This window comes from Xenopus laevis, chromosome 8S (assembly GCF_017654675.1).
Source record: "Xenopus laevis strain J_2021 chromosome 8S, Xenopus_laevis_v10.1, whole genome shotgun sequence".
Taxonomy (NCBI): Eukaryota; Metazoa; Chordata; class Amphibia; order Anura; family Pipidae; genus Xenopus; species Xenopus laevis.
This window is the reverse complement of record NC_054386.1, coordinates 52,146,874-52,218,962: the sequence shown is the minus strand read 5'-3', so window position 1 is coordinate 52,218,962 and position 72,089 is coordinate 52,146,874. Positions and strand designations below refer to the sequence as shown.

Sequence of the window (72,089 nt, the reverse complement as noted above, 5' to 3'; positions counted from 1 at the left end):
TGCCTGAAAATGAACTCAATCTAGTAAAAAGTATCCGTGCGAGAAGCTTCCTATCAGTGTTGAGAAGGGCAATTGGCCTCCAATTCTCAACATGCTTTGGATCCTTACCTTTTGACAGCAGGATCAAGGAAGATTCTCTCATAGAGGGGGGTAAGATACCCCCTTCCAGGCAGTCTCTAAAAACCTCTACGAGAACCGGAGCCAGCTGATCTTTAAACTTCTTATAAAATTCGGCTGTAAGGCCGTCTGGTCCTGGAGCCTTCTTTTTGGCGAGGCAATCGATGGCAGCTTTGACTTCATCCTCCGTGATCTCAGCTGTCAAAGGCTCAAAGTCCAAATTAGTTACATCAGGCCCTGGGGTTGCCTCCAGGAAGGATGAAGTCCTCCCCTTATCCAAAGCCTTAGCCCGGAACAGAGAACCGTAGAAGTCTTTCACTATCCCAAGGATGCCCTCCCTTGATGTTTGTAACTCACCCTTGGGATTGATCAGACTGGTGACAAGTTTTCGCCCAACATTCTCTTTGCAGTTTAAAAAGGGGTCCGGTGAGTGAAAACTCCCATAATCCCTTTCCTGCACAAGAGATTTGTACCGGCTGTACTGACATTCTCTGATCTGGGCCTTCAGCTGGGCAATTTTTGACCCCTCCACCCCATCCGAAATAGAGGACTCCAACTTCTTTAAAAGAGTCAGGTACTTCTTATACCTATTTCCCTCCCTACGTACAGATAGCTTACGGAAGAAGGTCCGGAATGAGAATTTGGCATCCTCCCACCATGATGACACAGAGTTGTAAAAATCGACTCTATCGAGCTGGTGGCAAAGAAGAGCCTCAAAAGACTGTTGAACTGACTCACCCTCCAGGGAATCCACACTCAGCCGCCACAGACCCTTACCCTTCACTGGAATAGATGAGGATCCCACTGTGAAAGAGAGTGTCAAGTGATCAGAGTACTCGACCCCAACTTCCTTCACATTAGTGAACTCCTCACCAGCCCTGACAAAAGCCATATCTAGACGGCTGCTTCTTTCTGCACATCTATAGGTATGTGACGCCTTCCGGCCACCCCAGGTTGCAACATCAACCAGACCAGCCTGCTGAATAAGCATGTTTAAATAATAACTTTCTGATTTTCTCATTTTACCAGAACGATCTCCTGGTCCAAGGACCTGGTTGAAATCACCAGCCAGGATGACTGGAAGGGAAGTGTGCAGAAAAGGTCTCACTTCAACTAGCAGGGCCCTCCTGGCTGCCATAGACTGCGGCCCATAGATGTTTATAAGACGGAAACGACTTCCACTTATCGTGACATCCAGTAGCAAACAACGGCCCACCTGGATCTCAAGCAAACGGTGTACTGTAATATTGAGGCCACCCCGAAACAGTATTGCTACTCCCCCACATGGTTCCTCTGCTATAGACCAGAAGGAAGGCCCATGTCGCCAATCAGCTTTTGCCTTTCTAAGATCTGCCTGGGTAGTGAGTCGGGTTTCCTGAAGGAAAAAAACCTCAGCATCTGAGTTTGCTAAACTTTCGAATGCCATGAATCTTGTACGAGGCAATCTCACACTGCAAACATTAGAGGTCAAGAATCTTATTGTAGGCTGCCCCATCATGAATGCTTGTGAGGATGTTTTTTCTTACCCAAACCTACAGCCTCCTCCCCATATCGCTTGACTTGAGGACCACAGCGAGATCTCATTCCATCCTCAAGACAAACACTCTCTCCGTCCTGATCACTGGAATGTTTTGCACCTACACCTTTCTTCCTGACAGTCTGGTCACTCCCTTCCCTTCCTCTTTTTTTTAAAGGGAGTTGGATTTCCATTTCTTCTGTATTTTCCTGTTCTAGTTCGCTCTCTTCTTCTCTCTCTATTTTCTCTAGTTCCTCCTGCTCCTCTCTTTCAGTTCTGTCTCCCCAGGTCTCAGACTCCTTCTCCAAAACCACAAATTTGTTTTTGGTGGTAATTAAGAATGATGTAGCAGAACCTTCCCCTGGGTCTAACAAGTCAGCCTGCATTTTGGTTTTATTTTTTGTGTTGACTGTCTGCCAGCCATTCTCATCCTTTTTACCTTCCTTGTTGGTATTGCTCCTCACTGCTTTCTCCCTTATCTCTCTGACTGGTTTTGGGTTCTCCTTTCTGTCTGGTTTTGGGTTCTCCTTTCTGTTTGTTCTCACTGTTTTCTCCACAGGTTTCTTTGGAACAGTACTACTCTGTGAGTCCCTCACTTCTGTTTCACTTTCCTCACTGGTCTCTCTTTCTGATGTTACAAAATCCTTCCTCATCTCCTTGTCAATCTCTGGGAAAAGGGTGACTATATTATGGTAGGCCTCAGGGCAACTCCTATGCACGTGTCCCATTCGATTACAGAGATTGCACCTGACATTTACACATGCATCTGCAACATGACCAATTGCATTACAGAGGGACTGCACATGACCTGGCCAAATGGTTACTTGCTCCACATTTATAGCACCTACGGGGCTGCCCAGCATAAAAACAGGTACGTCGTTCTTTCCCAATGAAAAAGGAATTGGGCAGGTGCTGTGGAACGTTACCTGAGATGTTCAACTTAACCTGGGTTTTCCAGACTCCTGCCCAAACCCCATCCTCATCAAAAACCTTAACTAGAGGTGTAAGGACTGTGCATTGCCTGCGCAACCATTTGAGAATGTCTTCCTGAGGAATGGCGTCATTCTTTGTTACAATTGTGATGTTTTTTGTCTCAGGCTTTGTCATAGGGATTACCACAAATTGTTCCCAATTTTGGTTACCTGCCCTTTTTTGCATATTATAGATTCGCCAAAAATTTTCAAGTGCTTCCTGAAGCTTAAAAGTGACATCAAAATCGGTTTCAGTTTGTGCTATAACAGCTGATAAATCCCCAGGCCTGAAACCCATACTATCCAGTATGACTGTTCTTACAAGAAACCTTCTAGATGGAACTTGTTCTTTCTCTCCATCCCATTTAATTTTTACCCAATGTTTCCTCTTAAAGGGTTGGTTATCATGGGACACGTCTGGGGTTGCAAAGAGCCTTCGCTTTCCCCAAAAACTGTTTGCAGTTTCATCCACCCCTCCTACCTGAATAGATTCTACCTCCACTCTCTGCTGTACCTGATCTGACTGACTCTCTATATGTCCAACTTGCTCCACCTCTACCCCTGCCTCCTGAGTCACAGACTCTTCCGCTGCATTCTCTTGTTCAGGCTGCACAACCGCACTCTCTCTCACTTCTGTTTGCTCAGCCGCACTCTCTCTCACTTCTGCCTCTTCAGCTTGACTCTCTCTCACTTCCATCTGCTCACACTCATTCCCATCTGTGACAGGTGCCACACTCTCAGCCACACTCTCAGCCACACTCTCAGCCACTTCATTCTGAACACACAAAAGAGATTCTTGAGCCGCCACTTCCATTTTGTCTTCAGATTCTGGGCCACTCTCAGCTGCTTTATGGGAGACCTTCTTGCCCTCTGTTTGGTTCCGGCGCCGGACACTTGGATCTTCTGATGGTCTCACTGCTGCTTTAGGCAACTCTGGAAAGTCCTGATCAGATGAGATTTCATAGGCGGCTTGAGACGAATCCTCATACTGTAGCTTAGGTCTTGTGCTGGTTTGTGGCAGATTCACCTTGAAGCTTTTCTGTTCTTTTTTCTTCTTTTCTTGCTCCTGAATCTCCTTCTCATCAAAAGTCATGTTCTGCCAATTGACTCTGTCACCTCGTCGTTGCTGCTGCCGCCGGGGAGGCAATGGTTTTGCAAACTCTGGTTCACTTTCAGAAGTGGCCGGACTGTTGGAGGTACTGGATCGGGTCTGGCGCCGCCCAGTAGCAGGATGTGGATACGCTGCTTTATAACCAGAACGCATTGACTCAAACCTTTGCTTGTTCTGATAGATTTCTTTCCACGGCCCGACTTTCCCATACAGTTGGTTTATTCTCTGGTCAATGCTGCTCATTTCATCAAACAAACTGTCTTTCTTTCTCCTGTGAAGCTCAGTTTCCTTCCCATCAGAAAAGGATACGAGGTTATTCAGACACTTTATGGATATCTGCAGTTTTTTCTTTTCATTTTGTAATGTTTGCAGCTCCTTTAAGGCTTCTGCAACCTCCTCTGCAGTGATTGGCTCGTCTTTGCCTTTAATCTTGCCTTTGCATGGAATGGCTCCTTTGCTTGGCTTTGCCACTGTTGCTTTAAATGTTGGCTCCTCCCCCTTCTTCCTCACAAGCTGTTCCTCCTGCACATTCTCTCCCCCTGGTGATTGAGCTGTAACATTGGCTGGACCTGCACAGGTGAGAGGCTCAGTTTGACTGACAGGAGCCTTTGTGATGTCATTGCCGACGCCCCCAACTCCTTGTGCAGTGTTTGCCGGCGCCATCTTGGATTCCCCATGCTGAGACTGCAGGTCTGCTGCAACTGTCAGTTCACTTGGCTTCCCAGACTCTCCCAGCTCCACAACACAGACACCTCCCTCCCCAGGGGCCACAGACTCCAACTCCATGTGCATCACAGGGTCTGACAGGGGGGGATCACTGTGTGTTTGGGGTGCAATAAACTTGTGCATTTTATCAGCAGGTTTGTCAGATGTTTCTTTCTTTTGCAGGGTTTTACTTTCAGTGTCAGTGCATTTACTTAACTCACTCACTGCTGTAACCTGCAGCTGCTGCTGTTTATTCTCTGCACACACAGGGTCACATTCAGGCTTTTGCTCTTTCTTCTTACCTTGTTTCCCTGGGGGTAATGCAGGATTCAGCTTGGATTCTTCCTGGGGGGGTTTCTCAGTGGGAGCCCCACGCCGGCTTCCAACTTCCTGGGCCCGAGCCACTTGTACATTCCTTTGTTTTTGTTTTCTGATCTCAGCCAGACTTTTCTCCATCTCCTCATCACTTTCACTGCTGTTTCTCCTCCTTGATCTCGGGGTTCCCAAAGAAGAGGAGCGTAGCTTTGGCCTTGTATGTTCAGCCGGAAGGCTAGGCCCCAAAGCCTGGGCCTTGCTTTGTCTGGTAGCCCGACCAGCCCTAGCAGGGCCTGGGCTTGTTCCGGACATTGCAGAGCTCTCTGACACACGACTGCTTGCAATGTGGATCAGATAGGATCTGTGCAGCCACTGGGACAGAATGCTCTGTTATACAGATAGCTAGAATCTCAGCTGCCATAAAGCAGTACATGACTGCTGCTTACAATGGGGATCAGATAGGATCTGTGCAGCCACTGGGACAGAATGCTCTGTTATACAGATAGCTAGAATCTCAGCTGCCATAAAGCAGGACAGGACTGCTGCTTACAGTTGGGATCAGATAGGATCTGTGCAGCCACTGGGACAGAATGTTCTGTTATACAGATAGCTAGAATCTCAGCTGCCATAAAGCAGGGCAGGACTGCTGCTTACAATGGGGATCAGATAGGAATTTTTTTATTTACATAGATTATAAAAACCCTTTTACAAAATAATGCACACCTTCAAATTACAAGCATGAGGCAAACACTAATTAATGAGAGTCCATTTGTGGCAGTTCGTGTAGTATGTGACACCAAACCACCCAATCCACCCTCCAGAGGATAGTCAGATTCCATTGTCCAAACTCTGTCCATACTGACATCCTCCCCTCCCTATAATAAAGGACATTCATATTCAAGTCCAGAGTCTGCTTGAAATGTCCTCATAACACACTCCCTCCACCCTAACCCCATCCCCCACCCAAAACAAAGGACCCCCAAGGACAAAACAAAGCAGGCAGTAATTTTCCTCCAAGGTGTACATAGTAAAATAATAAACATTGAACAAAACATCTGGCTCAAACTAAACATTAGAATATGAAATCCCTCCATGAAGAAATATTGGATGAGGATTTTGATCTTTCCATCTGTCTTATAAAACATAACTCTCTGAGTATAAAGGACACTATCCTCTCTGCACTCATATCCATACCAAAAGTGTATTTGCAACGACTCTGCCAAAGGTGATATTTGTAGGCAGTAATAATGAGGTACACTGTCTCCCTTTGATATGAAAGGTCTCTTGCCAAAACACCATATGCAAGTTCAGCATAGTTCAGGGAACTTAAAGATGGGGCAGATATGGCCTGGGAAACTTGATGAAGGACATTGCTTGCCATGGGACACTGCAAAAGAAAATGCTCCTGGGTCTCCTCCACACCACACCCCCAGGGACAATTTTTATCTACTGCAGACAGGTATTTCACATTCCCCCTAACAAAGAGCCTTCCCTGAAGAGAGAGCCATGCCAGATCAAAAAACTTTGGGGGTAATCTCTTACTGTTTAGGTAACGCAGGCTCTCCACAAGAGTTCCCCCTACACAGTCCTTCAAGGCCATTGGAACAGCAAAATAGACACTCAACACCCTCTTATAAAGATCACGTCTGGAGGCTGTGCCAAGTTCGCCTATCCTAATGTCCCAAACTCTTAAAAGCTTCAGTGCGGCAACAAAGTGCAGTGGGAGTTGACCATGTCGCACCCGCACCAACTTCACCCTATCGCCTTGTAACCATTGCCCTATAAAAGGGGATGCCCAGGCCCTGACACTGTTTTCCCACGGAACATCAGTTCTTTGGCTCAGATTCCCAAAATTAAATTTCAAGAAAATTGTGCCAAAGAAGGCCACAGGACATAACATGCCCAGCCCACCCTCTTTAGTCCACAGGTAAGTGATCCCTCTTTTGACATGATTCAGCTTGTTCCCCCAAAGGAGCTGAAAGAACAAGCTGTGGATCCTTACATAGAAAGCTTTTGGCAATGTCAGGGAGCCGGGAGCTCCCTCCAGGGAGGTTGTCTGGATCAAGGAGGAAGCCCTCTTGAGGGAACAAGGTCGCGGTATCCAAAAGGGTTAAACGGAGAATAGTCAGGATCAGGCAAGAGTTCACAGGCAGGCAGAATACAAACAAAGTCCAAAGTCCAGGCAAAGGGTCAGGATACAAGGCAGGAACAAGATTAGGCAATAAGGCACACAGGAAACCCAGGATATGCTTCAGGAAAGTAATCCTATTCTTGGGCGCCATTCTGGCGTCTAGTTGGCGTTTTTATTTTCAAATTTGGCGCCATTCTGACGTCATTGACGCTCTTGCGCCGACGTCGGCGCACTGACGTCATCGCCCGGCGCCGCTACCCACGTGGCGGCCATGGGCGCCGCCATTTTGGGAGCGACGCCGGCGAAGATGGACGCGCCGCCCGGAGCTCCTGGGCCTGCTCCGGGCGGCGATCGTTACAGGCAAGGGGCAAACATAAGACACAAACAGGAGGATAGGAACCAGGTAAGCTTTGATGAGCTTCACTCTTTCTCTATAGGACAGCTTCCAGTTTTTCCATCGCTGTATCCTTAAGTTGACAGCATCCAGTTTTGACTCCCAATTTAACCTGGCATTATCACCCCTCCCGAATTTGACCCCTAGAATCTTTATTTCACCGGAGGCATGCTGGAAATCAGGGAGCGGAAAATCCGGCTCACCATCCAAGGTCCAGAAAGCTTCCGACTTATCAGCATTGACCAGAGAGCCTGAGGCCTCTGAGTAACTTTCGATAACCCCGGCCAACATCCCAACTTCTTCAGGACGGGAGATGACAACCGAAACATCGTCCGCGTAGGCTACTGACTTCAGGGGCAGGTAACAGGGGACCTGGAAGCCCTCCAAATCCAAAGCCTGAACTCCACGAAGAAATGGGTCAATCGCAAAGACATATAGCAGTGGACTAAGAGGGCAACCCTGGCGTACCCCAGCCTCAACCCCGAAGGTTTCACCACACCACCCATTGACAAGTGGGAAGCTTTCCCCCTCCTTATACAAAACAGAAAGCCAATCAACAAATTGGTCCGGGATGCCATACTTACGCAAGGTCGCCCACAGATAATCATGATCCACCCTATCAAAAGCCTTAGCTTGGTCAAGACCTACCACATACTTCCCCTTATTTTGGGCTTTACATGTTTCAAGCACTTCTCATACAGACAAGACTGCCCCAAAGATGCTCCGCCCTTTCACCATGCAGAACTGCTCACGGGACAATAACGTGCCTGAAAATAAAACAAGCCTAGAAAAAAAAACCTTTGCCAAAAGCTTCCTATCTGTGTTCAAGAGGGCAATTGGCCTCCAATTCTTGACATCTGTAGGATCCTTACCCTTGGATAATAACACCAAAGAGGAGATTCTCATGGAGGGAGGCAAAATGCCTCTTCCCAGGCAGTCTTTAAAGACCTCCACAAGAATCGGGGTCAAAAGGTTCTTAAAAGTTCTATAGAATTCGGCTGTTAGGCCATCTGGACCTGGGGCTTTCTTTAATTTTAGCTGCTCAATTGCCTTTTTGACCTCTTCCTCAAGATTGTGATGTCCTCAATCAAGGGTGAAAAATCCAAATTTTTCAGGTCTGGACCTGGGGTTCCCTCCAGAAAAGCTTTTATCCTTCCCCTATCCAAAACCTTACTTCCGAACAAACTAGCATAGTAGGTTTGAACAACTTGCAGGATCCCACCCTTAGATTTCTGAACTATACCCTGAGAGTCCTTCAAACCAACAATGAACTTCCTCGTCACAGCTTCCCTGCAATTCCGAAAGGGATCCGGGCAATGGAATCCCCCATAATCCCTCTCCAGAACCAAGGACCTGTAACTACTATACTGATGCCGTTTGATCTGAAGCTTTAGTCTGGAAACTTTCTCCTCAACCACCCTGTCCGAAATTAAGGATTCAAGCTTTCTTCATAAGGCAAGGTACTTTTTATACTTGTTTCCCTCCCTTGTAACAGATAGTCTGCGGAAGAAGGTGCGGAATGACTTCTTGGCCTTCTCCCACCACTGCGACATTGAGTCGAAAAACACAATCTTTGTCAACTCACACTGAAGGAGTGCCTCAAAGGAGTGCTGCACTGATTCACTCTCCAGGGTATCTGAACTCAATCTCCATAACCCCCTACCTTTTGTTGGAACTGAGGAGACACCAAGCAAAAAAGATAAGGCAAGGTGGTCTGAGTAATCAACCAAGATTTCCTCAGTCTGTGTAAAGATCTCCTCCCTCTGAACAAAAGCCATGTCAATCCTGCTGCTTCGACCTGCACAATGGTAAGTATGCTTTGACATCCGACCACCATGGGTAAAGACATCAACCAAGTCTGCTTGCTCAAGTATGTTTTTGAGAAAATTACTTTCATATTTGTCAAAGGAAAGCCTTGATCTATCTTCTGCTCTAAGGACCTGGTTGAAGTCACCAGCCATGATGACTGAAGTGGAGGTATGGAGATATGGCTGAATTTCCCTCAAAAGGTTTTTTCTCCCATGCCCAGACTGAGGCCCATAAACATTAATAAGTCTCAGTCTGCGTCCTGCAACAGAGACATCTAATAGAAGACACCTGCCTACTTCCACCTCTATATGGCGGTGCACAAATATTCCAGAAAAGCCTTTAAACAAAATACCAACACCGCCCCCAGGTTCTGCAGCAATTGGAAAAAAAGCTGGACCCCAAAGCCAATCTTTTGATGCTTTCTTGATATCTGCAGTGGTGGTCAGTCTGGTCTCTTGCAAGAAGATGATGTCAGCTGAGGTGTGGCTTAAGGCTTCAAAGGCTTGATATCTTGTACTGGCCACTTTAATGCTTGCAACATTTGTTGAAATAAACCTGAGGGGGCAAGAAGCCATAGTTAGGTGTTATTAATTTTCTTGTGCCTCCTCCTCCTTCTACTCCTTCTCTCATCCTGACTATCATCTTGATCACCAAATCTTTTAATCTGATCTGTGTACCAGATGGTATTGGATCATCATCTCCTAACGATATCATCTCACTTGCATCATCAGATAAAGCCTTATCACCTTCCCTGAACTCAACTGAGACAATTTTCCTGTGGACTTGCAATTTGTTACATTCCATTTCAGACCCTGAAACAACTTCCTCCTTTCCCTTACTGTCAGTATCGCCTTCAGCACCACTATCTGTACCCACATCAGCCTGACCATGACATTGTTTCACACTTTGTTTGTCTTCCATATCTATCCTTTCCAGTTCATCTTCCTCTTCCATAGCATCTGCCCAAGATTTTTTCTCTGCCAAAAGTTCAAATTTGTTTTCTAGGCTGATTTGAATAGGTGGAATGTATTTTGGAGGGGACTGCTTTCCTGAAAGGTCTTTGTTCTTTATTATTGTCCAATCTTGTGAGGAAGGGGACTTACTTAGTCTTACTGGTGGAATTGCCTTATCTGCTGGTTCACAATTTCCCTTTAAAGACTGTGCAAGAGGTTTCTGTCTCTGGGGAAGAGGCTGTATTCCCAAAGGCTGAATGATGGGGGCCTCTGTTATAGAAACTGGCAAGTCATTTTTTGCTCCCTGAGACAAAGAGGAAACAGTCAGGGGAACAGAATCTCCTGCATCTCTTGCCAAAGCTGACTGATCTTTTACAGTATCATGAGGCTGAGATTGGGGAATGACCGATGGTTGTGAATCAGACTGAAAATAATCCATCTCATCCCTTATCTCTTCCAACAAATCCTTTGCCATCTCTTCCTCTAACTGAGGGCAGCTCTCCATTATGTTATGAAGAGCCTCTGGACAAGCCCTATGTGAGTGGCCATAGCTTCCACACAAGTTACATTTCACATCATTGCAATCTTTCCCGGTGTGTCCTACATCACCACATAGTGAACACTTGACCACTGCACAGGCACTTGCCCGATGTCGGTAAGAACCACATTTGAAACAGGCCCTTGGCTGTCCCGGATAAAAAACCACCCCTCGCTCACTACCAATGAAGACAGAGTTTGGAAGATGCTGCGGCACATTATACCTCATGTACAATTCCACATTAGTACACCACCCACCTGACCAATATCCATTATTATCAATGTCTTTCTTCAAAGGGGTAAGCACCTTACAATGACGTCTAAGCCATATTAGAATATCCTCGGGTGGGATACAATCATTCTTAAACAAAATGGTGACTTTCTTTGTCTCAGGTTTAGTGATTGAGATGACTCTAAAGCTTTCCCACAGGCCTGCATGTTTAAAGCTGTCATAATCCTGCCAAAAAAATTCTAGGGCTTGTGATGTTTTGAACAAAATGTCATATTCTGTGTCAGAAAACTTTATATAAGCCCTGACGCCTGCAGGTGTTAAAGTACTTTGCTTAAGCAGCATCTCCTTGGCTATCACATCCCTAGAAGGCATTTGTTCCTTATCACCCTGCCACCTGAGTCTAATCACATTCTTCTGCTTGAAAACCGGCCCAGTGATATTGTTTTGCACCCCAGGCACCCTCACCCTATTCAGTGGCCTATTCTAAGCGTTTGGTGGAGGTGGTGGGGGCACATTTCTGCTGCCTGCACTTTCTGAAGGAATTGACTGCTGACCATTTGGTCTCCTTACAGAGGAAGAAACAGGTGCAGAGACAGAACTTGGCTGTGCGGAGGGCACTGTAGGCAGAGGATTCTGAGAAACAGCTGGAGTAGTTAAAGGGGAAGTTGTTATTGGAGAAACTGTAAGGGCTGGGGAAAAGGTTGAGGCCATAGAAGAGGTGGTGAGTACAGCAGAAGAAGATGAAATAGAAATTAAAGCAGCAGTACTTAAAGGGGTGGTACAAGGAACAGGTTGTATCACATCGGCCAATGAATTAGCATCACCAAGCACAGATTCCACACACTGCCTTGCAACACTTTCACTGATGTCTCCACCACCGCACTCCATATCATCACTTGCATTCAAACAGTCTGCTCCAGCCTCCACTCCATCCTTCCCAGACTCTCCCACACCAGCAGCTGCCGTCAATTCCTGCTCACTCAGCTTCCCATGCCCCAGTGCCAAGGACATTGGGGCACTCTGCACAACTGCAGAAGTCTCTGTATTATTGGCTGATGGTTGAGTGAAGGTCTCCTTGGATGCTGAGGGCTGATGGACACAGTCATTCTGGGAAGTAGAGGGAAGGGAGGGAAAATCCTGTTCTGAGAAAACAAAGCTTTCCTCTTTCTTATGAGCAGATTGGCTTCTCTTTCCCATTTTATCTTCTATATTATTTGCCTCATCCAAGCTGAAGATAAAATTGGGCGCATGTATTTGAGCAACAACTGATTTCTTTGCTTTCAGCTGGCCAATCCTTCTAGTCTCCTTGTCACTATCAGAAGTAGATGAAGCAGATGCAATTTGCCTCATGGACCTGTATTTAGCCGGCTGTTTAAGAGCTTGCCGAGAGTCCTCAAACCTTCTCCTGTTTGTATAGACTTCAGAAAGGGGACCAATTTTTTTTATAATTCAGCAAAATCTGTTTTTCTAAGGTTCTAAACTCTTCATTTATTTTGTTGACTTTTGCTAAATAAAAGTCTTGCTTCTCCACATCAGCAGTTGAATAGTTATAAAATGCTTTTTGCAACTCAACTTTAAATTTTTTCCGTTGCAGCTCTTGTTCATTTGCCAGTTTTATTAATTCAACCAGTTCATCAGTGGTAGGTGTTTGATAGTGGTTGTGACTTGAACCAGCATACTGTCCCTTTAAGAGGCTTTCTGCTTGGGGTTGTTCATTTACATCAGAACAATTGTTTCCCTCTGATGTGGGAGTACCAAGATGGCTGTTCCCTGTGAGACTCTTATACGTCTCTACAGAGGGAGTAGCAATATGGCTGCTGGAGTTTGTTCCTACTGCCTCCCCTGACTCCACACCAGCTCCAGACACCACCCGCACCCCTGCACATGAGGCAGTTTTTGTTACCAGAGCATGGGGTGCTTGATGCCTCTCAGGGGAAGTTTTAGAAGCAGCCATTCCTCCCCCACAATCAGCCACTGGAGACTGCATGTCGGCCGCATGGTGCAAAGCAGCTGCTGCATATTCAGCCCCTGATTGTTTGCTGGGTTTGCTCTGTGCTGCCTCTCCACCCGCAAACTCACAGTCTTCCCCTGACACAGATTTCATAGAGGCAAAGAGATCAGGAGAAATAAAAAGCTGACTGTTTTCCATTTTATCTTTATGTTTAACAACACGTATCTCAGAGCTTTTACTCTGCACACAACCCTCCATATTTGCAACAGATACAATTTCTACTTTACTTTCTACTTGTCTTTCTTTTCCAACAATCTCCTTCCTTCCCTCCCTCTCACTCATCACACACTCCTTTACTTCCCTGTCAGGCGTTTTCACAGCACTGGCAGCTGCCTTTCCCAAATCCTCCATGTCTGTGGAAGAAATCCTTCCCAAGGAAACTGATCTCGACCTTCTTGTTGCTCCTTTCCTTTCACTCCCTGCTGCTTTACTCCTTGTCTGCACCGTCCTGGTGGATCTCACACCTTCCAGTGTAGGCCCCAAGGCCTGGGCCTCACGCTGGGGGTTTGCCCGCCCAGGCCTTGCATGGCCTGGGCTGACACTCTCCATTCCTCTGGTTCTCTGAGAGCTCTCTGATGCACGACTGCTTTCACTGGGGATCAGAGAGGATCTGTGCAGCCACTGGGACAGAATGTTCTGTTATACAGATAGCTAGAATCTCAGCTGCCATAAAGCAGGACAGGACTGCTGCTTACAATGGGGATCAGATAGGAATTTTTTTATTTACATAGATTATAAAAACCCTTTTACAAAATAATGCACACCTTCAAATTACTAGCATGATGCAAACTCTAATTAATGAGAGTCCATTTGTGACAGTTCATGTAGTATGTGACACCAAACCACCCAATCCACCCTCCAGAGGATAGTCAGAATCCATTGTCCAAACTCTGTCCATACTGACATCCTCCCCTCCCTATAATAAAGGACATTCATATTCAAGTCCAGAGTCTGCTTGAAATGTCCTCTTAACACACTCCCTCCACCCTAACCCCGTCCCCCACCCAAAACAAAGGACCCCAAAGGACAAAACAAAGCAGGCAGTAATTCTCCTCCAAGGTGTACATAATAAAATAATAAACATTGAACAAAACGGCAGGTTTAAACTAAACATTAGAATATGAAATCCCTCCATGAAGAAATATTGGATGAGGATTTCGATCTTTCCATCTGTCTTATAAAACATAACTCTCTGAGTATAAAGGACACTATCCTCTCTGCACTCATATCCATCCCAAAAGTGTATTTGCAACGACCCTGCCAAAGGTGATATTTGTAGGCAGTAATAATGAGGTACACTGTCTCCCTTTGATATGAAAGGTCTCTTGCCAAAACACCATATGCAAGTTCAGCATAGTTAAGGGAACTTAAAGATGGGGCAGATATGGCCTGGGAAACTTGATGAAGGACGTTGCTTGCCATGGGACACTGCAAAAGAAAATGCTCCTGGGTCTCCTCCACACCACACCCACAGGGACAATTTTTATCTACTGCAGACAGGTATTTCACATTCCCCCTAACAAAGAGCCTTCCCTGAAGAGAGAGCCATGCCAGATCAAAAAACTTTGGGGGTAATCTCTTACTGTTTAGGTAACGCAGGCTCTCCACAAGAGTTCCCCCTACACAGTCCTTCAAGGCCATTGGAACAGCAAAATAGACACTCAACACCCTCTTATAAAGATCACGTCTGGAGGCTGTGCCAAGTTCGCCTATCCTAATGTCCCAAACTCTTAAAAGCTTCAGTGCGGCAACAAAGTGCAGTGGGAGTTGACCATGTCGCACCCCGCACCAACTTCACCCTATCGCCTTGTAACCATTGCCCTATAAAAGGGGATGCCCAGGCCCTGACACTGTTTTCCCACGGAACATCAGTTCTTTGGCCCAGATTCCCAAAATTAAATTTCAAGAAAATTGTGCCAAAGAAGGCCACAGGGCATAACATGCCCAGCCCACCCTCTTTAGTCCGCAGGTAAGTGATCCCTCTTTTGACATGATTCAGCTTGTTCCCCCAAAGGAGCTGAAAGAACAAGCTGTGGATCCTTACATAAAAAGCTTTTGGCAAGGGGTAAACATAAGACACATACAGGAGGATAGGAACCAGGTAAGCTTTGATGAGCTTCACTCTTTCTCTATAGGACAGCTTCCAGTTTTTCCATCGCTGTATCCTTAAGTCGACAGCATCCAGTTTTGACTCCCAATTTAACCTGGCATTATCACCCCTCCCGAATTTGACCCCTAGAATCTTTATTTCACCAGAGGCATGCTGGAAATCAGGGAGCGGAAAATCCGGCTCACCATCCAAGGTCCAGAAAGCTTCCGACTTATCAGCGTTGACCAGAGAGCCTGAGGCCTCTGAGTAACTTTCGATAACCCCGGCCAACATCCCAACTTCTTCAGGACGGGAGATGACAACCGAGACATCGTCCGCGTAGGCTACCGACTTCAGGGGCAGGTAACAGGGGACCTGGAAGCCCTCCAAATCCAAAGCCTGAACTCCACGAAGAAATGGGTCAATCGCAAAAACATATAGCAGTGGACTAAGAGGGCAACCCTGGCGTACCCCAGCCTCAACCCCGAAGGTTTCACCACACCACCCATTGACAAGTGGGAAGCTTTCCCCCTCCTTATACAAAACAGAAAGCCAATCAACAAATTGGTCCGGGATGCCATACTTACGCAAGGTCGCCCACAGATAATCATGATCCACCCTATCAAAAGCCTTAGCTTGGTCAAGACCTACCACATACTTCCCCTTATTTTGGGCTTTACATGTTTCGAGCACTTCTCGTACAGACAAGACTGCCCCAAAGATGCTCCGCCCTTTCACCGTGCAGAACTGCTCACGGGACAATAACGTGCCTGAAAATAAAATAAGCCTAGAAAAAAAAACCTTTGCCAAAAGCTTCCGATCGGTGTTCAAGAGGGCAATTGGCCTCCAGTTCTTGACATCTGTAGGATCCTTGCCCTTGGATAATAACACCAAAGAGGAGATTCTCATGGAGGGAGGCAAAATGCCTCTTCCCAGGCAGTCTTTAAAGACCTCCACAAGAATCGGGGTCAAAAGGTTCTTAAAAGTTCTATAGAATTCAGCTGTTAGGCCATCTGGACCTGGGGCTTTCTTTAATTTTAGCTGCTCAATTGCCTTTTTGACCTCTTCCTCTGTGATGTCCTCAATCAAGGGTGAAAAATCCAAATTTTTCAGGTCTGGACCTGGGGTTCCCTCCAGAAAAGCTTTCATCCTTCCCCTATCCAAAACCTTACTTCCGAACAAACTAGCATAGTAGGCTTGAACAACTCGCAGGATCCCACCCTTAGATTTCTGAACTATACCCTGAGAGTCCTTCAAACCAACAATCAACTTCCTCGTCACAGCTTCCCTGCAATTCCGAAAGGGATCTGGGCAATGAAATAATGAAATCCCCCATAATCCCTCTCCAGAACCAAAGACCTGTAACGACTATACTGATGCCGTTTGATCTGAAGCTTTAGTCTGGAAACTTTCTCCCCAACCACCCTGTCCGAAATTAAGGATTCAAGCTTTCTTCGTAGGGCAAGGTACTTTTTATACTTGTTTCCCTCCCTTATAACAGATAGTCTGCGGAAGAAGGTGCGGAATGACTTCTTGGCCTCCTCCCACCACTGCGACATTGAGTCGAAAAACACAATCTTTGTTAACTCACACTGAAGGAGTGCCTCAAAGGAGTGCTGCACTGACTCGCTCTCCAGGGTATCTGAACTCAATCTCCATAACCCTCTACCTTTGGTTGGAACTGAGGAGACACCCAGCAAAAAAGATAAGGCAAGGTGGTCAGAGTAATCAACCAAGATTTCCTCAGTCTGTGTAAAGATCTCCCCCCTCCGAACAAAAGCCATGTCAATCCTGCTGCTTCGACCTGCACAATGGTAAGTATGCTTTGACATCCGACCACCATGGGTAAAGACATCAACCAAGTCTGCTTGCTCAAGTATGTTTTTAAGAAAATTACTTTCATATTTGTCAAAGGAAAGCCTTGATCTATCTTCTGCTCTAAGGACCTGGTTGAAGTCACCAGCCATGATGACTGAAGTGGAGGTATGGAGATATGGCTGAATTTCCCTCAAAAGGTTTTTTCTCCCATGCCCAGACTGAGGCCCATAAACATTAATAAGTCTCAGTCTGCGTCCTGCAACAGAGACGTCTAATAGAAGACACCTGCCTACTTCCACCTCTATAAGGCGTCGCACAAATATTCCAGAAAAGCCTTTAAACAAAATACCAACACCACCCCCAGGTTCTGCAGCAATTGAAAAAAAAGCTGGACCCCAAAGCCAATCTTTTGATGCTTTCTTGATATCTGCAGTGGTGGTCAGTCTGGTCTCTTGCAAGAAGATGATGTCAGCTGAGGTGTGGCTTAAGGCTTCAAAGGCTTGATATCTTGTACTGGCCACTTTAATGCTTGCAACATTTGTTGAAATAAACCTGAGGGGGCAAGAAGCCATAGTTAAGTGTTATTAATTTTCTTGTGCCTCCTCCTCCTTCTACTCCTTCTCTCATCCTGACTATCATCTTGATCACCAAATCTTTTAATCTGTGTACCAGATGGGATTGGATCATCATCTCCTAACGATATCATCTCACTTGCATCATCAGATAAAGCCTTATCATCTTCCCTGAACTCAACCGAGACAATTTTCCTGCGGACTTGCAATTTGTTACATTCCATTTCAGACCCTGAAACAACTTCCTCCTTTCCCTTACTGTCAGTATCGCCTTCAGCACCACTATCTGTACCCACATCAGCCTGACCATGACACTGTTTCACACTTTGTTTGTCTTCCATATCTATCCTTTCCAGTTCATCTTGCTCTTCCATAGCATCTGCCCAAGATTTTTTCTCTGCCAAAAGTTCAAATTTGTTTTCTAGGCTGATTTGCATAGGTGGAATGTATTTTGGAGGGGACTGCTTTCCTGAAAGGTCTTTGTTCTTTATTACTGTCCAATCTTGTGAGAAAGGGGACTTACTTAGTCTTACTGGTGGAATTGCCTTATCTGCTGGCTCACAATTTCCCTTTCCAGACTGTGCAAGGGGTTTCTGTCTCTGGGGAAGAGGCTGTATTCCCAAAGGCTGAATGATGGGGGCCTCTGTTATAGAAACTGGCAAGTCATTTTTTGCTCCCTGAGACAAAGAGGAAACAGTCAGGGGAACAGAATCTCCTGCATCTCTTGCCAAAGCTGACTGATCTTTTACAGTATCATGAGGCTGAGATTGGGGAATGACCGATGGTTGTGAATCAGACTGAAAATAATCCATCTCATCCCTTATCTCTTCCAACAAATCCTTTGCCATCTCTTCCTCTAACTGAGGGCAGCTCTCCATTATGTTATGAAGAGCCTCTGGACAAGCCCTATGTGAGTGGCCATAGCTTCCACACAAGTTACATTTCACATCATTGCAATCTTTCCCGGTGTGTCCTACATCACCACATAGTGAACACTTGACCACTGCACAGGCACTTGCCCGATGTCGGTAAGAACCACATTTGAAACAGGCCCTTGGCTGTCCCGGATAAAAAACCACCCCTCGCTCACTACCAATGAAGACAGAGTTTGGAAGATGCTGCGGCACATTATACCTCATGTACAATTCCACATTAGTACACCACCCACCTGACCAATATCCATTATTATCAATGTCTTTCTTCAAAGGGGTAAGCACCTTACAATGACGTCTAAGCCATATTAGAATATCCTCGGGTGGGATACAATCATTCTTAAACAAAATGGTGACTTTCTTTGTCTCAGGTTTAGTGATTGAGATGACTCTAAAGCTTTCCCACAGGCCTGCATGTTTAAAGCTGTCATAATCCTGCCAAAAAAATTCTAGGGCTTGTGATGTTTTGAACAAAATGTCATATTCTGTGTCAGAAAACTTTATATAAGCCCTGACGCCTGCAGGTGTTAAAGTACTTTGCTTAAGCAGCATCTCCTTGGCTATCACATCCCTAGAAGGCATTTGTTCCTTATCACCCTGCCACCTGAGTCTAATCACATTCTTCTGCTTGAAAACCAGCCCAGTGATATTGTTTTGCACCCCAGGCACCCTCACCCTATTCAGTGGCCTATTCCAAGCGTTTGGTGGAGGTGGTGGGGGCACATTTCTGCTGCCTGCACTTTCTGAAGGAATTGACTGCTGACCATTTGGTCTCCTTACAGATTAAGAAACAGGTGCAGAGACAGAACTTGGCTGTGCGGAGGGCACTGTAGGCAGAGGATTCTGAGAAACAGCTGGAGTAGTTAAAGGGGAAGTTGTTATTGGAGAAACTGTAAGGGCTGGGGAAAAGGTTGAGGCCATAGAAGAGGTGGTGAGTACAGCAGAAGAAGATGAAATAGAAATTAAAGCAGCAGTACTTAAAGGGGTGGTACAAGGAACAGGTTGTATCACATCGGCCAATGAATTAGCATCACCAAGCACAGATTCCACACACTGCCTTGCAACACTTTCACTGATGTCTCCACCACCGCACTCCATATCATCACTTGCATTCACACAGTCTGCTCCAGCCTCCACTCCATCCTTCCCAGACTCTCCCACACCAGCAGCTGCCGTCAATTCCTGCTCACTCAGCTTCCCATGCCCCAGTGCCAAGGACATTGGGGCACTCTGCACAACTGCAGAAGTCTCTGTATTATTGGCTGATGGTTGAGTGAAGGTCTCCTTGGATGCTGAGGGCTGATGGACACAGTCATTCTGGGAAGTAGAGGGAAGGGAGGGAAAATCCTGTTCTGAGAAAACAAAGCTTTCCTCTTTCTTATGAGCAGATTGGCTTCTCTTTCCCATTTTATCTTCTATATTATTTGCCTCATCCAAGCTGAAGATAAAATTGGGCGCATGTATTTGAGCAACAACTGATTTCTTTGCTTTCAGCTGGCCAATCCTTCTAGTCTCCTTGTCACTATCAGAAGTAGATGAAGCAGATGCAATTTGCCTCATGGACCTGTATTTAGCCGGCTGTTTAAGAGCTTGCCGAGAGTCCTCAAACCTTCTCCTGTTTGTATAGACTTCAGAAAGGGGACCAATTTTTTTTATAATTCAGCAAAATCTGTTTTTCTAAGGTTCTAAACTCTTCATTTATTTTGTTGACTTTTGCTAAATAAAAGTCTTGCTTCTCCACATCAGCAGTTGAATAGTTATAAAATGCTTTTTGCAACTCAACTTTAAATTTTTTCCGTTGCAGCTCTTGTTCATTTGCCAGTTTTATTAATTCAACCAGTTCATCAGTGGTAGGTGTTTGATCCTGGTTGTGACTTGAACCAGCATACTGTCCCTTTAAGAGGCTTTCTGCTTGGGGTTGTTCATTTACATCAGAACAATTGTTTCCCTCTGATGTGGGAGTACCAAGATGGCTGTTCCCTGTGAGACTCTTATACGTCTCTACAGAGGGAGTAGCAATATGGCTGCTGGAGTTTGTTCCTACTGCCTCCCCTGACTCCACACCAGCTCCAGACACCACCCGCACCCCTGCACATGAGGCAGTTTTTGTTACCAGAGCATGGGGTGCTTGATGCCTCTCAGGGGAAGTTTTAGAAGCAGCCATTCCTCCCCCACAATCAGCCACTGGAGACTGCATGTCGGCCGCATGGTGCAAAGCAGCTGCTGCATATTCAGCCCCTGATTGTTTGCTGGGTTTGCTCTGTGCTGCCTCTCCACCCGCAAACTCACAGTCTTCCCCTGACACAGATTTCATAGAGGCAAAGAGATCAGGAGAAATAAAAAGCTGACTGTTTTCCATTTTATCTTTATGTTTAACAACACGTATCTCAGAGCTTTTACTCTGCACACAACCCTCCATATTTGCAACAGATACAATTTCTACTTTACTTTCTACTTGTCTTTCTTTTCCAACAATCTCCTTCCTTCCCTCCCTCTCACTCATCACACACTCCTTTACTTCCCTGTCAGGCGTTTTCACAGCACTGGCAGCTGCCTTTCCCAAATCCTCCATGTCTGTGGAAGAAATCCTTCCCAAGGAAACCGATCTCGACCTTCTTGTTGCTCCTTTCCTTTCACTCCCTGCTGCTTTACTCCTTGTCTGCACCGTCCTGGTGGATCTCACACCTTCCAGTGTAGGCCCCAAGGCCTGGGCCTCACGCTGGGGGTTTGCCCGCCCAGGCCTTGCATGGCCTGGGCTGACACTCTCCATTCCTCTGGTTCTCTGAGAGCTCTCTGATGCACGACTGCTTTCACTGGGGATCAGAGAGGATCTGTGCAGCCACTGGGACAGAATGTTCTGTTATACAGATAGCTAGAATCTCAGCTGCCATAAAGCAGGACAGGACTGATGCTTACAATGGGGATCAGATAGGAATTTTTTTATTTACATAGATTATAAAAACCCTTTTACAAAATAATGCACACCTTCAAATTACTAGCATGATGCAAACTCTAATTAATGAGAGTCCATTTGTGACAGTTCATGTAGTATGTGACACCAAACCACCCAATCCACCCTCCAGAGGATAGTCAGAATCCATTGTCCAAACTCTGTCCATACTGACATCCTCCCCTCCCTATAATAAAGGACATTCATATTCAAGTCCAGAGTCTGCTTGAAATGTCCTCTTAACACACTCCCTCCACCCTAACCCCGTCCCCCACCCAAAACAAAGGACCCCAAAGGACAAAACAAAGCAGGCAGTAATTCTCCTCCAAGGTGTACATAATAAAATAATAAACATTGAACAAAACGGCAGGTTTAAACTAAACATTAGAATATGAAATCCCTCCATGAAGAAATATTGGATGAGGATTTCGATCTTTCCATCTGTCTTATAAAACATAACTCTCTGAGTATAAAGGACACTATCCTCTCTGCACTCATATCCATCCCAAAAGTGTATTTGCAACGACCCTGCCAAAGGTGATATTTGTAGGCAGTAATAATGAGGTACACTGTCTCCCTTTGATATGAAAGGTCTCTTGCCAAAACACCATATGCAAGTTCAGCATAGTTAAGGGAACTTAAAGATGGGGCAGATATGGCCTGGGAAACTTGATGAAGGACGTTGCTTGCCATGGGACACTGCAAAAGAAAATGCTCCTGGGTCTCCTCCACACCACACCCCCAGGGACAATTTTTATCTACTGCAGACAGGTATTTCACATTCCCCCTAACAAAGAGCCTTCCCTGAAGAGAGAGAGAGAGAAAAAACTTTGGGGGTAATCTCTTACTGTTTAGGTAACGCAGGCTCTCCACAAGAGTTCCCCCTACACAGTCCTTCAAGGCCATTGGAACAGCAAAATAGACACTCAACACCCTCTTATAAAGATCACGTCTGGAGGCTGTGCCAAGTTCGCCTATCCTAATGTCCCAAACTCTTAAAAGCTTCAGTGCGGCAACAAAGTGCAGTGGGAGTTGACCATGTCGCACCCGCACCAACTTCACCCTATCGCCTTGTAACCATTGCCCTATAAAAGGGGATGCCCAGGCCCTGACACTGTTTTCCCACGGAACATCAGTTCTTTGGCCCAGATTCCCAAAATTAAATTTCAAGAAAATTGTGCCAAAGAAGGCCACAGGGCATAACATGCCCAGCCCACCCTCTTTAGTCCGCAGGTAAGTGATCCCTCTTTTGACATGATTCAGCTTGTTCCCCCAAAGGAGCTGAAAGAACAAGCTGTGGATCCTTACATAAAAAGCTTTTGGCAAGGGGTAAACATAAGACACATACAGGAGGATAGGAACCAGGTAAGCTTTGATGAGCTTCACTCTTTCTCTATAGGACAGCTTCCAGTTTTTCCATCGCTGTATCCTTAAGTCGACAGCATCCAGTTTTGACTCCCAATTTAACCTGGCATTATCACCCCTCCCGAATTTGACCCCTAGAATCTTTATTTCACCAGAGGCATGCTGGAAATCAGGGAGCGGAAAATCCGGCTCACCATCCAAGGTCCAGAAAGCTTCCGACTTATCAGCGTTGACCAGAGAGCCTGAGGCCTCTGAGTAACTTTCGATAACCCCGGCCAACATCCCAACTTCTTCAGGACGGGAGATGACAACCGAGACATCGTCCGCGTAGGCTACCGACTTCAGGGGCAGGTAACAGGGGACCTGGAAGCCCTCCAAATCCAAAGCCTGAACTCCACGAAGAAATGGGTCAATCGCAAAAACATATAGCAGTGGACTAAGAGGGCAACCCTGGCGTACCCCAGCCTCAACCCCGAAGGTTTCACCACACCACCCATTGACAAGTGGGAAGCTTTCCCCCTCCTTATACAAAACAGAAAGCCAATCAACAAATTGGTCCGGGATGCCATACTTACGCAAGGTCGCCCACAGATAATCATGATCCACCCTATCAAAAGCCTTAGCTTGGTCAAGACCTACCACATACTTCCCCTTATTTTGGGCTTTACATGTTTCGAGCACTTCTCGTACAGACAAGACTGCCCCAAAGATGCTCCGCCCTTTCACCGTGCAGAACTGCTCACGGGACAATAACGTGCCTGAAAATAAAATAAGCCTAGAAAAAAAAACCTTTGCCAAAAGCTTCCTATCGGTGTTCAAGAGGGCAATTGGCCTCCAGTTCTTGACATCTGTAGGATCCTTGCCCTTGGATAATAACACCAAAGAGGAGATTCTCATGGAGGGAGGCAAAATGCCTCTTCCCAGGCAGTCTTTAAAGACCTCCACAAGAATCGGGGTCAAAAGGTTCTTAAAAGTTCTATATACCTGGGGCTTTCTTTAATTTTAGCTGCTCAATTGCCTTTTTGACCTCTTCCTCTGTGATGTCCTCAATCAAGGGTGAAAAATCCAAATTTTTCAGGTCTGGACCTGGGGTTCCCTCCAGAAAAGCTTTCATCCTTCCCCTATCCAAAACCTTACTTCCGAACAAACTAGCATAGTAGGCTTGAACAACTCGCAGGATCCCACCCTTAGATTTCTGAACTATACCCTGAGAGTCCTTCAAACCAACTTCCTCGTCACAGCTTCCCTGCAATTCCGAAAGGGATCCGGGCAATGAAATCCCCCATAATCCCTCTCCAGAACCAAGGACCTGTAACGACTATACTGATGCCGTTTGATCTGAAGCTTTAGTCTGGAAACTTTCTCCCCAACCACCCTGTCCGAAATTAAGGATTCAAGCTTTCTTCGTAGGGCAAGGTACTTTTTATACTTGTTTCCCTCCCTTATAACAGATAGTCTGCGGAAGAAGGTGCGGAATGACTTCTTGGCCTCCTCCCACCACTGCGACATTGAGTCGAAAAACACAATCTTTGTTAACTCACACTGAAGGAGTGTCTCAAAGGAGTGCTGCACTGACTCGCTCTCCAGGGTATCTGAACTCAATCTCCATAACCCCCTACCTTTGGTTGGAACTGAGGAGACACCCAGCAAAAAAGATAAGGCAAGGTGGTCAGAGTAATCAACCAAGATTTCCTCAGTCTGTGTAAAGATCTCCTCCTTTCGAACAAAAGCCATGTCAATCCTGCTGCTTCGACCTGCACAATGGTAAGTATGCTTTGACATCCGACCACCATGGGTAAAGACATCAACCAAGTCTGCTTGCTCAAGTATGTTTTTAAGAAAATTACTTTCATATTTGTCAAAGGAAAGCCTTGATCTATCTTCTGCTCTAAGGACCTGGTTGAAGTCACCAGCCATGATGACTGAAGTGGAGGTATGGAGATATGGCTGAATTTCCCTCAAAAGGTTTTTTCTCCCATGCCCAGACTGAGGCCCATAAACATTAATAAGTCTCAGTCTGCGTCCTGCAACAGAGACGTCTAATAGAAGACACCTGCCTACTTCCACCTCTATAAGGCGGTGCACAAATATTCCAGAAAAGCCTTTAAACAAAATACCAACACCACCCCCAGGTTCTGCAGCAATTGAAAAAAAAGCTGGACCCCAAAGCCAATCTTTTGATGCTTTCTTGATATCTGCAGTGGTGGTCAGTCTGGTCTCTTGCAAGAAGATGATGTCAGCTGAGGTGTGGCTTAAGGCTTCAAAGGCTTGATATCTTGTACTGGCCACTTTAATGCTTGCAACATTTGTTGAAATAAACCTGAGGGGGCAAGAAGCCATAGTTAAGTGTTATTAATTTTTTTGTGCCTCCTCCTCCTTCTACTCCTTCTCTCATCCTGACTATCATCTTGATCACCAAATCTTTTAATCTGTGTACCAGATGGGATTGGATCATCATCTCCTAACGATATCATCTCACTTGCATCATCAGATAAAGCCTTATCATCTTCCCTGAACTCAACCGAGACAATTTTCCTGCGGACTTGCAATTTGTTACATTCCATTTCAGACCCTGAAACAACTTCCTCCTTTCCCTTACTGTCAGTATCGCCTTCAGCACCACTATCTGTACCCACATCAGCCTGACCATGACACTGTTTCACACTTTGTTTGTCTTCCATATCTATCCTTTCCAGTTCATCTTGCTCTTCCATAGCATCTGCCCAAGATTTTTTCTCTGCCAAAAGTTCAAATTTGTTTTCTAGGCTGATTTGCATAGGTGGAATGTATTTTGGAGGGGACTGCTTTCCTGAAAGGTCTTTGTTCTTTATTACTGTCCAATCTTGTGAGAAAGGGGACTTACTTAGTCTTACTGGTGGAATTGCCTTATCCGCTGGCTCACAATTTCCCTTTCCAGACTGTGCAAGGGGTTTCTGTCTCTGGGGAAGAGGCTGTATTCCCAAAGGCTGAATGATGGGGGCCTCTTTTATAGAAACTGGCAACTCATTTTTTGCTCCCTGAGACAAAGAAGAAACAGTAAGGGGAACAGAATCTCCTGCATCTCTTGCCACAGCTGACTGATCTTTTACCGTATCATGAGGCTGAGAAGGGGGAATGACCGATGGTTGTGAATCAGACTGGAAATAATCCATCTCATCCCTTATCTCTTCCAACAAATACTTTGCCATCTCTTCCTCTAACTGAGGGCAACTCTCCATTATGTTATGAAGAGCCTCTGGACAAGCCCTATGTGAGTGGCCATAGCTTCCACACAAGTTACATTTCACATCATTGCAATCTTTCCCGGTGTGTCCTACATCACCACATAGTGAACACTTGACCACTGCACAGGCACTTGCCCGATGTCGGTAAGAACCACATTTGAAACAGGCCCTTGGCTGACCAGGATAAAAAACCACCCCTCGCTCACTACCAATGAAGACAGAGTTTGGAAGATGCTGCGGCACATTATACCTCATGTACAATTCCACATTAGTACACCACCCACCTGACCAATATCCATTATTATCAATGTCCTTCTTCAAAGGGGTAAGCACCTTACAATGACGTCTAAACCATATTAGAATATCCTCGGGTGGGATACAATCATTCTTAAACAAAATGGTGACTTTCTTTGTCTCAGGTTTAGTGATTGAGATGACTCTAAAGCTTTCCCACAGGCCTGAATGTTTAAAGCTGTCATAAGCCTGCCAAAAAAATTCCAGGGCTTGTGATGTTTTGAACACAATGTCATATTCTGTGTCAGAAAACTTTATATAAGCCCTGACGCCTGCAGGTGTTAAAGTACTTTGCTTAAGCAGCATCTCCTTGGCTATCACATCTCTAGAAGGCATTTGTTCCTTATCACCCTGCCACCTGAGTCTAATCACATTCTTTTGCTTGAAAACCGGCCCAGTGATATTGTTTTGCACCCCAGGCACCCTCACTCTATTCAGTGGCTTATTCCAAGCATTTGGTGGAGGTGGTGGGGGCACATTTCTGCTGCCTGCACTTTCTGAAGGAATAGACTGCTGACCATTTGGTCTCCTTACAGAGGAAGAAACAGGTGCAGAGACAGAACTTGGCTGTGCGGAGGGCACTGTAGGCAGAGGATTCTGAGAAACAGCTGGAGTAGTTAAAGGGGAAGTTGTTATTGGAGAAACTGTAAGGGCTGGGGAAATGGTTGAGGCTATAGAAGTGGTGAGTACAGCAGAAGAAGATGGAATAGAAATTAAAGCGGCAGTACTTAAAGGGGTCGTACAAGGAACAGGTTGTATCACATCGGCCAATGAATTAGCATCTTTGTTTACTTCATTAACATCACTCAGCACAGATTCCACACACTGCCTTGCAACACTTTCACTGATGTCTCCACCTCCACACTCCATAACATCACTTGCATTCACACAGTCTGCTCCAGCCTCCACTCCATCCACTCCATCCTTCCCAGACTCTCCCACACCAGCAGCTGCCGTCAATTCCTGCTCACTCAGCTTCCCATGCCCCAGTGCCAAGGACATTGGGGCACTCTGCACAACTGCAGAAGTCTCTGTATTATTGGCTGATGGTTGAGTGAAGGTCTCCTTGGATGCTGAGGGCTGATGGACACAGTCATTCTGGGAAGTAGAGGGAAGGGAGGGAAAATCCTGTTCTGAGAAAACAAAGCTTTCCTCTTCCTTATGAGCAGATTGGCTTCTCTTTCCCATTTTATCTTCTATATTATTTGCCTCATCCAAGCTGAAGATAAAATTGGGTGCATGTATCTGAGCAACAACTGATTTCTTTGGTTTCAGCTGGCCAATCCTTCTAGTCTCCTTGTCACTATCAGAAGTAGATGAAGCAGATGCAATTTGCCTCATGGACCTGTATTTAGCCGGCTGTTTAAGAGCTTGCCGAGAGTCCTCAAACCTTCTCCTGTTTGTATAGACTTCAGAAAGGGGACCAATTTTTTTATAATTCTGCAAAATCTGTTTTTCTAAGGTTCTGAACTCTTCATTTATTTTGTTGACTTTTGCTAAATAAAAGTCTTGCTTCTCCACATCAGCAGTTGAATAGTTATAAAATGCTTTTTGCAACTCAACTTTAAATTTTTTTCGCTGCAGCTCCTGCTCATTTGCCAGTTTTATTAATTCAACCAGTTCATCAGTGGTAGGTGTTTGATCCTGGTTGTGACTTGAAACAGCATACTGTCCCTTTAAGAGGCTTTCTGCTTGGGGTTGTTCATTGATATCAGAACAATTGTTTCCCTCTGATGTGGGAGTACCAAGATGGCTGTTCCCTGTGAGACTCTTATACATCTCTACAGAGGGAGTAGCAATATGGCTGCTGGAGTTTGTTCCTACTGCCTCCCCTGACTCCACACCAGCTCCAGACACCACCCGCACCCCCGCACATGAGGCAGTTTTTGTTACCAGAGCATGGGGTGCTTGATGCCTCTCAGGGGAAGTTTTAGAAGCAGCCATTCCTCCCCCACAATCAGCCACTGGAGACTGCATGTCGGCCGCATGGTGCAAAGCAGCTGCTGCATATTCAGCCCCTGATTGTTTGCTCTGTGCTGCCTCTACACCTGCAAACTCACAGTCTTCCCCTGACACAGATTTCATAGAGGCAAAGAGATCAGGAGAAATAAAATGCTGACTGGTTTCCATTTTATGTTTTAAGACACAAATATCAGAACTGACATTTTGCACACAACCCTCCATGTTTGTCACAGATACAATTTCTGCTTTACTTTCCATTTGTCTTTCTTTACCAACAATCTCCTTCCTTCCCTCCCTCTCACTCATCACACACTTTACTTCCCTGTCAGGCGTTTTCACAGCACTGGCAGCTGCCTTTCCCAAATCCTCCATGTCTGTGGAAGAAATCCTTCCCAAGGAAACCGATCTCGACCTTCTTGCTGCTCCTTTCCTTTCACTCCCTGCTGCTTTACTCCTTGTCTGCACCTTCCTGGTGGATCTCACACCTTCCAGTGTAGGCCCCAAGGCCTGGGCCTCACGCTGGGGGTTTGCCCGCCCAGGCCTTGCATGGCCTGGGCTGACACTCTCCATTCCTCTGGTTCTCTGAGAGCTCTCTGATGCACGACTGCTTTCACTGGGGATCAGAGAGGATCTGTGCAGCCACTGGGACAGAATGCTCTGTTATACAGATAGCTAGAATCTCAGCTGCCATAAAGCAGTACATGACTGCTGCTTACAATGGGGATCAGATAGGATCTGTGCAGCCACTGGGACAGAATGCTCTGTTATAAAGATAGCTAGAATCTCAGCTGCCATAAAGCAGGGCGGGACTGGTGCTTACAATGGGGATCAGATAGGATCTGTACAGCCACTGGGACAGAATGCTCTGTTATACAGATAGCTAGAACCTGCTTGTCTGTATGAGCCCTTAGTGATCTTAGATGAATCTCTGCTCAAAGAATTGAAGGCCTTGTAAATGAATTTGAATGTTCTGACACTTCTGTACTTAGCATATGGTATAGTATAGCACACAACCCCCACTCCTTCCTTGTTGTTTGGACCCTATTGTGCATTCCTGTGTCTAGAAGTTTTGTACTAATTATATCTAAGCAGTACTGACCATTAAATGCCCTCAGCTCATTTGCATTTAAAAAGCACAAGGGTTAGTTTATATTACAGTGTTTACATATGTATGTGTGGGGGGAAGGTCTGTTAACCCTTTCCCTGCCAGCCGTTTTGTCCTAGATGCGAACATCTACTGCCAAGCAGTTTTTAGTTATTTTGCACTCTTTCACTTTAAGGGCCTTTCTTGGGGCGGTCTTTTAGTTTACCCAGGAAAACAATATATTGTTTTTTTCAGGACAACCTGAACTTTCAAAATATGCAAGCATTTTGGTGTAATTCTACTTCTGTAAAAAAAATATAGGCTTCTAAGTGTCCAATAAAATGAAAAAATTCATGTTTCACAAAGAACAATCACATATATCAGAAACATCATTTATTTTATGTACGAGAACACAGCCAATTTGGAAAGGTCTATGTCTCCTGAACGTGGCAATACCAAATATATATAGTTTTATGGAGATTTCTCACTTGTATAGATCAAAATCTAGAAGCAGTACACTACCAAATTTGCAAAGCACCGCTCCCCAAATGGCATACTTCTGATTTCAAGGCCAAACATTCCACTAACAGTAGGTTTACCCTAGAAAACTACCCATTATTAGAAAGAACAGATTCTGGTGAATCAAAAATGGGTAAATATATCATTGTACTCCAAACTAACAAGTTGCAATTGTTTCCTAAAGTTATAATGTTTTATAGAAATTGGTGAATTTTTTGAAAAATGACCTCAAAGCTTCCAATCTACAGAATCATATCTCCCACACATCATTAGGTATCAATGTAAAGCACCCCACATATGAAAGCCTGGGGTCCACTGAACAGTTTGATGCCCAATATGTATAGGTGTACCCAAGCATGTGGCATATAGGGGCCCTAAAATGTAGACACCTCATTTGAGCTATCGGTTCTGTAATTCCAGATATTGCAAAACCAATACATTTGCATCGTTTTGGGGGGGGTGTAAAAGTAGAAAAAATAAGTTCACCCCAGAAAACCATATATTTTCGGAAAGTACACATTCCCACGAATCTAAATTGGGTATGCATGTCTTTGTACTCCAAAGTACCAAGCCGCAAACCATTCCTAAATTTGGTGATTTTGGCGAAATTTACAAAAATCACCTCAGAATTTCTAGCCTGCAGCATTGTATTACCCACATACTTTTAGGTATCAAGAGAAATCACCCCAAATATGAAAGCCTAGGGTCCTCTGAACAGGTTGATGCCCAATATGTATAGGAGTACCCAAGCACGTGGCATACAGGGGCCCCAAAAGGAAGACCCCCATATGGTCTGTCATTTCAGATACTGCAAAATCAACACATTTATATAGTTTTGGGGGGGTGTAAAAGTAGAAAAAAGTAAGTTCACCCCAGAAAACCATATATTTTCGGAAAGTACACATTCCCATGAATATAAATTGGGTATGCATGTCTTTGTACTCCAAAGTACCAAGCCGCAAACCATTCCTAAATTTGGTGATTTTGGCAACATTTCCAAAAATCACCTCAAAATTTCTACCCTGCAGCATTGTATTACCCACATACTTTTAGGTATCAAGAGAAATCACCCCAAATATGAAAGCCTAGGGTCCTCTGAACAGTTTGATGCCCAATATGTATAGGTGTACCCAAGCACATGGCATACAGGGGCCCCAAAAGGAAGACCCCCATATGGTCTGGCATTTCAGATACTGCAAAATCAACACATTTACATCATTTTGGGGGGGTCAAAAGTAGAAAAAAGTAAGTTCACCCCAGAAATCCATATATTTTCGTAAAGTACACATTCCCACGAATCTAAATTGGGTATGCATGTCTTTGTACTCCAAAGTACCAAGCCGCAAACCATTCCTAAATTTGGTGATTTTGGTGACATTTCCAAAAATCACCTCAAAATTTCTACCCTGCAGCATCGTATTACCCACATACTTTTATGAATCAAGAGAAATCACCCCAAATATGAAAGCCTAGGGTCCTCTGAACAGTTTGATGCCCAATATGTATAGGTGCACCCAAGCATGTGGCATACAGGGGCCCCAAAAGGAAGACTCCCATATGGTCTGTCATTTCAGGTACAGCAAAATCAACACATTTACATTGTTTTGGGGGGGGTAAAAAGCAGAAAAAAGTAAGTTCACCCCAGAAAACCATATATTTTCGGAAAGTACACATTCCCACGAATCTAAATTGGGTATGCATGTCTTTGTACTCCAAAGTACCAAGCCACAAACCATTCCTAAATTTGGTGATTTTGGCAACATTTCCAAAAATCACCTAAAAATTTCTACCCTGCAGCATCGTATTACCCACATACTTTTATGTATCAAGAGAAATCACCCCAAATATGAAAGCCTAGGGTCCTCTGAACAGTTTGATGCCCAATATGTATAGGTGTACCCAAGCATGTGGCATACAGGGGCCCTAAAAGGAAGACTCCCATATGGTCTGTCATTTCAGGTACAGCAAAATCAACACATTTACATTGTTTTGGGGGGGGGGTCAAAAGTAGAAAAAAGTAAGTTCACCCCAGAAAACCATATATTTTCGGAAAGTACACATTCCCACGAATCTAAATTGGGTATGCATGTCTTTGTAATCCAAAGTACCAAGCCACAAACCATTCCTAAATTTGGTGATTTTGTCAACATTTCCAAAAATCACCTAAAAATTTCTACCCAGCAGCATCGTATTACCCACAAACTTTTAGGTATCAAGAGAAATCACCCCAAATATGAAAGCCTAGGGTCCTCTGAACAGTTTGATGCCCAATATGTATAGGTGTACCCAAGCATGTGGCATACAGGGGCCCTAAAAGGAAGACTTCCATATGGTCTGTCATTTCAGGTACAGCAAAATCAACATATTTACATTGTTTTGGGGGGGTCAAAAGTAGAAAAAAGTAAGTTCACCCCAGAAAACCATATATTTTCGTAAAGTACACATTCCCACGAATCTAAATTGGGTATGCATGTCTTTGTACTCCAAAGTACCAAGCCGCAAACCATTCCTAAATTTGGTGATTTTGGCAACATTTCCAAAAATCACCTCAAAATTTCTACCCTGCAGCATCGTATTACCCACATACTTTTAGGTATCAAGAGAAATCACCCCAAATATGAAAGCCTAGGGTCCTCTGAACAGTTTGATGCCCAATATGTATAGGTGTATCCAAGCATGTGGCATACAGGGGCCCCAAAAGGAAGACTCCCATATGGTCTGTCATTTCAGGTACAGCAAAATCAACGCATTTACATTGTTTTGGGGGGGTCAAAAGTAGAAAAAAGTAAGTTCACCCCAGAAAACCATATATTTTCGGAAAGTACACATTCCCACAAATCTAAATTGGGTATGCATGTCTTTGTAATCCAAAGTACCAAGCCGCAAACTATTCCTAAATTTGGTGATTTTGGCGACATTTCCAAAAATCACCTCAAAATTTCTAACCTGCAGCATCGTATTACCCACATACTTTTAGGTATCAAAAGAAATCACCCCAAATATGAAAGCCTAGGGTCCTCTGAACAGTTTGATGCCCAATATGTATAGGTGTACCCAAGCATGTGGCATACAGGGGCCCCAAAAGGAAGACTCCCATATGGTCTGTCATTTCAGGTACAGCAAAATCAACATATTTACATTGTTTTGGGGGGGTCAAAAGTAAAAAAAAGTAAGTTCACCCGAGAAAACCATATATTTTCGGAAAGTACACATTCCCACGAATCTAAATTGGGTATGCATGTCTTTGTAATCCAAAGTACCAAGCCGCAAACTGTTCCTAAATTTGGTGATTTTGGCGACATTTCCAAAAATCACCTCAAAATTTCTAACCTGCAGCATCGTATTACCCACATACTTTTAGGTATCAAGAGAAATCACCCCAAATATGAAAGCCTAGGGTCCTCTGAACAGTTTGATGCCCAATATGTATAGGTGTACCCAAGCATGTGGCATACAGGGGCCCCAAAAGGAAGACTCCCATATGGTCTGTCATTTCAGGTACAGCAAAATCAACACATTTAGATTGTTTTTGGGGGTCAAAAGTAGAAAAAAGTAAGTTCACCCCAGAAAACCATATATTTTCGGAAAGTACACATTCCCACGAATCTAAATTGGGTATGCATGTCTTTGTACTCCAAAGTACCCAGCCGCAAACCATTCCTAAATTTGGTGATTTTGGCAACATTTCCAAAAATCACCTCAAAATTTCTAACCTGCAGCATCGTATTACCCACATAGTTTTAGGTATCAACAGAAATCACCACAAATATGAAAGCCTAGGGTCCTCTGAACAGTTTGATGCCCAATATGTATAGGTGTACCCAAGCATGTGGCATACAGGGGCCCCATAAGGAAGACCCCCATATGGTCTGTCATTTCAGGTACAGCAAAATCAACACATTTACATTGTTTTGGGGGGGCCAAAAGTAGAAAAAAGTAAGTTCTCCCCAGAAAACCATATATTTTCGGAAAGTAAACATTCCCACGAATCTAAATTGGGTATGCATGTCTTTGTACTCCAAAGTACCAAGCCGCAAACCATTCCTAAATTTGGTGATTTTGGCAACTTTTCCAAAAATCACCTCAAAATTTCTACCCTGCAGCATCATATTACCCACATACTTTTAGGTATCAAGAAAAATCACCCCAAATATGAAAGCTTAGGGTCCTCTGAACAGTTTGATGCCAAATATGTATAGGTGTACTTAAGCATGTGGCATATAGGAGCCTAAAATGAAGACCCCCCCTCATATGGTCTGTCATTTCAGGTACTACAAAATCAATACATTTGCATCGTTTTGGGGGCGGCAAAGTTAGAAAAAAATAAGTTCACCCCAGAAAGCCATATATTTTTGGAAAGTACACATTCCCACGAATCTAAATTGGGTATACATGTCTTTGTACTCCAAAGTACCAAGCCGCAAACCATTCCTAAATTTGGTAATTTTGCTGACATTTCCAAAAATCACATCAAAATTCTACCCTGCAGCATCATATAACCCACATACTTTTAGGTATCAAGAGAAATCACCCCAAATATGAAAGCCTATGGTCCTCTGAACAGTTTGATGCCAAATATGTATAGGTGGACCCAAGCATGTGGCATACAGGGGCCCCAAAAGGAAGACCCCCCCATATGGTCTGTCATTTCAGATACTGCAAAATCAACACATTTACATAGTTTTGTGGGGGGCAAAAGTAGAAAACAGTAGGTTCACCCCAGAAAACCATATATTTTCGGAAAGTACACATTCCCACGAATCTAAATTGGGTATGCATTTCTTTGTACTCCAAAGTACCAAGCCGCAAACCATTCCTAAATTTGGTGATTTTGCTGACATTTCCAAAAATCACCTCAAAATTTCTAACCTGCAGCATCGTATTACCCACATACTTTTAGGTATTAAGAGAAATCACCCCAAATATGAAAGCCTAGGGTACTCTGAACAGTTTGATGCCCAATATGTGTCGGTGTACCCAAGCATGTGGCATACAGGGGCCCCAAAAGGAAGACCCCCATATGGTCTGTCATTTCAGATACTGCAAAATCAACACATTTACATCGTTTTGGGGGGGGCAAAAGTAGAAAAAAAGTAGGTTCACCCCAGAAAACCATATATTTTCAGAAAGTACACATTCCCACGAATCTAAATTGGGTATGCATGTCTTTGTACTCCAAAGTACCAAGCCGCACACCATTCCTAAATTTGGTGATTCTGCTGACATTTCCAAAAATCACCTCAAAATTTCTACCCTGCAGCATCGTATTACCCACATAGTTTTAGGTATCAAGAGAAATCACCCCAAATATGAAAGCCTAGGATCCTCTGAACAGTTTGATGCCCAATATGTATAGGTGTACCCAAGCATGTGGCATACAGGGGCCCCAAAAGGAAGAGCCCCATATGGTCTGTCATTTCAGATACTGCAAAATCAACACATTTACATCATTTTGGGGGGGGCAAAAGTAGAAAAAAAGTAGGTTCACCCCAGAAAACCATATATTTTCGGAAAGTACACATTCCCATGAATCTAAATTGGGTATGCATGTCTTTGTACTCCAAAGTACCAAGCCGCAAACCATTCCTAAATTTGGTGATTTTGCTGACATTTCCAAAAATCACCTCAAAATTTCTACCCTGCAGCATCGTATTACCCACATAGTTTTAGGTATCAAGAGAAATCACCCCAAATATGAAAGCCTAGGGTCCTCTGAACAGTTTGATGCCCAATATGTATAGGTGTACCCAAGCACGTGGCATACAGGGGCCCCAAAAGGAAGACCCCCATATGGTCTGTCATTTCAGGTACTGCTAAATCAACACATTTACATTGTTTTGGGGGGGTCAAAAGTAGAAAAAAGTAAGTTCACCCCAGAAAACCATATATTTTCGGAAAGTACACATTATCACGAATCTAAATTGGGTATGCATATCTTTGTACTCCAAAGTACCAAGCCGCAAGCCATTCCTAAATTTGGTAATTTTGGTGACATTTCCAAAAATCACCTCAAAATTTCTACCTTGCAGCATCGTATTACCCACATACTTTTAGGTATCAAGAGAAATCACCCCGAATATGAAAGCATGGGGTCCTCTGAACAGTTTGATGCTCAATATATATTGGTGTACCCAAGCACGTGGCATACAGGGGCCCCAAAACGAAGACCCCCCCATATGGTCTGTCATTTCAGGTACCGCAAAAGCAACCCATTTACATCATTTTGAGAGGGGCAAAGTTAGAAAAGAGTAATTTCACCCCAGAACACCATATATTTTTCGGAAAGTACACATTCCCCCAAATACAAATTGGGTATGCATGTCTTTGTACTCCAAAGTACCATACTGCAAAGCTACGCTAAATGCTGTGGTTTTTATGACATTTCTAAAAAATCACCTAAAAATATTGTAATTGGCTGCATTTTTCTCACCCAATTTCTTACATACAATTGTAAATATTGATGCCAAGGGTCTACTGAACAGTTTGATGCCCAATATGCATAGATATACCAAAGCAGCTGGCATGTGCGGACCCCAAATACAAATAGTGCATATGAATTTTCTCGGCTGCCGATTCGCCTTCTGTGAACAAAGACCTTTGACTGCGCATTGTGTGCCACAAGACCCTCCTAACGGCACATGGACCCCCAAAACCATATATATTTGGAAAGTACACATTCTGACTAACCCAAATTTGCTAAAAATGTGTTTGTACTCCAAATGATCAAAGAGCAAATGACGCTAAAAAAATGTAAGGAACAACAATGAAAGCATAAAAATCCCAAAAATCAAATACAATTAGGCAAATCAATAAAATAACGAAATAACTGATCCAACGGTGTGGTTAGTGGTCAAAATGCTTGATCCACTAGTCACACTGGTAAAGCAACAGTTATTTAGGGAATAACAAGAAGGAAACTGGTAAACTAAAGAACTAAAAAAAAAAAATAAAAATAAAAAAGATCCTATAAGTGTGTGTTTGTGTATACATGTGTGTGTTTGTGTATACATGTGTGTACAGCTCTGACAAGTGTATAAGTGTGTGTATATCTGTATGTGACTCTGTAAAATACATAAAAAGCCAGTAAATTAAAAAAAATATATACCTTTAGTTATATGTGTGCTGTGTATGTGTAAATGCATGTATGTATGTGTGATTGCATGTATGTGTGTGTGTAACTGTGTAAATAGAAGGGCACTTACAGTTTTTTGGAGAAGAAGGGATCAGAAGCAGATCTGCACACTCCAGGATCGCAGAGATCAACAGCAGGAAGTGCGTGGGCGGAGCTTCACACGAGGTCGGTCCAGGAAGAAGCAGCACAGTGGGAGCAGCATTCAGCAAACAGGATCAGGTAAGAAGTCGGGTCCTGCGACAATCGCAGCACAGGACCCGACTGGCAGCCCCCTAGGCTAGTTGTTTAGGGGGTGGAGGGGCCAGGAGAACCTCTCTGCACTTTGATTTTTGCAGGAGTGCAGAGAGGCAGCTGATTAAAGAAAGAACGTAGCTCCTACGTTCTTGGCACTTGCAGCCTTTTTTTAAAATAACGTAGGAGCTACGTTCTTGGCAGGGAAAGGGTTAAAGGAGAAGAAAATTCCATGTCCAGACTGTGATTTAATATAGGCCCTGGAATTTCAAGTAAACAGAGGCCCAAACAGCCCCCCAGCAGTACACTAAATAGTGAGTGTCTATGGCAGGGGAGCCCAGGATGCCAATCGCAGTTGACCAGTCGATCCCCGTACTGTTCCTGGAAGGCCGCAACCTGCTATTAGTTTCAATGGCGTGTTAAAATATGCAACATTTACATTTACTTCCAGTGATATGGCTGTGTCGCCTCCCCAAAAAAAATCAATGAGCATGTGAATATGAATTATGGGCGGGGGGAAATGGGATGGATTTAGAGGTCTCTCATTAGCATGGGGAAGGGGACGGAGTGGTGGTGAGTGTAATCTCAGTAGACCAGGAAGCAAGAGATCACATACACTGCGCCGGCCGACAAATGCAGTCTGGTGATTGGCAAAGGCGGTGAAAATATCAAAAACATAAAGCAGCAGTCAGGTACTCATGTGGAGCTACAGATAAACCCCCCTCCTAACACAGACCCAGGTGTCAGGATATTTATCATCCAGGGTGTACTGAGTCCAACAATAGGTGGTCCCAGCAGCTTTGGTCAGAGAGCTTTCACTCAGGAACATGTTACACCTCAACAAAATGCTCCTCAATCTTTTGGAACACAGAGTTGGGGTAGCACTTACCAGGCACGGCAGCAAATCCATGTTAACAATCCCTGTTACCTGTTTCATACAAATATTTTAAACCATTTCTTGAGACAAGTCGGTGGGGGGGGATAAAAAAAATGGGACGGGAAGCAGGGTGATGTTTTGGAGGCATTGTATAATACCAAGGGTTTTGAAGGGTTAATATAAAACCAATGATTGTTAACCCTTTACTCAAGTGCATCGTCTCTCTCTCTCTCTCTCTCTCAGGACATTGGAAGCAATTTATAAAGCAATGTTTATCAGTTATTCTGTTGCTTCTGTATATCACAAATCCAATCTATAATAACAGGAAAAAATTTTTTTTGGCGCTGTCAGAAATATAAATACTATTATTTTTAATATGAATAAATCAACTGTTAGAATCTTTAATGCAAACACTGTGGAACATTTAACAGTATGAAGTTAAAAATTAAAAAAAAATGCAGGACTGGAACACATGACCTTGTCCTTCATATGTCATTCACCTAACCACTATGCTATGCACCCTTTTGGCTTTGGGAACTGCTGAAAACTTTTCTTTAACGCTAATAGTAAACTACAAAAAAAAAATTGCTATATTTAGACTATTGCCAGGGGTTCTATAAAACCTTACATAGATGTATGCATTTTTTCAAATTATTATTTATTTGTTTTTATGGGGGGAAAGTACTCAACCAAGTATTTTAATGCAGATTACTAAAGCCCAGAATTATGATCACAATGCCCATTTATTTATGTCCATTGATTTGGCAGTGTCCCACCCACCAAAAAAAAATCATGATTGTGAGTGGGAAAAGAAAATATAGGAATTGAACCAACAACCTTCAGATTCAAAGCTCATTCACTTAACCAGAAGACTATGAAGCCTGTTACTTGATGGATGATCAGAAAACGTTTATTTAAGGGGAACATACACAGTTATAATTAGTAAAAAAAAAAAAATCACTGCTGTATTTAGGATATTGCCAGGGGTTCTATACAACCTTAAATAAATGTATGCTTTTTTTTCATAATTATTTATTTGTTTTTATTGGGGGAAAGTACTCAACCAAGTATTGTAATGTAGTACTTTGCAGATTACCAAAGCCTAGAACAATGATTACAATGCCCATTCATTAATTAGTAATTTAGATTCTAGCTTTTCTTAACGTTCCCTGCACTCAACGCAATGAGAGCATTTAGCTTGATCTGTTACAGCGCGCCAGACAGACAATTCATTCTGGCTCCATCTATATCCTGATAGTGTACATTGATGGTGCCACTATGTCTTATCAATCCTTGTGTGTTTTAATAGGATTCAGTTAAGGTTCTGTTAAATTGAAAATTTTTCACTTTTTAAAAACAGAGGGAACAAAAAAAACCATGCTTTGGGGGATTGAACACTAAACCTACTGGTGAAAGGCAGGAACTTAATCCACTAAGCCACCACCTATACTGTGCACAAGTGTGGATTGCATTAGCTAGCTAGCTGGTATTACATGCTGGTAAACGCAATGAATGCGATTTGGAAATGCTGTTTGCTGCTGTTTATCTAATGTTACAGCGCGCCAGATGTACCATCCATTCTGGCTCCATCTGTACTTGCCCACAGAGGATACAGACATGGACACTGACTGATTAGCCACGCCTTAAACTCCGTTATTGAGGTATTTAGCAATTACTCTGGGAATCTAAAAAGATATTGCTAATAACTTACCATATTATTTGTGTGTCTTTGCAGCCTCTCCATGTGCAAACTTTTTATGACCCACTAAATTGGACTCAACACCTGCGACAGATGTGATGAATGGACAGCTGTTTGGCTCATTTGAACCTGGGTGGAGTCACCTTTAGAAAACATATTATCAGTAAGTGGCAGTGTTTGTTTAGCAATGCCAGGCTTTAGCACCTATTATGAGTGCTGGTTAGCCAAAGTAGGCCAAAGGTAGCCAACATAACTTTCTTGTGCAAAGTAACAACCATTTGTGCCTTTAAGGCATATCATACACCTTGGACTTGCTATTTAATCAGCACAGGTGTAGGAGGAGGAGGAGGAGAAGGTAGGCGTTAGCACCTATTATGAGTGCTGGGTAGCCAAACTAGGCCAGAGGTAGCCAACATAACTTTCTTGTGCAAAGTAACAACCATTTGTGCCTTTAAGGCATATCATGCATCTTGGACTTGCTATTTAACCCTTTAAGTGCCACCCCACGTAGAATCTATGTTCTGTGGGAACGACACTTGAAATGCCACAGAACGTAGATTCTACGTTCTGCAGCATTTCAGGGTTAGGGAATGGAGGAGTGGCTTTTCAAGCCGCTTGCTCCGTTCCTTTTCGTTCCCCAGCCCCCAGGCAATGAGCAGGGGCTGGGAACGAGTGGCCCCTGAGGCGCGATCGCCCAGGGGCCCCAAGGCAGCAGCAGGCACGTGCAATATATGTGCCCTGCTGCTGCCTGCACTTTCAGAACGGAGGAGCGACTTGTAAAGTCACTCGCTCCGTTCTTAGTGCTCCATTTAGTTTCCCCAGCCCCTAGGCAATGAGCCTAGGCGAAGAACAAAGGGCCCCTGGGTCGTGATTGCCCAGGGGCCCCTAGGCAGCAGCAGGCATGTGAAATCTATGTGCTCTGCTGCTGCCTGCACTATGTGAACAGAGGAGCGGCTTGTAAAGCTGCTCACTCTGTTCAGACTCATTCCCCAGCCCCCAGGCAATGAGCCTAGGCAGGGAATGAGTGGCCCCTGAGGCGCTATAGCCCAGGGGCCCCAAAGGCAGCAGCAGGCACGTGCAATGGACATGCTATGCTGCTGCCTGCACTTCCTGGCCACTAAGCCACGCCCCTTTTACAGGTCATCAGAAGAGGACGGTGCCATCTCTGCCTGCAGCTCTCCTGGATGATCTGGACCCTACTACACCCAGGTTAGTGCCCATCCACACACACAAATACACACAAACACACACTTATTTTCCCATTACACACTTACATTCACACTTACACACAATCACATACATTTTTGGGGGATCAGGGTGGTCACACACATTCACAGCACCCCCAAACACTTGCAGATGCACACAACATGCAATTGGTCAGTTGTACACACACATACACACTTACACTATGTTGTGTCTTTTTTTTTTCTTATCGCATCGTCTGTTTTTTTTGCCTGAAAAAAACTGTTTTATTGCCATTGCGAATAGTGTATTCGCTAATTGCACTGCGCAATACCTTTTTGTATGTTATTTTGGTGATTATACTGCAATTTTGGTGATTGGTGATGCATTTTTAGCCATTTTATTGCATGGTTAGCCATGTTATTACATTTTCAGCTTTGCGAAAGTGTTGTTCCCCTATTTATGTCTGTACAACCTATTTGGCCATGCTAAAATATTCAACCATTGATTCTGACTGCTGATTACAGTAGGCGGGAAAAAAAAGCATTGATTTTTGTGGTTTTGTTGGATTTTAGTGATTTTATACCATTTCGCTTTGTTCTTTGTTACTTCATTTTGACCATGGAAATTTTGTCTGCTATATAACCATTTGGAGGTCTCTGTGTGCAAAATAGTTTGGTAAATCTTTTCATAACTGTTCAGTACACCCCTGGCATTCATATTTAGGATGACTTTTGCTGGTACGTTACAAAATGTGGGGTCTATAATGGGGTAAAATGCAAGCTTTGTGACTATTTTCAGAAATTCTATAAAAACCGTTATGTTTAGCATTGCTTTGCGGTTTGGTTGTTTGCAGTAGAAAGATGTAGTTACCTGCTTTAGATTCGTCTAAATGTGTACTTTCTGAAAATATATGGTTTTCTAGGGTCTCCATACTGTTAGGGGATCTTATGGTGCATAATGCACATACCAGGTGCTTGTATTGTAGCAGTCAGAGGGGCTCATTTATTAATGCATCGCAGGGCTAAAAATCATGCAGAGGCTCAACATTTGCCTTGCGCATGTGTGTATTTTTTTAATGTAGCGCACGATACTTGAAAAGTGTGATGTGCGTGCTATTTTCGTCGCAAACAAATGCGATGATTAAATTTGCGCATTTTCTGTCGCACTGGTTGTAATAAATGATGTGCATAAACCGCAAAAAGGAACTAATTATTTTGTTGTGCGTGTATGGATGCGCTGTTTTAAATAGTTGCGTTACTTGCGGTGCATTATGCTCTAACTATGTGACGGCGATGCGTTCATTTATGCGCTAATATTAGTATATGAAAGGTTTTTAGGTTACCTTCAACACATCTATAAATTAACTCTGCTTAATACAAACATGATAGGGGGAAGGGGATTAAATATGAACTGCAATTGAGTATAAAAATTAATGTTTATCTATACCTTTATTATTACCGCTAGTGTAAGTGTAGTATTGGGTTGCAATTCGTGTTTGTTTGATAAACACTTGTGTCTCCCTGCCCGATGGCCTTTGCACTGAGTATTATTATTTATTATTATTATTAACATGTATTTATATAGCGCCAACATATTGCGTAGCACTGTAAAGTAAATGTGATTATACAACTACATCACATGAATTACATATATAGAATATATGGAGTAACAAACATCACAATCAATACAGGTACAAAGAGGTGAGGAAGGCCCTATGCATAGGCATACATTCTAAAGGGAAGGGAGTAATACACAAGGTGCGGGAGTGGGCAACGTTAAAAAAAATGTATTAAAGTACATTGCTCACACTCAATTGTGAATTGTGTCCTGATAACTTTTAGACTGTGAACTCTATACTGTTCACCTTTCAATAATGTGTAATGTAAACTATCAGGTGGGTTGGGCGCAACAGAGTGTGACACCTACATACATATTTTTGCACACTTGTTGTAAAGGAGTTAGGTCCGGAATGAGAATTAAAATAGGTCCTGGCATTTTAGCTACACAGAGGCCCAAACAGCCCCCAACAGCCCACTAAATAGTGACTTTCTATGGGACCTTATAGCAGCCCCTCTGCCAGTCCAGGCCTGAAAGGAGTGCTTCATAATGTTGTAAAATGTTTAATGTTGAAAAGCTGGTATGTAGTGTACCAGATTGAACAATTTAGCCTATGACTTTGTGTCCCTATGGCACGAAACACATAAGGACTTAGGTGATGATCTTTTTGCTAACATGAAAAATATTTTTTAATACTTCTAACTTCCGTAGTGTAATCTCATACATGCCAGCCTTTCATTATTCAACATTTGCAACATTACCTCCTTGAGCTGAAGGTCTTTGGCTTGAGAACTACTGTCTGTTTGTGTATGTCAACAACAACTATGACCACTAACTGCATTTGACACTGAACATTCTATATATTGTTACTGCTGTATAACATTAAATGCAGTTAAAGGATCAGTAAAAAAACAATGAAACTGTTTAAAAGGACAGATAAGATATTATATTGTTGTGCTTTACTGGTAAAAAGTGGTGTGTATACACAACTTTTGTTTATATATAAACAAGCTGCTGCGTACCAATGGGAACAGCCATAGAACTAAAGATACACTGTAGATAATGGATTCATTCTGTAGAGTCCTATTGTATAGTACTGATTTTATTTGTTATCTGCTGTGTATGTTGTACTTTTTTATTAAAACTGAAATGGTATGTTTTTTTGTTTAGATTGCTATTTTGTTTTTTGACAAAATTTAATACATTTAAAAAATAATACACAGTAATGTACATTATTACTTTGATTGTCTAGTACATATTATTGTATTAAGTTAAAATATTAGTAATGATTGCTTTATTGATAAGGGATTCTGTTCTTGATATTTAAAACATAATTTGTTATTTGTAAATTGTACATGAAATGTAACAAATGTAAAAACATAATAGAAACAGATATCTGCAAATTACAAACAAATCTTTATTGAACACGATCAGACATTTCAAAAAGTACTGCAAAATTTGCAAATACCACTATTTGTTTAAAATGTTCTCTTTAATGTGAAATGTATGTTCTATTTTAATTATGAATATTTTTGTTAAACAATCATACAATTCAAACATTACTGTAACTTTTTCTAAACCAACTATTTCTTCTAATTACCAGTAATATAAATAAATATTGGTAAATAATATATTTGTACATTACTGCTAAGAAAAATGTAATGCACATTTAACTACAAATTTGCTAAGTCTTTATTAAGAATTAACTTAAGGATACTCCACTTGTGGTCCTCTCTAGAAAAGGAAAATGGTATTGATCTATTGTGTGGCACTCTATTTGTCCTCCCTGGCTATATCTTATAGAATGCAGGGAGGAGAAATATACCACTGCACGATACATTGCTGTATTTCTTAAAGAGGCCCACAAGCAGATTATCGGTAAGTTAGTTCTATAAAGACTTTGGCAATTTTAAATTAAATGTGTATTGTTGATTTCTATTTGTAATGTACAAAGAATTTATTTATACAAATTTGTTTGTTACTGGTCATTTTAAATTTTTTCAATAATTCAGAAATCATTATTGAACATGATCCAAATTTTCTTACAGTAATGATATTTTTAACATATGCAGGAGAATGGGACATTTCTCCAGATTGAAAATAAAGCAATTATTTTTTGAACATAAGAAATATCCAAATAGATAATGGAAATGTGCAAAAAAAACTATTTTTTGTAATAAATTCTCAATAATGGCAAGTTTTTGATCAATCTTTAGAAAAAGATCTTATTTGAATGCCTCTATCTCCTGACGAATAATATCTATTTTACCTTCAAAAGCACAATAACACTTTGAGTACTGGATGTATCTATACAATCTAGCATAACAGACTCATGCCAGTTAGACTGTTGAACTTCACCATAGCTGCTATAAACCTCTTCTTCGAGGTCTGGTCCTGCTGCCAGTGATAATGTCTTGAAGACATGTGAAGCATTTTCAGATGGAGATTCCTCTCTGAAGGATCTTGACCGTGTAGTGGTGGATTAGGTCGTAGATTAGGAGGTGCTGTGGATTGTGTTGGGGTGTGAAGTTGCTGGGCAGATGGATTTGCTGTTGGCTCATTCTCTCTTGCTTCTTCTGGAGTATTGAAAGTATGGATTGGTTGAGGTATATAGTGGGATGATCCTGCTTGTGCCTCTTGCTGTGGTAGTGAAACATGGGCTGGTGTTGTTTGTGTGTAGTAATTTTTTTCTTTTTTCTTTGTTTAGCTATTGAGTGCATAAATGAAATAAAATTAAATATATGTCATTAGTAGTTGAGTATTTTTTTATAAAATATTGAGTCTACTGTATAATGATGCTAAATAATGCTTATTAACAAGCAACTATAAGTGAATTAAAAACAGTAATTTCATCAATAATATGTATTTTACCATTTCTTATTTATGTGTAAAAACATGCTGATGTAAATGACATAAAATATATGTGATTACAAATAGTTCCATTGTACTATAACAAATCTATGTTTAACATTTATGTTTTCATATTATATATTATGTCTGAAATTAAATCTTAGTGTGGATTAAACTGATATGCAATGTTAATCTTATAAAAGAAAATCTTATTGAGAAAAGTGCAGTAAATGGTGCTTTGTAATGTTATGCTTCGTATTAATTACCCACATTAGACATTGTGACTTCTAATACATTGCACATATACATAATAATTACCTAATTGAATTCTGTGTCGGATTTGTCCAAAGACGTTCTGTTTCACGACGATTTAAATCATTCCAGCGTCTTTGTATTTGTCTGAATGTTCTCCTGCGACCTGCTTTTAGTGCAATAATTTTTTGTGCTCCTGGATTATGCAACTCCGCATAAACTGGTAATTTATGCATATGTTGGCACATGGTCATATCTGTCATTTGAAAAAAAAAATAATTATAACATTGTTGTGTTCTAGTTCACAGCATCTATAATTACACAATAATAACATACTGCTAGTAGCCATGGAGTAATTACCTCTATTTTTATAAATATTTATAGAAAATGGCAAACATTTCCACAGTAAAAATAAGTATCTGTGAACACGAAATTGCCGTCCATTGAGTTCAATTGTGTTTATAATTTTGTTGATGTCTTTATTTCAAATAACAGAAAATTTAAATGATACAGATTCCGTTAATTACTAGTTTTAGCAATTACAATTTTATTTTTTTGATTGGGCAGCAAAAAAATACAACAACAAAACGATTTAATAATGCTTCTTAAACATTTTCTTAACTTGCCCTTTACTAAAATTATCACTAAATGTGTGTTAATCAAATAAGGGCCTGTTACCTACTATTATATATATATTTATAAATAACTATTGTAACAGCTGACTATGATAAATCCTAAATTAATATTTTCATTAAAGGCCTCACTTTTTTTCAACCCAGCTATACTATAAAATGTGTGTATACATCATGAATACATCTTTAGTGTTGTTGCGAAATGTTTAATCATTAATGTATTAATAAGTAATACTCAGTTAACTATATTAACATGTTTATAGTATGATTGTAAAATATTTACAATATATAGTTTTAATCAAACATATTACCTAATATACTTAATATGATGGTCAACAATGTTGTGTGTGCAACATAACAAGAAAATTATACTACCTTACCTCTTTTTATCTAGCACTTGAACTAAAAAATAAAGTTCTCTTCCTGAGAAAGACTTGCTCCTTTGCTGGCATGCCATGGTTGCTTTCGTTTTCAATATGGCAATAAATATAAGGTGCTTTTCTGCGTGAATCTGTAATCATGTAACCACACCTATTCCACGTGACGAATAAGCGTCAATATGGACGCGTAAAACGTCAATACTAGCAAGTGTTAAAACATGCGTCCATGTTGGTTTCATTTTGCGCTGATGCAGACGTTGAATTCCTGCAGGTGGTGTGCTTGCGTGCGTGACGTGCTGACGCCGATGTGCACAAGAAAAGGCGCAAACATTTACTGCATTATGAGCGAAGCAACTGTTCACCTAGATAATATGTAATTATCTCAGCCTGGCAATTATAGGCCAGTAAGCTTGACATCTGTGGTGGGCAAATTATTTGAAGGCTTGTTAAAGGATCACATTCAAAATTTTGTCCTAATGAATGGCATTATGAGCAACAATCAGCATGGCTTTATGAAGGATAGGTCATGTCAGATGAATTTGATTGCATTTTATGATGTGAGTAAGATTATGGACAGTGGGGGGGCAGTAGATGTGATCTATTTGGATTCTGTTTGATACTGTGCCCCACAAACAACTGCTTTCTAAACTAAGGTCTGTTGGGCTTAATGAAGTCGTTTGCACGTGGATAGGAAACTGGCTACAGGATCAGGTACAGAGGGTGGTTGTTAATGGGACATTCTCTATTTGGAGTAAGGTTCTTAGTGGGGTCCCCCAGGGCTCAGCATTGGGTCCACTTTTATTTAACTTGTTCGTTAATGACTTAGGGGAGGGTGTTGTAAGTAATGTATCAGTGTTTGCAGATGACACAAAATTATCCAGCCCAATTAATTCCATCCAGGATGTGGCATCCTTGCAACATGATCTTGACAAACTGGCAATCTGGGCAGCTAAGTGGCAAATGAGATTCAATGTTGATAAATGTAAAGTCATGCACCTGGGATGTAAAAATATCCAAGCCACTTATACCCTTAATGGGACTGCACTAGGCAAATCCATTATGGAAAAGGACCTTGGAGTCCTTGTAGATGATAAACTTGGCTGTAGCAAGCAATGCCAGTCGGCAGCATCAAGGGCAAATAAGGTCTTGAGCTGTATTAAAAGGGGCATAGAGTCAAGGGAGGAAGGGGTCGTTCTTCCACTGTATAGAGCACTTGTAAGGCCCCATCTAGAATATGTCGTACAGTTTTGGTCTCCATCACTCAAACAGGACATTATTGTATTAGAGAGGGTAAGAGAAGGGCAACTAAGCTGGTAAAAGGTATTGAAAATCTTAGCTATGAGGAAAGACTGGCCAAATTGGGGATGTTCACGTTGGAGAAGAGGTGCTTAAGGGGTGATATGATGACTATGTATAAATATTTAAGGGGATCAAATAATAATCTCTCTAATGCTTTATTTACCAGTAGGTCTTTCCAGCTGACACAAGGTCACCCATTCCGTTTAGAAGAAAAGAGGTTCCGCCTAAATATTCGGAAGGGGTTTTTTACAGTGAGAGCTGTGAAGATGTGGAATTCTCTCCCTGAATCAGTTGTACAGGCTGATACATTAGATAGCTTTAAGAAGGGGTTGGATAGCTTTTTCACAAGTAAGGGAATACAGGGTTATGGGAAATAGCTCATGGTCCAAGTTGATCCAGGGACTAGTCCAATTGCTATTTTGGAGTCAGGAAGGAATTTTTCCCCCTCTAAGGCAAATTGGAGAGGCTTCAGATGGGTTTTTTTTTGCCTTCCTCTGGATCAACTGGCAGGTAGTTAAGAAAAAAAAAAAGGCTGAACTCGATGGACATGTGTCTTTTTTCAACCTTACTTACTATGTTACTATGTATGTTACTATGTAATTCTTAAAGTTATTGTAAACTAACTTAGTATTTAAAACAATGGCAGACCCAGTTACAAAGCAAGAATTGAAGCAATTGCTGCAGTTTTTGCCTTTTTTGAGAACACAATTAGGAAATGTAAATCCTGCCTATAATTCTAATGCTACTTACATTCATAATGTGCAAACACTTGACCAAAATTTGCCTGTGACAAGTCAACATTCTGTCAATTTGGAGTCTGTTCCAAGCATTATAACAGAAACTCAGGTCATGCCACAAGAAAGCATTATAACTGAAGTTATATGTGAAAATACTTCAGAGGCTATTACTACTAACGTTGAGAGTGTGAACAATCGTAAGAAGCCAAATGGTAAACAAAAATTTAAAAGTAAACACTGTGGAAATAACTGCAACATAAGTGAGAAGAAAAACGTAGGAGATTTTTCCTCAAGTGACCTTTCTGAAGATGATAGAAACGTCCAGTCTAAATCTGCTTTGAATGATCAAAACCGTAAGAGAATGACTAAATTCTCTGATGAAGAGTTAGAGGTATTAATTCGTGAAGTAAGTCTATTTGTGATATCTTGATACTATTTTTAAATAGCTGTTGGTGCAGTTCCTAATTTTATGTCATTAATATTTAAATGTAAATCCACAAAGTTAATAATGATCTACTGTTGTAGAATCAATTGTGGGTTTATGCCTTACTTGTATTAAATGCTGGAACTGTTGCTTAGCATTTTAACTAAATTTTATCAAATGAGATAACGAAAATCATTAAAGCAGAATACATATGTCTAAATTACCATGTTAAAGTATGTAGATAAACGAGACCAACGTATTATGCAACAACTGCAATCCTTGCTTTACTTTTCTACATTGTAGTTGATAGCAGGCATCTAATTGCTAAATATTTTATATGAGCCATTTTATTGGTCATTGTTTTTTAACCATGTTCAAAATGTTATCACTTTATTGTCTGAATAATAGAAGATGTTTCACTCGATTTTTCATAATAGGCAAATATGTTTCATTTGAAGCAAAAATCCATAATAATCATTCTTTGTATTTATTAAAACAGAGAAGCAGTAAATAGCACCTTCTGTTTATTTTTTACTGCAGATTGCTTATTCTACACAAAAATACCTTTTTATAACATAACCTCTTAATAGTTAATTAACGTCAACACTTTCTTCTATAATAATGTAAATAGACAATATTGAGTTATAAATTATACTGATGTTAAAAGTGAATAAGTCCAAATTTGAAACTCATTGTCCATCTTATCAACATATAAGTCTTTACATCATCCTAAAATTCAGTCAGGGGATGAAGTAGCACTTTACAATTTCTTACATTCAGTATTCATGATGCAAGTATTATACATTTTAATATTTAAACAGAGTTATCTTACTATGTCATAATTACAATATTAACTGAAAGACTTTTTTTAATTTTTTATTTTACAGATTTTACAGATTTTACTGAAACGTATAATCTACTTTATGGATTTCTAGCATCTAAAATATCACACCAAAGGAAAAATCAAATATGGGAAAGCATAAAAAACAAAGTTTGTTCAGTAGGAGTAGGTCAAAGAACAGTCATACAGCTAAAGAAACGATGGCTGGATATTTGACGGTAAATGTTTATTTAAAGGGACAATTTTTTTTTATACAACTAAAAGACTGATGATATATGTAAAATGTATATGTTTTCAATGGAAAAATAATAGTTCAAGATGGCAATGAAAATACAATATAAATACAGGATTATACTGTAGCTGTTTAGTAATGCCATACTTTCTTTCATCTACTATGAACACTGTATTGATGATTTTTAACACATATTCATTTTTATGTTTCATTTTAAGGTGTACAAAAGATAAACTAAGTGTAATAGAGAAAAAAAGGATAAAAACTGGTGGAGGAGATGAGAAAATTGCATCATTAAATCCATTTGAAGCACAAGTAATACTTTTAAATTACTTTTAATCATAAACTAGTATGACTTTAAAAAACGTGTAAATTATTATTCATAATATTTTTAAAAGGGGCACATTTACCTAAGGTTGAATATCGAGGGTTAATTAACCCTCGATATTCGACCGTCAAAGTAAAATCCTTTGACTTTGAATATCGAACTCAAAGGATTTACCACTATTCCTACGATCGTACGATGAAAGGAATAATCGTTCGATCAAATGATTAAATCCTTTGAATCAAACGATTCAAAGGATTTTAATCTATCGATCGAAGGATATTCCTTCGATCAGGAAATTGTTAGGAAGCCTATGGCTTCCTATCAATTACACATTGCACCTCGGTAGGTTTTAGGTGGCAAACTAAGGGGTTGAAGAATTTTTTAAAGAGACAGTACTTCGACTATCGAATGGTCGAATAGTCGAATGATTTTTAGTTTGAATCGTTCGATTCGAAGTCGAAGGTCGTAGTTGAAGGTCGAAGTAGCCCATTCGATGGTCGAAGTAGCCATATTTGACCATTCAAAATACATACTTTTTTTCCTCTATTCCTTCACTCAAACTAATTAAATGGTCCCCATAATGTTTAAATGTCTGACACATTATCATTTTATGTATTAATATTAACAAATATTGATTACCAAGTTACAAATGTAATAATTAGTCATTTCAAATCGTTGATTATTAAGTTCAACCATTACAAATATTTTTTACTCTTATTAAGGTTCAAGGGACAATAATAGATATTTTAATTAAAGGCGACTCAGCGTTTGATAGTAGTGATGTGCAATCCGTCAGAAATTATGGTAACATACTTTGAAAATGTATTTACTATTGCATCTACTCATGTTATAAATTATAGTAATTCTGAATGACATTTGCTTTCAAATAAATATATATATGAATGTATACCAATAATAACTGCTACTAATATGGAGTAAAGGCCTCACCAAACTACTTGCAGGAATTATTGAAATATAATAACTGTTCTTTTTTTCTATATCATGTAAAATTTACTTATACATATTTAAACACATCTTTCATAAAACCATCTCTCGTAGCACAACAACAATTGCTTTTTAAGTGACACAATATGACTTTCTAGTTATACCCACTTATCTGTTTATTTAAGCATAGGATATACCTTGGTGATTGCATATGTGTTTACTGCACTAACATTCTTTTTTACATCAGGGTATTGCAAGGCTTATATTCCAACCAGATCTACCATAGTTAATTGCATGTTGTGAAAAGCAAATATATAGCTTGGTTAAGACCATACTTAAATAAATAAAATCAACAAAAAATTTATTCTGTAAAACATTTTGACACATATATATCGATATTGTTTATTTTTTTTAAAACATAGTGTAGTACAGGCAAAACATTTTAGATTTCCAGTGTTAAATCATAATGTAGAGACACATAACTAAATGTAAAAGGAATCAAGCATAGCAATTTAATTGTGTTTCCTTAGTGGTTAGCTGTTAAAAGTGTGAAAAACCATTTACGTGGAATGGCAAATTTATCCTTTTAGTCTTTTGGAAAATGTACTACTTGCAATGCTTGATTAAGAAGAAGCTAATGAGCTTTACAGATTGTGCAAGTTGAAAACCTTTTTAACAAAAAATTTTTTTATAAAGGTGGTTTGTGAAAACAAATTTCCACTATATAGGTAATGCTTGTAACTTATGTTATCTCTCATTTTCGCAGCAAAAATTGATAGCATCATCAACAATGAAGACTTCATAGATCTAAGTGATACAGAAGATGTAGCTAGTTCATCTAAAACACAAAAGTCCCAACCTTCTCTTGATGTTGATACTTCCAAAAAAGCTATTCAGGATGAGCTGCTTAAAAAGTGTAAAGAAGGTCGACCGGCTCAAGAAGAGTGTTTGAATGTTTTGAAGGAAATACTGTCTGTAACTAATGCTCAACTTTTGTTAACAAAAGACAACAATTATTTCTTAAAAGCAATCAATAGTGGTGTAAAGACCATAGAGTCTGCATGTTTAGGTTTCCTTAAAATGGAAAGACAATTAGTATTAGCAGTTGAGACAGACACAACAGATTATATAATTAAAAATGCAAACAATTTATTTGAGGCAGACATGGCAGAGTTACCCAATGCAACAGTTAATGACAGCGTTCCTAAATCATCATCAGTGCCACTTCCTTCAAATATTCATACTGTTGATGATACAGGTATTGTTGACAAAGATGACAGCCAACATAATGTTGAAAACATTGATAGTGCTATAGAGCAAAGCTCCACACTCCAAAATGAACACTTATCAATAGAAACACCACCCCCCAGGCGTTCGGGGCGGAAAAGGAAGAGTGAGAAAATTCCAGCAGTATGTAAAAAGTTAGGGGAAAAAAGTGGTAAAATGAAGAATGTATAAGTAAATGTTTAAACAGACATAGTTGACCATTGTAAATGATATATTAATCTTTATATTTAACATCAGTTAACTATGATCTTTTAAACATTCCAAAAACATATTTAGCTGTATCTTAATTGATTATTACACTACATACTTATTACTTTAATTAGTTAGATACAATTTAGTTAACCAGGAATGGACACTTTTTTCTAATTGCATTTTCTTTGCAATTTGCAATTTGTATTTGTATTGAGTGCAATATATAGTTTTTGAAATGCCTCTTCTTAATAAAAATCAGCTCTTAAAAGGTATTAATTTGGGCGCAAAATGTTTTAATATACCATTGATTTTCTTTTGCTGTTTGAAATTAAAATAGGTGTTAGAGTTAATTTTTTTGCTAGTAATTAACCACAAAAATGTCTAAAAGGTATAACCTTCGCTAACAAATGTCATAACAGAGTCTTCAAAAAGTATTACTGTGCTCCAAAAGTAAAACACTAAAGACAAAATATGGAAATTAATAGACTTTCATTATGTAATGTATGCATTACATTTTCCTATGCTAATTGATTAGTATTAAAACAAGAAAAACATCTGAATAATCTATTAAGAAACAACTGAAGTATTGAAGGTTTTTAAAGATGAAAAAAGTCCAGTTGAAAGTATTGTTAATAAAAACATGTTGAGTTATTGTTTACTTATAGTTATTAGAACTAATCAAATATATCAAAAATGACACACATTCCCAATATGTTCTGTAATGTTATTTATTTTACAGTAAATCTGTTAATTGTACAAACTTGTACAACATATTTCCTTCAATAAAAAATGTTATTGCATTTGATGTTGTACTTATTGACAATACAAGTAATATTGTAACTGTTTTGTTTAAAATCATCCACAGAGTTAAAAGTGAATGATATAGCTATTAGTAAAGAAACTTGTATTTATAAGTTGAAACAATAAATAAATTTCAGATATATAACCATTTCTCTCCTCAACCCATGTACTGTTTATGTGGCTGTAGTTCCTGGTGTATCTGGAGTTTGCATTGCTTAGTCACACTTGCTATACTGTTGCTTGTATATATTCTATAAAATATATATATGTGCCTTCAACTATGTTACTTCCGGTCGTTGCATTAGCAGATTTACTGTATATACATCCTAGTTTTTTTTTTTTTTACAAAACACTACTTTGTTCCAAATTATGAAATCCATGTTTTGGCACTGGAAAAGTGTTTAGAAGCCACAGGTTAGCCTTTTTTTTTTTACAATAAATACTTTGAATACTCTGACTGCGGATGTTTTTATTGATTTAAACTGTAGACGAATAAGAACTTAAAATCCACTGCCACAACATCTGTTCCTTTGTTTACAAAAAAAACATTAATTCCAGTTCAATACCGAAATAGTTAATTAAATGGACACTGAGATCATCTTCCCTGCCAGTAGTTTGCTTGCTGACACCCCAGCATTAAATTATCTAAAGGATGCAGATAAAGGAAAAGTAAATGTAGTGATCACAATGGCCACACAAAATCACGCAAACCATTCTAATTCAAAGTACAAATTACAGTGGCAGGCAGATAGCAAAGATTTACAAAGGACTTAACAACCCCCCTACTACATAGCAAAGGACCGATAATCAATAATGCAAACCCAAGTCATAAATACATACCACTTGATTTATACAATTTTAGATTGTTTTCTGCTCTATTATTTTTCCCAAATTACTAATTATGCGACTACATAACACGCATATAAGGGTGCTTAATGGCGCATTTTGCACACTATGACGCATAATGCGAATGGAAGGAAGCAAACATATATAATGTCTACGCACTATGTCAGTTTGAGTCAATCGTACATCAGTTTGCGTCCATCATAGCGTATATGTGCGTCAGACAGAGCGCGAAACTATGCTTTAATGCTTTGCTTGTAAAAAATTATCTCATTACAAATGGCTATAACCCAAAATTATCAGCTTGCCTTATTAGCAATACTACATCAAAATTTTGAGAATGCAGAAACAATTGAAAGGCCAAGGTTGAGGGTTCCCAGAAAATGTAATGCTCACACGGTTATGGCAAATTTAACAGATTAAGAGATCAGGTTAAGATACCGGCTGGGTCGTCCAGCAATAACAGATTTGTATCAGCGAATCAAACATTACATTGAACCATCGACAAAACGTAGCCATGCTATTCCAGGGATGTCAAAGTTGCTAGCTACATTGCACTTTCTAGCTTCTGGCTCATTTCAAACAACTGTTAGTGCATGTAGTGGTTTTAGTCAGCCGACTTCTTCACACAATTTAAAACGTGTTTTAGCTGGCATTTGTAGCTTATCACCGGAGCTCATAAATTATGACATGAGTACAGCTAATTTAACAAAGATTAAAAGTGATTTTTACAACATTTCACAAATGCCAAATGTCATTGGAGCAATTGACTGTACTCACATCGCATTGATTCCACCTGCTGATAAAGAGCGTTATTATTACAACCGTAAAGGCTTCCATTCAATGAATGTACAAGTATGTATAGTGTAATATTTTATTCATTAATATTCACATTATGAATTACAGCACAATAATGGTTTTGACACCTTCTAAACTTTATTTAACAAGGCTGTCTGTGATGCAACAAGTAAGATTATAGATGTTGTAGCAAAGTTTCCAGGATCGACACATGATTCATTCATCTTCCGTAACTCACACTTGCATCAACGGCTTGAAGCAGTACAAGCTGGAAGTTGATGGCTCCTTGGATAGTACCTAAAAGATGGGAAATGGCATTCACTTAAATGACTGTATTTTTTCATTTATACAATACCACTCTCTCTAAATCTCTATAACTTTCTATCTATCTCTCTCTCTCCTAGGAACATTTTCATATGGATGCATTGATATTCAATGTCTAGTTATGTAATTTGTGTGAAACAACTTATTTTCCATTTTATCATAATACTTATACTCAATAAAGAAGCCAATGTTATACTTAGGGGCCGATTCACTAAGGGTCGAATTTCGAAGTTAAAAATACTTCGAAATTCGACCCTCGGATTGAAATCCTTCGACTTCGAATATCGAAGTCGAAGGATTTAGCGCTAATCCTGCGATCGATCGATCGAAGGATTTTCCGTTCGATCGAACGATTAAATCCTTCGAATCGAACGATTCGAAGGATTTTAATCCAACGATCGAAGGAAAATCCTTCGATCAAAAAATCACAGGCAAGCCTATGGGGACCTTCCCCATAGGCTAACATTGACTTCGGTAGCTTTTAGCTGCCGAAGTAGGGGGTCGAAGTTTTTTTTAAAGGGGAAGTACTTCGACTATCGAATGGTCGAATAGTCGAACGATTTTTCGTTCGATTCGTTCGATTTCGTTCGAATTCGAACGAATTTAACCAATTCGATGGTCGAAGTACCCAAAAAATACTTCGAAATTCGAAGTATTTTTCATTCGAATCCTTCACTCGAGCTTAGTGAATCAGCCCCTTAATGTGGATTATAAATATGGAATTTCAGTTGTACAGTTTGAAAGTTTAAGAAATAATTGGTGGCATTAGGCTAAGGAGACATGTGTTTTTGAAAGCACACATTAGCAGTTTGTTGTTATATTGTATCCAAATTAACAGGTCAACTAAATTATACTACTTAATCATTAACATTTTATACTTTAAAGGTGACAGTGTTTATGCTGTGAAACCATGGCTTATTACACCCATACTCAACCCACAAACTGATGCAGAAGAAAGATTTAATTCCAGCCATAAAGCTACGAGATGCATCATTGAAAGAACTTTTGGAATACTAAAAAGCCGTTTTAGATGCCTGGATAAAACAGGGGGTGCTTTAATTTACAAACCGGAAAAAGTTTGCCAAATAATTTATTGCTTCTGCATTCTTCACAATTTTGCACTCCTTCATAAAGAACATATTGAAGTTGCCAATGATCTGACTCCACAAATAGATGATATCATAGTTCAAAATAGAGATCAAAATCAAGAGGGTGTGCTATTACGCAGGCAACTTATTGCAAACTATTTCCAGTGGTAAGTAACAAAACATAAACCAATATAGTTACCATAGATAAATGTTCCTGTATATGCTATTTCCATTACCTACGTGATCTAAGTGTAGAAAATGAGATTTAAGAAGTTGATACATTTTGTTGCAACAAGACTTTATATGTTTTACACCATTATCAGTGGAAACAGAAATGTAACAATTCAATCATCTGCCTTTCATGAAGTTCAGATTATTTTTGGTAGGGACAAACTGGAAACATTTTTGCATTTAAATGTACAATTTATTTTTACACTTATTGCCGATGCAATTTCAAGTCAATAAGAATAATGTATAGTTGTTATTGTAAATTTGACCTTGTGAAGTAGCCTGCATACAGTGAAATGCAAATTTTTGCTTTATAACAAACCAAAGTGTACTAAAAAATTAAAAATAATTGGTATAAAATTATAATTTGTATAATTTTTTTTGCAGAATTAATCAAGGAATGGTTAAGATGTTTTTCCTAAAAGAATGTCTTAGGCATCTGGAGTTTGATAAGTGACTAAATCTAACAACGTGTTTTTTTGGATATAATTCAATAGCTTCAAATAAAATTTATTTTGTGATATAACAACTGTATTATTGTTTAAATTTACACATTTCATTAGTGCATGAAACTTACCACCAACTGCAGTATTATTATCATTACATGCAGTGGTGTAAATAGACATTACTGCGCCCCACTGCAAATTATTTATCAGGTCCACGATACCGGTTGACTCTCTTTGACAAAATGTTTTGGCAAATGTTTAAAAATTTTACCCTTAAAGGGCCCCTATACCTGCTGGGCCCCCTGCATATGCATGGTCTTATCCTATATAATAAAGTTGAAGTGTCTCTGTGTCCCTGTGTCCGTGGGATTGCGCTACTGTGCATGTGCCCCACGCACCGTCGTTACATACAATCCTATCTGTTGCTATTACTCAGCCGCTTCCCCGGCGTCCCCACCCTCAGTGGGCGGAGCTTCGGCGTAACTCCTCCCGCGTACTGCGGCCTCCTCGCCTGCTGACGTGTGCGCGCCGCACTGGCCGCTGAGCGAGTGAGTTGAGGGGTGCGCGTCGTGTCTCCCGGTGGACGGGAGTGCAAAGTGCCAAAAAAGCATGTCATTTATAATTTTTGCACTTTGCTGTCCAGGAGTAATGAACGAATGGATCCCCACTCTCCTTTTGTTACAGGGGCAGGAAGCACCCACACATCAACCCCCTGGGCTTTAAGGTTGGTGGTCAATGTCAGTAAATATTGGGGTCCATAGGGCCTATTATTTTAGTTTCATGAGTTCCATTGCAACCTCTCCAAAACTACTACCAATTGTGAGTAGGCTGGGTAAATAAACAGAGTTCAATGTAAACTTAGAAACAAGAGAAACAATTACCCTCACAGTAAAAAACAGATGGTGCTTTGTCACTGGTCTCTTACTTGGAATGTCTCAGCTACTGTCAAGCCATTTTAATCTGTTTCTATAAAAGTTTTTTCTATTTAAAGCTCTGTTATTTTATGAAAGTTGTGTAACATCAAACTTAACAATTGTGACTGCAGTGTGTATTCAAACTAGACAAAGAGATGCCTGTGCTCCAACAGCTAGGGCAGAGTTTATTATAATGCACAAAGACTGTGTGTACATGACTAACAAATATATTAATACCTTCAAAAGGGCAGGAATCTGGTGTGCTTGATGCTGTTGATGGAGCATCTTCTGTGAAATAGATATCAGTGGATTTATTTAGAGGTGTTTCTCCAAAGTACATATATTAATATGCATTACTCAGCAGATATGATAATCTTCGCACTGAAATAATGATTCATTTATATTGAGAATGTAGAACAGTACATAAGGACACACATACAGGATGATATGCAGAAAAAAACATTGTAAAAGCAGATATAAGATAGCAAAATGAACACAGCACAAACTGACATATTCAGATACATAATGATGTTATAATCCTATATAATAAAGTTGAAGTGTCTCTGCGTCCAGTCCCTGTGTCCATGGGATTGCGCTACTGCACATGTGCCCCACGGACCGTCGTTACATATGTTCTAGCGCCCGTTAATTTAACGAGTTTTATGTCTAGTTAATATATAATTATGCCCCTAATTACACACAACTGTTAATATATTGCATTTGGAAAAGTTTATGGGAGATCGTAATAACATTTTTATAATATTTAACACAAGTGTACATTTGTCTGTACACTGATCTTACATATTACACTAATTTCAGTTCTTATTCATAATGGTCATCATTCTAAATAATCCATGTCATTACAAACACCCAACACAACTCAAAACACAAGCACACCTACATCAGGCCCTCTAGTATTTGCCACAACCCTATTTAACTGTCTAATCCTGCACACATTTTTTAAATTCTCATCCCAGCCACATCAACGAAACAATGTGAATATCGTTGCGCAGCTTCGCATAAGTGCGCATTTTAATAAGCGTTTATATTACGCCAGGAATAGACAGTCGTAAAAAATATAGTGCTGGTTTCCTAGCGCACGATTGCACCCGTATGGACGTAGATGTGTGACAAACTGCACTTTAGCCACGCCCCCAGTCACGCCCCTCTTCACCATGGCTTAGTTTGCGACATCATTGCCCAAACGTTTGCGCAATGTGCATAAACAAAACCAGTGCAAAAGCTCTGTTGAATGCGCAATATCACGCAAATATACTTGCGATCGTGCTCCTGATGGCGCAGTCACTATTTTGCGTACAATTCTGCGCCGCGCTGCATTAATAAATGAGCCCCAGAGTGTCATATGTGAAAATTCATTTGTACTATTTTCATTTGGGCGTCTCTGTATGCCACCTAGTTTGGTAAATATTTTCATATCAGGCATCAAACTGTTCAGTACACCCCTGGCGTTCATATTTAGGATGACTTTTGCTGGTATGTTACAAAATGTGGGGTATATAATGGTGTAAAATGCAAGCTTTGTGACTATTTTCAGAAATTTCATAAAAAGCGTTATGTTTAGCATTGCTTTGCGGTTTGGTAGTTTGCAGTAGAAAGATGTAATTACTTGCTTTAGATCCATCTGAATATGTACTTTCGGAAAATATATGGGTTTCTAGGGTCTCCATACTGTTAGGGGGTCTTATGGTGCATAATGCACATACCAGGTGCTTGTATTGTAGCAGTCAGAGTGTCATACGTGAAAATTCATATGTACTATTTTCATTTGGGGGTCTCTGTTTGCCACCTAGGTTTGTAAATCTTTTTATATGAGGCATCAAACTGTTCAGTACACCCCTGGTGTTCATATTTAAAATGACTTTTGCTGGTACATTACAAAATGTGGGGTATATAATGGGGTAAAATGCAAGCTTTGTGACTATTTTCAGAAATTCCATAAAAACCGTTATGTGTAGCATAGCTTTGCGATTTAGTAGTTTGTAGTAGAAAGATGTCTTTACCTGCTTTAGATTCGTCAGACTGTGTACTTTCGGAAAATATATGGTTTTCTATGGTCTCCATACTGTTAGGGGCTCTCATTGGGTGCTTATGTTGTAGTAGCCAGAGTGTCATACGTGAAAATTCATTTACCCTATCTGGATTTCGGGTCTCTGTATGCCACATAGTTTGGTAAATCTATGTTTATTGGGTGTCAAACTGTTTAGTAGACCCCCCCCCAGCATCCATATTTAGGATGCCTTATGCTGGTAATAATACATGGACGATACAATGCTGGAAAGTTGAAGCTTTGAGGCAATTTTCAGGTATTTCACCAAAACTGCCATTTTTGGGAAAGCCTTGCGACTCAGTAGTTTGGAGCAGAAAGGCATGGGTACCAATTTTAGATTCAGTAGAATGTGTCCTTTCCAAAAATATATGGTTTTGGGGGGTAAACGTATATTTCTGTGTTTTTACCCCCACAAAAAATGCAGTAAATGTGTTGATTTTTCATTAGCTAACTTCATTTTGGGGCCTCTAAATGCCAGATACTTTGCTAAACCTATGAACAATGGGCACCAAACTGTTTGGAGGAACCCTGGCAATCATATTTAGGGTGTTTTTTCTTGGTACGTAATGATACATGGGTGATATGGTGCTGGGAAGTTGAAGGTTTGAGGCAATTTTCAGATATTTCACCAAAACTGACAATTTTGGGAAAGCCTTGCGACTCAGTAGTTTGTAGCAGAAAGGCATGGGTACCACATTTTAGATTCGGTAGAATGTGTCCTTTCCAAAAATATATGGTTTTGGGGGTAAACGTATATTTCTGTGTTTTTACCCCACAAAAAATGCAGTAAATGTGTTGATTTTTCTGTAGCTGATATATTATTCAAATTGCAGATGAGTGATTGCTCACCAAAGTTAATCACATCTCAAAGGAGATAATTAACGGATTAAAATACAACTGTCACTTAAATTAAAGTGCACTTAAATATGGAGTGTGAGGATTGTCTGAACAGAAACCAGGTCTGGGGATACTGAGCAAAGTACCCCATCTATTGCCTACTTTGCAAAACATTGCTTTCTAGATTTATGGATGACTAATTTAGCTAAAGCCAGGAGCAAGTTTGAGAGAAGGTCTTTCTCTTGATTGTCCCGGGATACTGGGCGTCCAAAAATATAAACATGAGGGGAAAAGTGTAACCAGAACTGCAGGTAACGCTTCCTCAAAAGAGCCAATAGAGGTTGCAGTCTGGCACACGTAAAATAAGCATGAAACACAGACTCTCCTTTGCTGCAGAATGGACAAGCAGCTGGGGAGTCTGTAAAATGAGCTAAATACTCTCCAGTGCTCAATGCACCATGCAGCACCTTCCAACTCAAGTCTCCAGTGGGTCTAGGCACCAAACTGGAATAAAGAGCTCGCCACTGAGGTCTTTCACCCTCATTAAGCACATGTCTCCAGATGGTATCATAGCGGGAGATGAGGGCAAGGAAGTGTACAGTGTGAAGCATTAGAGAGTACAACAGCTTTCTTGGCTCAAGTTGGGGTAAGGAGGTGCTTGGGGGGAATGACGGGTTTTAGGTGCTATTATTATGTCTGGAGGTGAGGAGTTCCAAGGTGGACGTGGCTCTCCAGAATGTAAAACCCCATCAATGAAGGTGTGAGAATCAGCAGAGATTGTGTCCTTGATTTCCTTGAGCAGACGGTGTGGAACCCTAGTGGTGAGGAATCCCATTGCATAACTGCTTCAGAGTCCACCCAATCTGATTTCTCAAAATCCAGGAGATCTCCAACTCTGGTTAACCGAGCCTGGCAAAGGCGACGGCAGATGCTGATGGATTCCAACATCCTAGTCTTAAAAGATGGATTGTAAAGTAGGGGTTCATTTAGAATGTCTTCCCCATCAATGGCTCCTTGCCTTAACACGGGACCATGCTCCAGGTCTTTAGAGTGTATTGGTAGTAAGCCGGTAGGGGAGAAAGGTTTCTTATGAAACCCTCAGGTTCAATGATAAACAATTGCCAGTCATATCCCATATTTCGTACCTGGCAATAAAAACTCGATGCTAGAAGGATCTGCATACAAGTGGAGAAGGATCTGCATACAAGTATCTCTGTATTTGCTGGAGACGGAAGGTGTGTACTTGAGAACGTAAACACACGACTCCCTGCCCTCCCTCTTGCAACGGGAGGCTTGAGACACCTGCAGAAACCCAATGCTTTCCTATCCAGAGAAAGTCCAGTAACCTTCTCTGGATCTTAGCAATGAATTCTTGGGTTGGGCTAAGACATATCAGCCGGCACCAGATCTGAGAGGCCACCAGCTGATTAATCACCAAAGCCCTCCCCCTCATAGAAAGTACTTTAGCAAAACCCTTCCACTTTCCAAGGCAGGTTAGAACACGCTCCTCAAGTTCAATGAAATTCTATGAGACAGGATACTCCTCAGCTGATAGGTAGATGCCTAAATACTTAATGATATTACTCTCCCACGAGATGTCACGAAAAGCAGGAGGCAGGAAATCTACCTGTACAGAACCCTCCAGAAGGCCTGAGCTCTTGGACCAGTTTATCCGGGCAGATGAGGCAGCAGCGTAGACTTCTTGACACTCTTGTGCCCGCTCAAGATCAACTAGGTTCTGGGCCACAAGAATTACATCATCTGCATAGGCTGAGAGAACCACCCTCATGGCGGGTTCTTTGAGCACCAGTCCCGTGAGCCTTTTCCTTAAGAGACACAGGAAGGGCTCAATGGCCAGCGAGTACAGTTGTCCCAACAAGGGGCATCCTTGCCGAACTCCTTATCCAAAGGCCAGAGGGGCAGTCAGAGACCAGTTGATTTTAACTAAACACTCTGCAGAGGCATACATTGTTTTCAGGTAGCCCACAAACTGTGGGCCAAAGCTATAGGCTTGCAGAGTGCCTATAAGATATTGGTGATCCACCCTGTCAAATGCCTTCTCTTGATCCAGAGAGAGAAAAGCGATAGACCGGTCCTTCTCGCAAAATGTAGTAAGTCTTGGATTAAAAAGACATTATCAAAAATTGTCCGACCGGGGACTGTATAGGACTAGTCAAGATGAATCACCTCTGCCAGCACAGATTTGAGCCTGAGTGAGATAGCTTTGGCCACAATCTTATAGTCTGTGCTGAGCAGTGAGACTGGTCTCCAGTTCTTAATAAGACGGAGATCCCCCTTCTTAGGAAGTAGTGATAACACTGCTCGACGACACGAAAGTGGCAACTCACCTTTCTTGAAGACCTCAGTTAGGACCCTATGGAAATCAGGGCCCAGAGTATCCCAGAAGAACTGGAAGAACTCTATGGTCAGTCCGTCAAGCGCAGGAGATTTATTGTGGGGCATTAAACGGAGTGCTTGAGAGAGTTCCTCTAGAGTGATTGGTGTTTCCAACCTCTCTTTTCTCCTCTCACTGACCACTGGAAGCCCATCCCATAGCTCCTCACAGGCATCTGGAGAGATGGGATCTGGAGAAAAAAGGTTTTGATAGAAGGACTGGGCTCTGTCCCGGATAGCCTCCGGATCCTCAAGGGGGGTTCCATCCTCCGCAAAAAGGCATGTGATGTGTTTTCGGTTCCCCTTCTTCTTCTCCAGAGCATAGAAGAATCGCGAACCACGATCCATATCACAAAGTAACTGCATCCGGCTTCGCACAAAGGCACCACAAGCCTGTCGTTGTTCCATGTTATGCAGCGCTTCTTTCCTTTCTAGATATTTACACTGAAGGGCTTGGTCTTCAGAGCCTGATAGCCTTTGCTCAAGATCAAGCACCTCCCCATTCAGTGCCTCAATCTCTGCATTGCGCTGCCCGCTCACACTTTTTGTATACTCTTGACAAAAGAGCTTTAGGTGAACCTTGCCTACATCCCACCACTTGTTCAATGTGGCAAATTCATCCTGAAAGGCCCTCCAGCCTCTCCATGTATCCCGGACTGACTTTGCTAAACCCTCATCTTCTAATAAACTGTTGTTAAAGTACCAGTAAGCAGCTTTTGGCAGAGATGGTGCGATTGACATTCTCAGGGATACACAATTGTGGTCTGAGCATGGTGCCAATCTAATGGTGCTCGACTGGGCTCATGACAATAAAGCTCGATATATATATCCTATCAATCCGGGATTGAGAAACAAGACCATCTCTCACCCTGACATGGGTAAAGGCAACCATCTCTGGGTTCTGTTCTCTCCAGACATCAACCAAGGAGAAATGAGCAATTCGTTCTCGCAAAACTGACTCAGACGAGTCCCTTTTCTTGGGTACATTGCAATCTCGGGCATCAAGGGTGTAATTAAAATCACCCCCTATAATCAAGGCTTCGTCAGAGTCAATGGTCTCCATGTAGGCTGACAAACTTTCAAAGAACCGTGCCCTCTCTGGTCTGGTAGTAGGAGCATACACATTCATTAGATTATATGTTCTACCTGACTCCCGGACCCAAAGATGCAATAGACGGCCAGGGATGACAGAGGTAGCACTCAGGACCTCTGGCTGGAAGGAATCTGAGAAAAGGGTCACCACCCCACATGATGTCCAAGTGAGGTGATTCAAAAAGACCCTTCCCTTCCACTCCAGATTCCAGCTTGCTTCAAGCTCTGGAGTGGTGTGGGTCTCTTGGAGGAAACTCACAGAGTACCCTCCTTGATGAAGAAAGGAGAGTACCTGAAACATTCGGAATAGTTTCCGACAGCCATTAGTATTAAGTGTGCTTATACTCAAGGCCATTACTGAGTCTTAGGAAGTGCTTTAACCTTCATCAAGGTCTGATGAGACAAACATTTTTTGTGAAACTTCATTATACGGAGATATTCCGCTGTTCCATAGTTCTTGGCCTCTTTTATGACCTTAATGTATTGTCTCACAGAATTGATAACTAAAGGCAAATCATGCCACTTCTCCAGAGCCATGTGCAGCTTCTTCTCTAATTTAACACCAAGGGTGCTCTCAAGAAACTTTTTGAGTTCCTCAGCAGGGATGATTGGGGTAGAAGGATTTGACACTTCTATGTCAACCTCCTCTTCGATGTTCCCCTCATCCATGAGCTCTTCCTGGCTTTTTCCCAGGAATAATCTCCCCTCTCCACTAGAGCTTTGAGAATCTCTCCACAAGTTGTTACAGGAAAAGTATCAGAATCACTTTTCTGGAGACCCTGCAATGGCTCAGGTGTTCCCTCAACTTCACTTGAAACACATTTGGAAGTGTTTGACACAGGAGCAATAGAACTAATTAGCTCCCCAGCAACAGGTAGAGCTTTGGAGGCTCGATGGTTAGCCTCTGCCCTCTCCACTGCCTTCTGTGCTTTCTGGATGGCAATAACATTTGGATCAGTGGAAGACAAGGGAGGAGAGATTTTAGCATGAACAGTAGAGTTTGTCTGGATACCCATGCCCATTCCTCAGGTACCAGCCAGTTTGATTTAAATTTCCTCTTTTTCTTGGCATCTGAAGAGGAAAGGCCACTATCTGCCCCAACCCCAACAGGTGTTGCAATCATGGGTACCTCCACACCCTCAGGGGTGCCCATAACAGGGGTACAATTTTTTGTGGTAAGAACAACTGTGGCCCTGGGGGATGCTTTGACATTTTTTCCCCCCTTCTCTTTTGCCGCAATTGTAAGACATGCTACAGCCTTAGATATCTTCAGTGAAGAAGGAGGAGGTTTGGATGTTGTAGAGGTGGGTTGTGTAACAGCCACCTTGAGGTTCTTTAGTGAAGGAGATATCCCCTTTGAGGACCCTGCTAAAATTGTCCCAGCAGGATAAGATGTTTTATTTGAGGCACTTGGGGCAGGAACAGGGGCTATGGTCTTAATATGCCCTTTGGGGCAACTCTGGCGAGTGTGCCCCAGGTTCTTGCAAAGGAAGCACCTCACTTCCTCTGTGCTATAAAATTTTTTATACAGCACCCCTTCAAATGGAACCCCGAAAGACCCCTCAATAGTGTCTTGCCCCCGTGGTAAAAGTAGTTGCACCTGCCTTTTAAAGGAAAGTGCCTCAGTCTGCTCTCCTTATATCCCAGGGGAATTCTAGACATATTTGATTTTAACTCCCCAAGGCTTGCAGGTGGGGGTACAATAAGTGGTCTTGCAGGAAGGGGGGCACATTAGATAAAACCACCCTTGTGCCCAATCCTTCTAGGGGTTCTACAGGGACATAACTCCCTCCCACTGTGATACCCCTCTGTACCAGAGCATGCACTGCAGTTAGCGTACGGGCAAAGATTATGGCTTTCCCATACATTTTACTTGCTGCCACTACTGCAGAGTGGCCCACCACTTCAGCTGCAGCCTTTATATAAGCCTCTATGCCATGAGTGCTTGACATTAGGCATCTGACCCCATGCTTCCTTGTAAGCTTCTCTACCCCAGCAGTGACTTGGCTTGGGTTGCTGCCAGTAGCTACCACGTGTGCAAATGTTTTAGCAGGGATCACATTGGCTGCAGCAGCAGAAGTAGAGGCAATGGGGCTTTTTGACATGGGCTCTGACTGGTGTTTCCTTGCAGAGCTACAGCTGGGTTTTTCAGGTCCTTTTGCTTTAGAACCCAGAGATTTTTTTTATAACTTTCCTTTTTATTCCCTCCCATTATTTTACAAAACACCACACAAAAAAAAGCTTTATACTATTGATCAACAAAAAGTAAGTTTTAAAGTTGAGAAGCTGTGGCAGGGAGAGGGTTAATGTGAGCAGGTGCCTGGGAGCTGCACTGCTGCTGCTGGAAAAGATTTTATATTTATACTTATATTAAATCCTTCTCCCTTTAGCTTTATCTCCTCACAGAACTGAGTGCAAAATCAAAATCCCCACTCAATCTGTACAAAAAGTAAACAATTTGTGCTGAAACAACAGAAAAATTAGGGGTAGGGAATGGGGATCTAACAGTGAGTTTGTAGCCCAGAGCAAGTGAAGGGAACTGGGCTAGGAATCACTCACCTTCAGGGTCAAAAGAAAAATCTATTTTTAGCAAAGAAAATCAACTTAAAACTTCCCAAATTTTACACACCAAGTGGACAACACATTCACACACCAAGTGAAAACACCAAACTGTTTAGAGGAACCCTGGCAATCATATTTAGGGTGCTTTTTCTTGGTACCTATTGATACATGGGTGATATGGTGCTGGGAAGTTGAAGGTTTGAGACAATTTTCAGATATTTCACCAAAACCGACAATTTTGGGAAAGCCTTGCGACTCAGTAGTATGGAGCAGAAAGGCATGGGTACCCATTTTAGATTCGGTAGAATGTGTACTTTCCAAAATTATATGGTTTTGGGGGTAAACGTATATTTTCGTGTTTTTACCCCACAAAAAATGCAGTCAATGTATCGATTTTTCATGAGCTGAAATTACCCACAGTACTATTTGTATGTGCTAACTTCATTTTGGGGCCTCTAAATGCCAGATACTTTGGTAAACCTATGAACAATGGGCACCAAATTATTTGGAGGAACCCTGGCAATCATATTTAGGGTGCTTTTTTCTTGGTACGTAATGATACATGGGTGAAATGGTGCTGGGAAGTTGAAGGTTTGAGGCAATTTTCAGATATTTTACCAAAACCGACAATTTTGGGAAAGCCTTGCAACTCAGTAGTTTGGAGCAGAAAGGTATGGGTACCCGTTTTAGATTCGGTAGAATGTGTCCTTTCCAAAAATATATGGTTTTGGGGGGTAAACCTATTTTTCTGTGTTTTTACTCCACAAAAAATGCAGTCAATGTGTTGATTTTTCTGTAGCTGAAGTAATGTCCTGGACAATTTGGATGTGCTAACTTCATATTGGTGTCTCTAAATGCCAGGTACTTTGGTAAACCTATGGGCATCAAACTGTTCAGTGGACCCCTGGCAATCATATTCAGGGTGCTTTTTCTTGGTATCTAATATAGTGTGTGATATGTGGAGGAGCAAAATAAAACCATTGAAGTGATTTTTCAAAATTTTGATACATTTTTATAAAAACCACTACGTTCAGACAAGCTTTGATGTTTGGTAGTTAGGAGTAGATAGACATAGTTACCCATTTCAGAATCAGCAGAATGTGTACTTTCCAAAAATATATGGTTTTCTGGGGTAAACTTACTATTTCAGGATTTTGTGGCCTTGGAATCTAAAGTATGCCATTTTCTGCCTTCTGCTTTCAAAATTCGGTAATATACTGCTGGGAGTTTTTGCTGTACAGATGTCCTAAATCTGTCTTAAACTATACATATCTGGTATTGGAATGTTCAAGAAACATGAGGCTTTCCAAATCAGTTGGATTTTCATGCGTAAAATAAAATATTTTTCTGGTATAAATGCATATATTGTGAAAAATAGGCTTTTTTCTTTTTTTTTGTATTTAGAGCTATAAATCTTTTTGTAGAGGTGGAAATACATGACAACTCAATCTCAGTTTCTCCCAAAAAAAAAAACAATGTATAGTTTTCCTAGGTAAACTATAGGTTTCCCCTCAGAAAATGCGACTAAAGTGAGAGAGCACAAATGTTTCAAAAACGGCTGGCATTTTGCATAACCAAAATGTGAAATTCTGCTGGCACTTAAAGGGTTAATGAGCACAGGTAGAGGAGGAGGAGGAGGTAGGCGTTAGCACCTATTATGAGTACTGGGTAGTCAAAGTAGGCCAGAGGTAGCCAACATAACTTTCTTGTGCAAAGTAACAACCATTTGTGCCTTTAAGGCATATCATACACCTTGGACTTTCTATTTAATGAGCACAGGGGGAGGAGGAGGAGGAGGTAGGTGTTAGCACTTATTATGAGTGCTGGGTAGCCAAAGTAGGCCAAAGGTAGCCAACATAACTTTCTTGTGCAAAGTAACAACCATTTGTGCCTTTAAGGCATATTATACACCTTGGACTTGCTATTTAATGAGAACAGGTGGAGGAGGAGGTAGGGTTTAGCACCTATTATTAGTGCTGGGTAGCCAAAGTAGGCCAGAGGTAGCCAACATAACTTTCTTGTGCAAAGTAACAACCATGTGTGCCTTTAAGGCATATCATACACCTTGGACTTGCTATTTAATGAGCACAGGTGGAGTAGGAGGAGTAGGAGGTAGTAGGCATTAGCACATATTATGAGTGCTGGGTAGCCAAAGTAGGCCAGAGGTAGCATATGTTAACATATGTTAGGTTTGAAGTAATTAGGGAAAAATACACAAGAAAAAGTGTAGTATTTCAGTTATTTGACCCTTACATGTAACATTTTGGGTCCAAGTGAATGTTTTGTCAAACACTACAGCATTACTATAGAAATATGTTATAGCAAATGCACTTTGATGTTTGTAAGTGCTTTTCCAGATCTTATTGGAAAGGCCGTCAATGGATGGTAGATATGGCACACCTTGGTGCTGATAACACCATAAATAGACAAATATGTTAGAGCAAATGCACTTTGATGTTTTAAGTGCTTTTCCAGGTGTTATTGGAAAGGGTGCCAATAGATATTAAAATGGCACCCCTCAGTCAAGAGAATGCAGCATGGTCTAAACAATGGGATGTGTTGTTTGGAAGTCAGTCCCATTGCTGGGTAACGGACAAAGTCACACCTGAAGCGTGAATTGGGCGAAGTTCTTTGCCAGGGTAAAATGGGCAAAGAGGCCAGTGTCAGTTGGAGAAGTGACACAGACTGGAGCTAGGGACGTTTGTGCTTGTCCCCTGGGACAGGACCGTGTCCCCTTCCAGGTCCTGGATGCTTTGTTGGATGGTTTGCTCGATGTTCCTCATGCCGTCATGTAAGGTGGCATGCATGAGTGCAAACCATCTTCGCATCCAGAGATCCCGGTGGCGGTGCTCTCACCCAGTTGCCGTTGTACCTCTTGTGGTGGTCCCCCAATTGCTGCAGCTGGAGCAGTGGTGGTAGGAGAAGCAGCACCCACTTCAGCAGCAGGAGCAGCAGCACCCGCAGCAGCATCACCTACAACAAAAATCTAATATAAATATAGATACATTTATTGGACATGTGCAAAACCCATAACAAAAAACAAAGGTGTGATAAGAAGCACACAAAGCTAATATTAGACATTAAATTGGTGGTGGGTGTTTCCATGTTTGGGTGTGGGGGGGGCTAAATCATTCCAATACTGGAGTTGAAATGGAACATTAATCTGTATATTGGCAAAATATATGTGTTTTTGTTTGCCTTGTTTGTCATCAGCTGCAAGTTAAGGAGATTGTAGGACACACCCAATGAAAGTGGTGATTGAACCTGGGAGAGGGGAGTGAAACTTGACAGAGTGGTGGTAAAGGAGGTGGGAGCAAGACCGATGAAGGACCCTGCAAGTGGAGAGGAAGACCGAAGAGACAGCATGAAGGGAGGAAGCTACAATGAGGCATGAGGAGCCGGAGTAAAACTTGAGACGGTGGAGTGTTCTGTAATGTGAAATAGGACATTAGTAATGTTGCAAACAATTTGAGGAAGCAACTACATTGGCCACAAAAACAAACATGTCTGTACCTTGAGCTTGTGGGGCTCTAGGGCTATCTGCAGCCTCACCCTCTTCCTGGGGCTGCTGAGGATCAAGGTCCTGGTCACTGTCCATGGCTTGGGGCGCTGTTCGCAGTGGTGTTGCAATTGTTAAGAAATGTAAAAAAAAAATTGTCAATCATAAGCTACTACAATTGTACTTGTTTATTAGGCTGATGGACAGACCTACAACATGTTTCTGAAATATTTAAGTTGTCCTTTAAAATATTAACTCAAATGTAATGGGCCAGGAAGGGAGATGGTAAAGTCCAAGTGGAGTCTATCATGGCACTGCAAGGGAGATGCTAAGGTTGAAAACTTAAATACATGACACAAAGGCACTGTTTGCAATGATGTGAGCAGCACAGAATGTAATAGATGACAATACAGCTGCTGTAGGCTCTACATGTGTTGCTTCACACTTCACTTTTACACACTGAAGGGTTTGTTAAAGGGATACTGTCATGGGAAAAAAAAATTTTTTCAAAATGAATCAGTTAATAGTGCTGCTCCAGCAGAATTCTGCACTGAAATCCATTTCTCAAAAGAGCAAACAGATTTTTTTATATTCAATTTTGAAATCTGACATGGGGCTAGACATTTTGTCAATTTCCCAGCTGCCCCATGTCATGTGACTTGTGCTCTGATAAACTTCAATCACTCTTTACTGCTGTACTGCAAGTTGGAGTGATTATCACCCCCTCCCTTTTCCCCCCAGCAGCCAAACAAAAGAACAATGGGAAGGTAACCAGATAACAGCTGCCTAACACAAGATAACAGCTGCCTGGTAGATCTAAGAACAGCACTCAATAGTAAAATCCCATGTCCCACTGAGACTCCTTCAGTTACATTGAGAAGGAGAAACAGCAGCCTGCCAAAAAGCATTACTCTCCTGAAGTGCAGGCACAAGTCACATGACATGGGGCAGCTGGGAAATTGACAAAATGTCTAGCCCCGTGTCAGATTTCAAAATTGAATATAAAAAAATCTGTTTGCTCTTTTGAGAAATGGATTTCAGTGCAGAATTCTGCTGGAGCAGCACTATTAACTGATTCATTTTGAAAAAAAAAATTTTTCCCATGACAGTATCCCTTTAACCTTAAAGTAATGTTTTCCAATGGTGCACTGTATTATGTTTTGAAATTTTTTTTCATTAGCTCTACAGTAGACAATTTCAAAAATGTGGTTGCTAGGATGTAAAGTACCATAGCAACCATGCATTCCTAGAAATAGGAGACTGGAATATAATGATATGATAGTCTAAAATGATAACATAACATACTTCAAAAGTTAACTTCAAAGTCAACCACCTCTTTAATCCACTTTTAAAACATTTCTGCTCTAGTGGGAAAATGCACGTAACTAACTACTACAAAAACAAACAATAATCCTGGAAACAGAAAATCCTCTAATGGAAAATTGGAGCAATATTTAAGCAAAGAAGCAAAATGCTAAAGGGGAAATGAGCTATTTAGGCAAAT

At 41.3% G+C, this 72,089-nt stretch overlaps 1 long non-coding RNA gene across 1 annotated transcript; it reads left to right on the top strand.

The window, feature by feature from the left end:
• The first annotated feature begins 40,245 nt into the window (after nt 1-40,245).
• LOC121397724 lies at nt 40,246-56,782 on the top strand. The gene is made up of 5 exons (XR_005963868.1): nt 40,246-40,759; nt 49,754-49,925; nt 50,158-50,254; nt 51,979-52,063; nt 56,343-56,782. It is a non-coding gene; the product is annotated as an uncharacterized LOC121397724 (long non-coding RNA).
• The last annotated feature ends 15,307 nt before the right edge of the window (nt 56,783-72,089 follow it).